Source organism: Heterodontus francisci, chromosome 19, assembly GCF_036365525.1.
Source record: "Heterodontus francisci isolate sHetFra1 chromosome 19, sHetFra1.hap1, whole genome shotgun sequence".
Taxonomy (NCBI): Eukaryota; Metazoa; Chordata; class Chondrichthyes; order Heterodontiformes; family Heterodontidae; genus Heterodontus; species Heterodontus francisci.
In genome coordinates this window covers 11,604,280-11,676,068 of record NC_090389.1, presented here as the reverse complement: position 1 = coordinate 11,676,068, position 71,789 = coordinate 11,604,280, and the positions used below count along the sequence as shown (strand labels likewise).

General features: G+C 47.0%; 3 protein-coding genes across 3 annotated transcripts in view; 1 reads left to right on the top strand and 2 right to left on the bottom strand.

The window, feature by feature from the left end:
• The window catches only part of LOC137379957 (testis-expressed protein 264-like), a 456,807-nt gene extending 440,164 nt beyond the window's left edge, over positions 1-16,643 (bottom strand). Inside the window, exon 1 of the mRNA XM_068051380.1 lies at positions 16,342-16,643. Coding sequence (XP_067907481.1) covers positions 16,342-16,602 — 261 coding nt within the window. The 5' untranslated portion in view covers positions 16,603-16,643. The remainder of the gene's footprint in view (positions 1-16,341) is intronic.
• A 21,923-nt stretch (positions 16,644-38,566) lies between these two features.
• Positions 38,567-43,960, bottom strand: LOC137380322 (uncharacterized). Its single transcript, XM_068052253.1, has 4 exons — positions 43,886-43,960; positions 43,583-43,714; positions 40,014-42,083; positions 38,567-39,919 (listed from the first exon to the last, which is right to left on the bottom strand). Exons 1-4 carry the CDS (start codon positions 43,958-43,960, stop codon positions 38,567-38,569), a joined length of 3,630 nt encoding a protein of 1,209 aa, XP_067908354.1.
• Positions 43,961-63,495: 19,535 nt separating this feature from the next.
• Positions 63,496-70,499, top strand: LOC137380321 (uncharacterized PE-PGRS family protein PE_PGRS54-like). The gene is made up of 3 exons (XM_068052252.1): positions 63,496-63,535; positions 63,859-64,464; positions 64,552-70,499. Exons 1-3 carry the CDS (start codon positions 63,496-63,498, stop codon positions 70,497-70,499), a joined length of 6,594 nt encoding a protein of 2,197 aa, XP_067908353.1.
• Positions 70,500-71,789: the final 1,290 nt, after the last annotated feature.

Sequence of the window (71,789 nt, the reverse complement as noted above, 5' to 3'; positions counted from 1 at the left end):
ATTCCTCCTGCTGCCACGTGTTGGTAAGTACAGAAACAAGAGGATAGTGCAGATCACTGCATGGCTGGACAGATGGTGCAGGAGGGGGTGCTTTATATTCCTGGGGCACTGGGATCAGTTCAGGGGCGGTGTGATTGTGACAAGTCGGATGGGGTGCACCTCACAAGGGCCAGAACCAATATTGTGGCGGGGAGATTTACTCATGTTGTGGAGGAGCGTTTAATCTAGCTTCACAGGGGATTAGAACCTGAATGGAGATTAATAAGCGAGTTTGGTAGGCAAAGTAGACAACAAAGGAGTTGTTCAGCGATCAGTGGTATATGATGCAAGAAGTCTAATGAATAAGGCAAATGAGCTGAGGGCACAGATGGACACATATCACAGCTATTACTGAAACACAACTTAAAGGAAGTCAGGAATGGCAGCTCAACATTCCTGGTTACAGGGTTTTCAGATGGGGTATAGAGGGGAACAAAAATGGAAAGAGGGTGCGCAATATTTGCTGAAAAAACAATCATAGCTGTGAGGAGGGATGATATGTTAGAAGGATCAGGCTAGGCCAGATGGGTTGAACCAAAGAACAAAAAGGGACAGTCACACTGCTGGGAATGTACTATGGACCCCCAAACAGTCAGAGGAAAATAGAAAAACAAATATGTATGCAAATCACTAAGAAGTGCAGAAATAAGGCAGTAATCGTAGTGGATTTTAACAGGAGAACATTTTTGCCAGCACACAGCAAGCCCAACAAAGAACAGGCAGTTCTGGATTTAGTTTTAGAAAATGAAACTGAGTAGGTGGAAAGGATATTGGTGGGAGAGCAATTTGGTGGTTAGATCAGTTAGATTTAGCCTAGTTACAGAAAAAGACAATGATAGACCAAGTGAGATCTGTTTCAAGATGGCACCTGGGCAGTCAGCTCCCTAGGAAGCTCCTCGCTTGCACATCTATCTATGACCTTCTGTGCTGCCATCCACTGCTCTTTCTCCCCCACTGTTTAAGTCCCCCTGATTCTAACAGCGGGTGCATTTTAGCCCAAACTTCAAGTTAACTGTTACTTTAAACGGCCTCTGTCTGTTAGTTCAAACCCCATCCCCGAACCTTATCTTATGAGTTCTCAAAGATCTGGAAAGACCAGGACGTGGCTTTTCTCTCAAACTTGGCTTCAAATGCTGGACATCTCTGGACATTAAAACGATGCTTCTGCTGGGGGGGGTACACTGGCTACACCGCAAGACCCAACTTCTGTCTGATTTGTTACTCTTATACGATATTTAATAACTTTGATCAGTTTACCGTCCTTCCCCCACCACTGTTGTGACCGAGAGACTTCAACTTCCTGCTGAGTCGCTGACTGGCCACTGGCTATGCTGGTTTTTTTAGCTCCAGTCTGTTCCTGGCCAGAAAATCACTCGCCTGGGCTGAAGAACAAACCTCTGCTGCTTCTGCATTTTACGGCATCCGCCAACTTTGCTATCATCTTTCTGATGCTGCAACTGACTCTGTACACCTCCTGCATCTTCATTCCTACCAAAATACCTCCAGTGAGTCCTCCAACACTCTACCCTCAAATAGCTTCTCAACTTCACTCACTAGTCTCCGAACTCAGACAATAGCTTATCGATGCTCCACACTGACTCCACCCTACCTACATCATTGTTATCCCACCCTGGGACCTCTGACTTTAATTCTAGGGTCTTCCCGATTATCTCCTATCTATTTCCCATTTACTATCAAGGTTTTACGTACCCCAATTCTTATGTAACCAGTCCTATGTAACTTGAGCTTAGAGCAGGGGTCCCCAAAGTATGGCCCGTGGACCAAATGTGGCCCAATTAATTTTTCTGACCGGCCCCCGGCAAATGCTTAAAAAAAAATCAACCGCACAGATCAATTCAATAAGCATTAAGGTAAGGCCGATGGAAATGGGTATAAATCTGACCGTGCACAGCAGAAAAAACGCAAGCCTATGATGCATTGATGTCTCTCTACTCTCATTGGCTCAATTGTAAAGTGCACAACTATTGACGCCAGTCAAAGGCAAGTAGTGAATAGGCCTATTAAACAATGCATTGCAACAGTTCCCACTCTACAGCAGACTTCAATATTTTTGTTGTCGTCCTTTTCAAGTACCACATCATTAAGCCATCAGGTCAAAGAAATGAAAGATTGATGCAGAATGTCGCAAATTTAATGTAAAGTGGTCAGACGAATATCTTTGTGTCCCTCACACAGATAGAATTATTTGCTTGATATACCAAGAAACCATTGCAGTTTACAAGGAATATAACATTAGAAGGCATTACGAGACAGAACACCAGGACAGGTTCTCTGACAATACGGGTGAACGCAGGAAGGAAAAATTTGAGCAGTTGAAAAAAGCCCTTGCAGGCCAGCAAAACCTCTTCAAAAGGAAATTTGAGGAAAATGTTGTCTCTGTTAGAGCCAGCTACCGAGTATCTCAGGTAATCGCAGCGAGCGGCAAGCCTTTTACAGAAACTTGCTACAAGTAGTCGAGCAAATATACCCAGAAAAGCGAGACCTCTTTGAAGAGGTGAGTCTGTCAGTGAGCAGTTACTAGAAGAGTAGAGGACTTAGGGGACGACCTGTTGACACAATTGCAAGGTTATGCCCAAAAGTTTGATGTTTTTTCGATTGCTTTGGACGAGAGTAATGACATTGTTGACACAGCTCAGTTACCTGTATTAACTCGTGGCATTGACGAATCGTTCAACATTACTGAGGAACTGGCAGGGCTGCATAGTATGAAAGACACTACTACAGGGGCAGACATTTTTACGAATGCCTGCAAAAGACTCGAGCGTCTGGATTTAAAGTGGGAAAATCTGAAGTGTGTTACCGTTGACGGGGCAAGGAACATGACAGGGAAAAATGCCAGGTTGATGGGTACAATTAACAGCCAGGTAGAATCAATGGACATAGCAAAACCAATCGGATTACACTGCATTATCCATCAACAGTTGCTTTGTGGAAAGGCACTAGATTTCGAAGAGGTTATGAAAGTCGTAGTGTCAATGGTAAATTTCATCCATTCTCGTGCACTCAACCACAGACAATTCCAAAGTTATTTGGAAGAAATTGATGCACTGTACAGCGACATGCTCTACCACAGTGACATTTGGTGGTTCAGTTGTAGCAGAGTGCTCAAAAGATTTTTGGAGCTGCGCACCGAAATCGACACATTCATGACTGAAAAAGGCAGGCCTGTGAAAGAACGTTTTGATAGCCAGTGGCTATGGAAGCTCGCTTTTCTAACCGATCTGACTCAGCACATAAATGATCTCAACATTAAATTGCAAGGCAAAGGGAAGCTAATCTGCGATTTATATAGCTATGTGAAAGGGTTCGAGATGAAGCTGCAGCTGCTTCGTAAGCAGTTAGCTGAGGGCAAACTCGATCATTTTCCAGCTTGTGCAACTCTCAAACACAGCCAAACTCTGGGAACGGAATTTCCAAGGGACACGGCAGTGCAAAAGGTTGGACTGCTACAAGAGCAGTTTTCCGAGAGATTCCAAGATTTCCACTGACATGATGCTGACATACGGTTTTTTGAAAATCTGTTTGCTGTCAGCTTTGATTCAGTACCAAAATCTCTACAAATGGAACTCATTGATCTCCAGACAAACAATGCTTTGAAGGACAATGAGGTGATTTATTGAATTCTACAAGCACCTCCCAAGTGACAATTTTTCATGTCTGAAAAGAATTGTGCAGGGCTTCATTATGTTTGGCAGCACATATATTTGTCAGCAGACATTTTCATGGGTGAGGATTGCCAAATCAAGGCTCAGATCAAGACTATCCGACGATCATCTGCATGCTGGAGTGTGCATTGCTGTCTCCAATACGGCCCCAGACAATATGGCCGCTTAGTCAGTGAGAACAAAGCGCATAAATCACACTGAGGGTTTCAGAGAACGATTCCTCCATCAGGCCCAGGAGGGTGAGTGCATGTTTGTTAATGGCCCTTTGGTAAAAATGTTTGGGGACCCCTGGCTTACAGAGTACATTCACACGTGCATTTTGACTGCCGCTCCGGACCTGAGCCCATGAATCTATATCCACTTTTGCTCTTTTTAAATTCTTCTCTTTACCCCTCATAGAGTCTCTTCTACGGTCATGCCTCCTTTCACTTCTCCACTCTCAGATACTCTGCCTTCCCAATTCTCTATCCCAAACCTTCAATACTCCGACTTTCCTCTGCTGCTGTCCCAGGTTTGACTCTCAGATAAGCCGACAGCTTCCCTCTGTGCCTCTCTTGGCTCATCGAGGCACTCTGCACTGGCTCATTATGACCTCTAAAAATCCTGACATGTCACTTCTCCATAAACATTTTCTCCAAGTCAAAAAGCCCCTGCCGGGCATTTATCTGAAGACAGGTGACTTCCAGTAAGGGTTGTTTACAAACCAAGTCCAAAAGACCTTCTGATGACCTCTTTTAATGACCTCAGTGAAAAAAAAATCCATGGAATCCTTTTCAGTTTTCCCAAATAAAACAATGTCCATAATTCTATAATACACAAGTCCTCAAAAAAATACCTAACAAAAAATATAGAAACACTGTCATAACAATCCCTCCAGTCAGGTTTCCGCCCCTGCCACAGTACTGAAACAGCTCTTATCAAAGTTACAAATGGCATCCTAGGTGACTGTGACAAAGATAAAGTTTCCCTCCTCATCCTCACAGCCTGTCTGCAGCCTTTGACAGGGGTGACCACACTATCCTCCTCCAACACCTCTCCGCTGTTGTCCAGCGGGGTGGAACTGCTCTTACCTCGTTCCATTCTTATCTATCTAATCACAGCCGGAGTATCACTTGCAATGGCTTCTCTTCCTTTTTGCTTTAATTCTTTCATGGGATGTGTGCTTTGCTGACTAGGCCAACATTTATTGCCCATCCCTAATTGCCCTTGAACTGAGTGGCTTGCTTAGCTATTTCAGAGTTAACAATCAATCACATTGCTGTGGGTCTGGAGTCACATGTAGGCCAGACCAGATAAGGACAGCAGATTTCCTTCCCTAAAGAACATTAGTGAACCAAATGGATTTTTTACAACAATTGATGACAGTTCCATAGCACCATTACTCAGACTAGATTTCAATTCCAGATTTGTATGAATTAATTGAATATACATTCCGCCAGCTGCTGTGCTGGGATTTGAACCCGTGACCTCCTGCACCATTACCTCAGGTGTCCCCCAAGGATCTATCCTCGACCCTCTCCTATTCCTCATCTGCATGGTGCACCTCAGTCACATCATCCAAAAGCACAATTGCAGTTTTCACATGCGTGCTGACGACACCCAGCTCTACTACATCACCTCTCGACTCCTCAGCTGTTCTTAAATTATCAGACTGCTTATCCGACATCCAGTATTGGATGAGCAGAAATTTCCTCCAATTAACTGGCGAGAAGACTGAAGCCATTGTTTTCGGTCCCCGCTCCAAATTCTTTTCCCTAGCTACCAATTCCATTCCTCTCTCTGGCAAAAGTCTGAGATTAAACCATTCTATTCACGACCTTGCTGTCATTTTTGACCTCGAGATAAGCTTCCAACCACATATTCACACCATCACTAAGACGGCTTATTTCCACCTCCGTAACATCGCCCGACTTTGCCCATCTCAGCTCATCCACTGCTGAAACCCTTATTCATGCCATTGTTACCTCTAGACTTGACTATTCGAACACACTCCTGGCTGGTCTCCCACATTCTCCCCTCTGTAAGCTTGAGGTAATCCAAAACTCAGCTGCCCGGGTCAGAAGGACCACCCTGCATCGACCTAGACACCGGAAACAACAGAAAATCCAGCCCTGTCTACCCTGCAAAGTCCTCCCCAGTAACATTTGGGGGCTTATGCCAAAGTTGGGAGAGCTGTCCCACAGACCAGTCAAGCAACAGCCTGACATAGTCATACTCACCGAATCATACCTTGGAGACAATGCCCCAGACCCACCCTCACCATCCCTGGGTATATCCTGTCCCACCGGAGGGAGTTGCCCTGGGAGTCCTCAACACTGACCCCAGACCTCATAAAGTCTCATGGTATCAGGTCAAATACGGGCAAGGAAACCTCCTGCGGATTACCACCTACCACTCCTCCCTCAGCTGATGAAACAGTGCTTCTCCATATTGAACACCAATTGGAAGAAGCACTGAGGGTAGCAAGGGCACAGAATATACTCTGGGTAGGCGACTTCAATGTCCATCAACAAGAGTGGCTTGGTAGCAATACTACTGACCGAGCCCTAGAGGACATGGCTGCTAGACTGGGTCTGCGGCAGGTGGTGAGGGAACCAACAAGAGGGAAAAAACATACTTGACCTTGTCCTCACCAATCTACCTGTCACAGATCCATCTGTCCATGACAGTATTGGTAGGAGTGACCACCGCACTGTCCTGTGCAGACGAAGTTCCGTTTTCAACTCGAGGATACCCACCATTGCGTTGTGTGGCATAACCACCGTGCTAAATGGGATAGATTTTGAACTGATCAAGCAACACAAAACTGGGCATCCATGAGGCACTATGGGCCATCAGCAGCAGCAGAATTGTATTCAACCACAATCTGTAACCTCATGGCCTGGCATATCCCCCACTCTACCATTACCATCAAGCCAGGGGACCAACCCTGGTTCAATGAAGAGGGTAGGAAGGCATGCCAGGAGCAGCACCAGGCATACCTAAAAATGAGATGTCAGCCTGGTGAAGCTACAACACAGGACTACTTGCATGCCAAACAGCAGAAGCGGCATGCAATAATCAGGGTTAAGCGATCCCACAACCAATAGATCAAATATAGGCTCTGCAGTCCTGCCACATCCAGCCATGGATGGTGGTGGACAATTAAACAATGAAAGGAGGCGGCAGCTCCACAAATATCCCCATCCTCAATGTTGGGGGAGCCTAGCGCATCAGTACAAAAGACAAGGCTGAAGCACTTGCATCCACCTTCAGCCAGAAGTGCCAAGTGGATGATCCAACTCGGCCTCCGCCTGAAGTCCCCAACATCACATATGCCAGTCGTCAGCCAATCAGATTTATTCCACGTGATAAAGAAAACGGCTGAAGGCACTGGATACTGCAAAGGATATCGGCCCTGACAACATTCCAGTAACAGTACAGAAGACTTGTGCTCCAGAACTAGCTGCGCCCCAGCCAAATTGTTCCAGTACTGCTACAACACTGGCATCTACCCAGCAATGTGGAAAATTGCCCAAGTATATCCTATGCACAAAAAGCAGGACAAATCCAACCCCGCCAATTACCGCCCTATCAGTCTACTCCCGATCATCAGCAAAATGATGGAAGGGGTCGTCGACAGTGCTATTAAGTGTACTTGCTCAGCAAGTACAAACTCCCCTTCTGTCTCCCCAGTGCTTGTCCACCATCTACAAGGCACAAGACAGGTGTGTGACGGAATACTCTCTTCTGGCCTGGTTGGGTGCAGAACTAGCCAAATGCACAAGCATAATAAAAAAAAAGTGGGCAGGCACATGGTAAAAAGAGATGGAACAAAATAAAATAAAAATAAAAAGGGCCAGTCATGCTCTGAAATTATTGAACTCAATGTTCAATTCTCAAGGCTGTAGAGTGCCTAATCGGAAAATAAGGTGTTTTTCCTCGAGCTTGCATTGCTGCTCACTGGAACACTGCAGCAAACATAGAAACATCGAAAATAGCAGGAGCAGGCTATTCGGCCCTTCGAGCCTGCTCCACCAAACATGGACAAAAGAGCTGCACTCCAGAGGTGAGGTGAGAGTGAATGCCCGTCACATCAAGACAGCATTTGACTGAGTATGCCATCAAAGAGCTCTAGCAAAACTGGAGTCAATGGGAATCGGGGGAAATCCCTCCGCTGGTTGGAGTAATTCCTAGCACAAAGGAAGATGGTTGTGGTTTTTGGAGGTCAATCATCTCAGTCCCAGAACATCACTGCAGGAGTTCCTCAGGGTAGTGTCCTAAGCCCAAAGCTTCTCCTTTGTTATCTCTTGCCCCACCCCCACCTCACTTGCTTATAATCTGTGACTTTTCTAATATTTGTCAGTTCCGAAGAAGGGTCACTGACCCGAAATGTTAACTCTGCTTCTCTTTCCACAGATGCTGCCAGACCTGCTGAGTGGTTCCAGCATTTCTTGTTTTTATTTCAGATTTCCAGCATCCGCAGTATTTTGCTTTTATTATTATATTAGTGTCCCAAGCCCAATCATCTTCAGCTGCTTCATCAATGACCTTCCCTCCATCATAAGGTCAGAAGTGGGGATGTTCGCTGATGACTGCACAATGTTCAGTACCATTCGTGACTCCTCAGATACTGAAGCAGCCCAGATTCATATGCAGCAAGACCAGGACAACATCCAGGCTTGGGCTGATAAGTGGCAACTAACATTCACACCACACAAGTGCCAGGCAATGACCATCTCAAACCAGAGAGAGTCTAACCATCACCCCTTGACGTTCAATGACATTACCATCACTGAATCCCCCACTATCAACATCCTGGGGGTCACCATTGACCAGAAACTGAACTGGACCAGCCACATAAATGCTGTGGCTACAAGAACAGGGCAAAGGCTGGGAATTATGCTGCAAATAACTCCCCTTCTGTCTCCCCAGTGCTTGTCCACCATCTACAAGGCACAAGACAGGTGTGTGACGGAATACTCTCTTCTGGCCTGGTTGGGTGCAGAACTAGCCAAAAGCGCAAGCATGATAAAAAAAAAGTGGGCAGGCACATGGTAAAAAGAGATGGAACCAAATAAAATAAAAATAAAAAGGACCAGTCATGCTCTGAAATTATTGAACTCAATGTTCAATTCGCAAGGCTGTAGAGTGCCTAATCGGAAAATATGGTGCTTTTCCTCGAGCTTGCATTGCTGCTCACTGGAACACTGCAGCAAACATAGAAACATCGAAAATAGCAGGAGCAGGCTATTCGGCCCTTCGAGCCTGCTCCACCATTCATTATGATCATGGCTGATCATCCAACTCAGTAGCCTGTTCCAGCTTTCGCCCCATACCCTTTGATCCTTTTAGACCCAAGAGCTAGATTTAACTCCTTTTTGAAAACATACAAAGTTTTCATTGCCTCAACTGCTTTCTGTGGTAGCAAATTCCACAGGCTCACCACTCTCTGGGTGAAGATGTTTCTCATCTCAGTCCTGAAAGGTTTACCCCATATCCTTAGACTATGACCCCTGGTTCTGGACTCCACCACCATCGGGAACATCCTTCCTGCATCTACCCTGTCAAGTCCTGTTAGAATTTTATAGGTTTCTAGGAGATCCCCTCCTCACTCTTCTGAACTCCAGCAAATATAATTCTAAGCAAGCCCAGGACAGAGACATGGGCATGACAGCAGTGGGCGTGTTGAAATGGCATGTGACCAGAAGCTCAGGGGTCTGTTTTTGGTCTGAGTGTTCCGCAAAGCGGTCAACCAATCTGCGTTTGGTCTCCCCAATGTAGATGAGACCGTATTTTGAACAGTGAATATAGTATACTAAATTGAAAGTAGTACAGGTAAATCACTGCTTCACCTGAAAGGAATGTTTGGGGCCTTGGATAGTGGTGAGAGAGGAGCTAAAAGGGCAAGTATTACACCTCCTGCGATTGCATGGAAAGGTGCCATGGGAAGGGGAAGAGATGTCAGGGGCAATGGAGGAGTGGACCAAGGTGTCGCAGAGGGAATGCTGACAGGGGAGGGGAGGGGAAGATGTGTTTGGTGGTTGCATCACGCTGGAGGTGGCAGAAATGGCGGAGGATGATCCTTTAGATGTGGAGGCTGGTGAGGTGGAAAGTGAGGACAACGGGAACCTTGTCACAGTTCTGGGAGGGAGGGGAAAGGGTAAGGGCAGAAGTGTGGGAAATGGGTCAGCCCCGGTTAAGGGCCCTGTCCACCACCGTTGGGGGGGAGAATCCTCAGTTGAGGAAAAAGGAAGACATGCCAGAAGCGTTGTTGTGGAAGGTTGCATCATCACAGCAGATGCGTCAGAGACTGCGAAATTGTGAGAATGGAAATGGTGCCCTTACAGGAAGCAGGGTGTGAGGAAGTGTATTCGAGGTAGCTGTGGGAGTTGGTGGGCTTATAATGAATATTGGTGGACAGTTTGTGCTTTTGGATAGGACTGCTCATTATTCTGTCATTAACACTCCCTCTGCACTAATGCTTTGTCTTTCATCGCACCATTAGCGCACTCTCTTTGCCTTTGTCCCATGCCTGTGTCAGTTAATCCTTCCTATCACACATCTTCCCTTCGATTTTCTTTCCCCCCGCACCACCACTTTACTTGTTTAAAACCTATTACATTTCTAACCTTTGCCAGTTCTGATGAAAGGTCACTGATCTGAAACATTAACTCTGCTTCTCTTTCCATAGATGTTGTCAGACTGCTGAGCTTTTCCAGTACTTTGTGTTTTTATTACTGAAGGAAATTGTTCTCCTTGGAGCAAAGGAGGTTGAAAGGATATCTGATAGAAGATTATGACAGGTCTAGATAAGGTAGACAAAAAAAAGCTGTTCCCATTAGCTGATGGTACAAGGACTCAGGGGCATATATCTAAAGTTTTGGGCAGGACATACGGGGTAATGACCTGGAACTCGTTGCCTACGAGGGTAGTGAAAGTGGAGACAATTAATGATAAGCTGAAGTGTCAAAAAGAATTGAGACAGTTGAATACCCGTCAAATCGCACAGGGGTTATAACTGTTATCAATATTTAATCAATTATAAACCTTGTATTCCAAATCAGAACCTATTAATACATCACAACCTGTACTCACAAGAAATTAATCAAAATCATAACAATTGAGTCATAAGAGATAGCCTAAAACAGTACATAGTAACATGAAAACATTTGTAAATTTGCCATTCTAACTGAACTCTAACTCCAATTGTCTGCATGAATTGAAGTATACCAATGGACAATGAGAAAAGCTGTGATCCAAACCAGAAGGATGCTGTCAATGCTACTTCTAATATATCTCAGCACCTGTCCCCAACATTGCTGTCTATACTCAGACCACCATCTTCTTAGTGATCTCTGACTTCTTCCTGATCAGTTTAGACATATCTACCTTCAGGCCATGTTTCGATCTTCCTTACCCAGCAATGCCTACCATTATCTCCAATTCTGTCAAGCTTCTTCCCTTGGTATATGTCAAAACTATCTGCGATGAATGCTGTACACTCCGCCAATGTTTCATGTACATGTTTCCACAGATGCTGCCAGACCTGCTGAGTGATTCCAGCATTTCTTGTTTTTGTTTCATGTACATGGACCTGACTTTAGAATTCCTCAACACTGACTCTAGATCCAATGAATTCCAATAGCTTCATGTTAAACAAAACAAATGAAACCTCATGCCAATTACTACCTACCAATCTCTCCCTCAACTGATAAATTCTTCATGTCAACTGCCGCTTGGAAGGGACAAAGGGCACAGAATGTACTCTAGATAAGAGGACTTAAAATGTCCACCACCAAGAGTGTCTCAGTAGTAGCGCCACTGATTGTGCTTTGAGGATGTAGCTGCCAGATGAGGCAATGAAGGAAACAAATGAATCCCCTACATGACCTAGTTTTCACCAACATCCTGTTGCAAACATGCCTGTCCACGAAAGCTAATTTGGCTCCCTTCATGTGACATTAAGAAACAGGAGTACATTGGACACAGTGTAGGCTGAGCCCTGACAACATCATGGCTGCAGTACGGAAGACCTATGCACTGGACTTAGCCATTTCCATTTACCAACAAAGCTGTTTTGAGTGCTACTATGATACGGGCATCTAAACTAAAAATATGGAAATATGGAGATGTCAGCCAGGGGACAACCTTAATCACCCAGTAGCCATCCTTTTAGGTTGGTTCCAGGTCAAAACATGTTGGGGATGTTGGACAGTTGCAGTATGAAAGCATCATGGCTGCACCCAGGGAACCTGGCGCGGACCTGTATGAACTTTTTTGCGGCTGCACATTAGTTTCACTTCGATGGAATGAAATCCCTTACAGTTGATAAATGCTCCTGGTTGGCCGAAGGTTGCTTGGATTATCACATATGCAGTCAATACCACCCTGCACCTGTTGGTAATCAGCAAAAGTTGCAAATCCCACTGCACGCTCATTCTGGTTGTAGTCAGCACAGAGAAAGTTTATACACATCCCAGCCCTGGGAATCAATCCATCCATTGCCTGCCTTATGCATTTATGTGGATCCAACTGCAATACCCTCGCTATGTCTCTGGTCAGCAGCTTGCAAAGAACCAGAGGCAAAGAAATTGAGGGCTGTGGTGAATTTTGCAGCAACTGGTAATATGTGGAGCCAGGTCCAGCAAGCAGCAAGTCTTCCTGTAGCAGGCTGCAGAGGACTGTCACCACCTGATGCGATGACCTCAGCCTTTGGAAGCACTGTTCCTCCAACAGGTCAAGAAAGCTCAGCCTCTGTCTGTACGCCCTGTTAGTTGAATAGGGCCTTCTGTGAGCTCAACCCCTCTGTTGCCCCTTTCTCTGCATTTTTCTCCAAACACACCCTTACTGCTGTTCATCCTCAACCTTTTCCTATTTCTCAGTTCACTCGAGAGCAGCTATGACATCATGAGCTTTTCTGTCTGAAGAACTCCAAACTCTGCAAATAACCCAGCAGAGGACACTATCTGAGAGCAAGGCATGCTGTAGGAACAGTCATCTGCCTAAGATAGCTGCTGTCGCCACATGCCATTCCCCCAGCATCAATCTGCTCTCAGCTGTGTGAGAGAGCCAGAGAAACAATGTGCCAATCTCCAGCATTATAACCTCCCATACATTGTGAACTGCAGCTCCTGTCAGTTCATTAATGTGGTTTTATTTTTAGCTGAAATGTGTGTACTGAATACACGAGTTGATTTTATATATACTCAAATGGGCCTTGAACCCACAATGCGAAGGGACCTGAGTGTATATGTGCATAATCATTGAAGGTATCGGGACAGGTTGAGAGAGCGGTTAATAAAGCATACAGTATGCTAGGCTTCATGAATAAGAGCACAGAGTACAAGAGCAAGGAGGTTAATGTTGAATTTGTATAAAACACTAGTTCGGCCTCAGCTGGAGTATTGCGTCCAATTCTGGGCGCTGCACTTTAGGAAAGACGTGAGGGCATTGGAGAGAGTACAGAAAAAATTCACAAGAATGGTTCCAGGTAAAGGCTTGCTACCCGACCCGAACCTGACAACATGCATCGGGTTCGGGTGGGGTCGGGCCCCTCTTCCGGGTCCGGCTTTCGGGCTCGGGTCGGGTCGGTCTGGACACACAGGATAAGTGCTCTGCCAGTAAGTATTAAAAATAAAAAACTTTGCTGAGCTGGGAATCTGGGACGAAACTGAGTCTATGCAGTGAGCAAGTGACATCACTATGACATCATCGCGCATGCACTGCAGCTTCATGGAGCTTTTCGGTCAGAAGGCAAGTAACGGGATGGTCGGGTCGGGCTCGGGGCAAAACTGGAGGGAGTAAGGCTGGGTCGGGCTCGGGTCCGCTGTGGACCGGTCGGGTTCTTTTTCCCGACCTGGCCAGGCCTTTAGTTCCAGAAATGAGGAGCTTCAGTTATGAAGATAGACTGGAGAAGTTGTGACTGTTTTCCTTGGAGAAGAGAAGGCTGAGAGGAGATTTGATAGAGGTATTCAAAATCATGAGGGGTCTGGACAGAGTAGATAGGGAAAAACTGTTCCCATTCATGTAAGGATCGACAGCAAGAGGGCACAGATTTAAAGTGATTGGCAAAAGAAGCCAAAGTGACATGAGGAAAAATGTTTTCACACAGGGAATGGTTGGGATCTGGAATTCACTGCCTGGGAATGTGGTGGAAGCAGGTTCAATCAAGGCCTTCAAAAGGGAATTAGACTGTTACCTGAAAAGAAAATGTGCAGGGTTATGGGGAGAAGGCAGGGGAGTGGCATTAGGTTAATTGCTCATTTGGAGAGCCAGTGCGGATACGCACTGTAACAATTCTGTACAAAAAAAACCTTCTGATTCAAGAAGCAAGAGAGCTACCACTGAGCCATACTGCTGCTTCAACAAAATTCTGTGTATGTACAGGAACAATTAACTAGAAGATTGCTAGGAGAATTTTTTTCAAATAAAGTAGAGCTACAGTAATCACACCTTAAGACAGAGCAGTCTGTACATCGAAAAAAACTAAGCAAAAGCCCAGTTGCCTCTACCCAGTATTAGACTCAATGCAAAAGAGCATTAGGAACCGCATCACTCAATCAAATTCCAGTTCCAGTGTCAGTGCACTGTGCAGGCAATCACAGCTTCTGCATAAGCCAAGAGCAGTCTAATATCATAAAAACAAAATAGTGCAGATGCTGGAAATCTGAAATAAAAACAGGAAGTGCAGGAAATACTCAGCAGGTCAGGCAGCATCTGTGGAGAGAGACCTGAAACGTTAACTCTGCTTCTCTCTCCACATATGCTGCCTGACCTGCTGAGTATTTCCAGCACTTCCTGTTTTTATTTCAGTAGCCTATTATCATCTTCCCTAATGCCAGGTCTGCAATCCGACCTGCCAGGGAGAAAGCGAGGGCAGTCTTTTCCCTAGGGTCTATTATAACTAGAACACTAAAAGTTGCAGAGTTGATCCAGTGTCACCTGACAAATTAGCACAAGTGTCCCTTTTGAAGGGCATCTCTGATACAATAATATTACGTGGTGGTTCAATTAAACTGAAAGATGTTTACAATACAGTATTTCAACAAACCCAAAGGGACCTTTATGCCACAATAGGAGTTTGCTCCATGACCTTCTGATCAGTTATTCTCTGTGACCCTCTGTCCTACCAACACCTTGCCTTTTGTTATCGCTTGCCCCACCCCCGCTTTATTTGCTTAACGAGACATCATCCGTCTCAATTTCTCTGCCCCCCCACACTCACTCGAACCTGTCCCTCTCTGAACTTGCTGCACTCCGTTCTCTCAGGTCCAACTCCGACAATGTCATCAAACCTGCAAAGGTGCTGCTTTTGTTGTCTGCCGTACCGACCTCTATCTTGCAGAGACTCAGCGCCAACTCTCAGACACTTCTTCCTACTTCCCCCTGGACCATAACCGAATATAAAGCAACTGTCCACAGGACTGTCACTGACCTCATCTCCTCTGCAGATCTTCCCTCTTCAGCTTCCAATCTCATAGTCCCGCAGCCCTGGACAGCCCACTTCTACCACTTTCCTAAAAAAACAGGACTGTCCCATTGTTTCAGGGTGTTCCTGCCCCACTGAACTTATTTCTTCCTATCTTGACTCTATTTTCTCCCCTTTTCCCATCTCCATCCGTGACTCTTCTAATGCCCTACGTCATTTTGACAATTTCCAGTTTCCTGGCCCCAACTGACTCCTCTTCACTATGGACGTCCAATCCCTTTACACCTCTACCCCCCACCAGGACGGTTTGAGGGCTCTCCACTTCTTCCTTGAACAGAAACCCAACCAGTCCCCATCCACCTCCACCACCCTCCTCTGCCTGGCTGAACTTGTTATCACATTGAACAACTTCTCCTTCAACTCCACTCACTTCTTTCAAGTAAAAGGTGTTGCGATGTGTACCCGCATGGGTCCTAACTATGCCTGTCTTTTTGTGGGATATGTCAAATATTCCTTGTTCCAGTCCTACTCAGGCCCCCTCCCTGAACTCTTTTTCATTGATGACTGTATCGGTGCAGTTTCCTGCTCCCACCCCTAACTGGAAAACTTTATCAACTTTGTTTCCAATTTCCACCCTTCTCTCACCTTTACATGGTCTATCTCCGACACTTCCCTTTCCTTCCTTGACTTCTCTGTCTCCATCTCTGGGGATAGGCTATCTATTAATATTCAGATACAGCACTGAAACAGGCCCTTTGGCCCACCGAATCTGTGCCGACCAACAACCACCCATTTATACTAATCCTACATTAATCCCATATTCCCACCATTCTCCTACCACCTACCTACACAAGGGACAATTTACAATGGCCAATTTACCTTTCAACCTGCAAGTCTTTGGCTGTGGGAAGAAACCAGAGCACCCGGCGAAAACCCACACAGTCACAGGGAGAACTTGCAAACTCCGCACAGGCAGTACCCAGAACCGAACCCGGGTCGCTGTGAGGCTGCAGTGCTAACCACTGCACCACCATAAGTGTCTGGACTTTCCCCCAGAATGGCAAGAGTTGAAATGTGAGCAGATTGACCAAAGCAACGGGGTGACGTCACCACGTCCATCTCGTGAGGACCCGACACAGCCCTGTCATCAACAACAGCATCAGCAGGCCCAGGGAGAGGCAGCGGAACCAGGTGTCATCTGCTTACCTGCTCAGGGTTGTCATAGTAGATTCCGATGGAACTGAGCTTGGGAGCGATGCTAGTTATCTCGGTAAAGAGCCGGCCCGCTTCCCGGTACGGGCCCTGTTTGTACTTGTAAGCCAGGGTAAAAGCGCGGATGGGCGGCGGACCGGAGCGCACCGACACCTCAGACAGTAGCCCAGAGTACAAGGCCAGTCCCAGCAGGCTAATCAGCAAGAGAGAGGCCAGTAAGAGGGCAGTTAGGGCCAAGAGATTCAACTCGGACATGGCTGCAGAGTGGCGGGCGGGGCAGGGGCGGTGCGAGCTCCAATCCGCGCGGCCGGGGGGGGGGGGGGAGTGGGGGCGGGACCTAAACGGCGCGAGCTCCAATCCGGGGGCGATCGCTGTTCAATCCGCGCAAGGGGGGGGAGGGGAAGTTGGTGTGAGGCTTGGGGGTGGGGGTGATGCTGATGAGTTGTGGGGGAAGCCGAAGAGGGGGGTGTTGGGGAAGCTGGAAAGGGGTTGGGGAGGATTAAGCTGAAGGGGGGGGGGAGCCAGAGAGGGGTGTGGGGGAAGCGGAGACGGTTGGGGGGGGTGGGCTGGTGGTTGGCCGGGAGGGGGTGGTGGTGGATAGCTAGAGGGGTGGTGGATACCTGGGGAGGAGGGGAGGGGGGATAGCCGGGGGGGTTGGTGGTGGATAGCCAGCGGAGGGGGGTAGATAGTTGGCGTATAAGAAGGGTCTCTGTTGTTTTTACGCATGGGCTGGAATTTTGCGCGCCACCACAACAGCGGGCTGAAGGCTCGTCCCAGGCCAATTAAGGCCCTTAAGCTGCCAGTTACTGACACTTAAGGGCCTCCTCCCACGCTGCTGGTAAATTACTAGCGGCGGAAGGGCATCTCAGGAGTTCCAGCAGGCTGCCCCGTTAAACCAGGTGGTCTCCTCGTGGGCTGGTTGGGGGCCCTCCTGTTCAGGCACCCTATACCTCATGGAGGGCTCCCGCCACGGCCAACCGCCCCACTGAACTATATTTCGCCCCTCCAACTGACCCCCCCTCTTTTGCCTCTCATTTTCGATTGTCCCTGGCGAGGCACCACAGACTTCTGGGGCCAACGTCCCTCTTGCTCATCTTCCTGGCTGCAGTCCCAGCAGTGGCCACTGCTCCTGGTGGCACTGCTTGGAGTGAGAGCTGCTAGCCCGCTGATTGACCAGCAGCTCTTGGATGCGGGACTTCATGCCTCAGAGGGGCGGAAGTCCCACCCAAGGCCAATTAAAGGCCATGTAAAATCATAGCGTGGCTCCCAGGCCCGGCAGAGGTGGGCTCGCCCTCGACTTTTAGGCCTGTGGGCGAGGCCTCCTGCCCAGCGTAAAATTCTGGCCATGGTTATTCTGCCTTTAAATTCTTTGGAAAAAGTAGTAACTACTTTTAAATCGCAATAAGTCTATATTTCCATGTAGTGGAAGTCAATTCAGATCTTCAAACTGTCACCCAAACTCTTTTTCTCTGACCTCTGTCCCTCACCATTCTTTGCTGCTTTTGGGACACTACATTTGTCACAGCACCAACCTTTACTTAATGCGAAAACAGTAAAACATCAGAGACTGCTAAGCAACACCCCTCCGCCTTCATCTACGTGAAATAGGGTGGGCTCAGGGCCGGCAGATCAGGTTGTGATGAGGCCAGCGAAAGATAATCGGCTCAATTTACACAGTTCAATATACTACTTGGTCTGCTTGCTAGGATTAAACACCATGGGAATTATTTTGATGAAAGGTTGTATATAGTTGCCGAGTCTGATTATTCCACAACACTTTGCTAATAAGAGTCTGATTTTAGCCCGCCACTTTGGTAACTGCTGGTTACCACAATTTGAACTTGCCTGAGGTGATAAATCAGACACCTACAGGTTTAGCAATGAAGCGCTGATTAGATGCAATTTTCGTGGAGCAATATGTATGAACTTCACGCACCCACTTCTGAAGCTGTGGAGTGCGCTGACTGACACAACAAGATGGCTTAGAGACTGTGAGAGAGCGCAAACAGGTTCTTAGATGTGGCACTGGAGGCCCTGGTGGAGGAGGTCCAGAGGAAGAGGGGTGTCCTGTATCTGCAGTGGGGGAAGGAGTCCGTCTTGCTGTCCTGTTCAATTTTTCCAAAAAATATACTTTATTAATAAAATTTGTAAAAGTACTGTCAGGCAAGCCCCCCACATGCCAAGAATGAGGAAATTAGATTTTGCCACATGAACATTGATTTTGGACTAAAACAAGAAATGCTGGAATCACTCAGCAGGTCTGGCAGCATCTGTGGAAAGAGAAGCAGAGTTAACTCTGCTTCTCTTTCCACAGATGCTGCCAGACCTGCTGAGTGATTCCAGCATTTCTTGTTTTTGTTTCAGATTTCCAGCATCCGCAGTATTTTGCTTTTATTGATTTTGGACTGCTGTTGGTGAAGAATGAGCTTGCTTTAAAAAACAATTGGAGACTTTGGCTGGACAGAGACTTTCGCATATCAACAGACAGTACTTCAAAGGACAAAGGGGCTATTCCCTGCTCCAATTTAATCCACAATGGACTTTTGATTACCAGACATTGAAGGTGGAAAGGTTAGCATTCCAGGTTAACTGCTAAGATGGCCAAATACACAAACAGACGTGGTTGGACTGGTTTGGGTCACATGAATGACTGTTGGAGTTTTTGAATTTGAACTTCCAACAAGGAATTTGAAATCAGAAGGCTGTTTTCTCCTGGACTGAGAACACTTCTCTCCTGTCTGCTCTCATCTCGCTCTCACCAGCTTCAGAAACCATTGAAGGCACGTGAACCCCAAGAGAGAAAAATCTCCTACAGTGAACAAGGTTTGAGAAGAATACTGGGCCTCAACGAAAAGCAAGACTACTTACAAAAGGACTACATTGAGCTCGAAGCACAGTCAACAGGAAACTCTTCTGAGATTGCTTCAAACCTCTCCATTTTATTTTTCTTCTCATTTCTGTCCCTATTTGCATGTGTGCATCGCGTGTGCATGCGAGTGTGGGCACGTCGTATATCCGTAGGCGTTAACCGTATTAGAGTTTAAGTTTAACGTTTAATAGATTTCACATTTCTTCTTTAAACCTAAGAAAGCCTGTTTATGCTCATTTCTTTGCCTTATAATTGGAAAGTGGTGAACAAGGATTCACCAAGGGGGAGCTCAAGACATAGTGTGTTTAAAGTTAAACCCTGTTACAATAAAACAGAAGACAGTAAAAGACCCCTAGACACCTTTCTCACCAGGTCATAACTACATTACATAACAGTTCAAATTTGACATTATATAAAGTGCAACACAGATCAGTTTCTTTCAATGCAGTAGACGAAGTGCCTCACTATATTTGCCATTACAAGTTATATTTACAATGTATGTTTACATTTCATGTCAAACATTCTTGGTGCTTACAGCCCGAGGGGTTTTACACAGTTTCCAGCTCCTCGGTATACTATGGTGGGAGGGCCTTAGATAATGGCCTTTACCTATTGAGCCTTTGTGGCAGCTGCCCCAAGCCTTAGTGTATCATTCAGAAAGTAGTCCTGGACCTTGGAATGTGCCAGTGTGCAACACTCAGCCGTTGACAGCTCTTTGCACTTGTTACGAGGTTTCCATTTTTTTGTTAAAACTTGAGAATCTATATTTTTAAAAACTGAAAAGGATTTCATGGACATTGAATCATCTGGCAATTGCTGAACTTTGTGGGGGTTTTTTAAGGAAGGTCAGTAAACAAGTACTGGAAAGCATGTAAATTCAAGTAAACACAGCAGGTCCTCTAACCTGAAGGGACAGATGTTTACAAGGTAATGACAGACCATGATATATAGCTGTCACAGGATTGTTTCGTTTTGAACTGTTAAGGTTTTTGAACTGTTAGGCTTTTGGACTAAAAGAGGCAGTTGGAGTTTGTTTATGGACCTGCCAGGAGATCAGAAGAAAATCCAGACAGCTGTTACCTCTCTTTGAAGAATCCCTGCTCTTGAAAAGAAAAATCCTGTATCAAGTTGTACTGTTGCCTCCTGTATTTTGAAGAAATCCTGAATGTTTGCAGAAACCTTGCGTCTTTAAAAGTACTTTGCATCAAATATGTGAGAACTGGAACCTTTGTTGCTGCACACGTGCTGTAAGACCTATGTGAAGCCTTCTGTAATTGAATTTCTTTAACAACCTACGCAAACAGACTGTTCATCATCATCACCTGAAAAGATTGCTAGTGGCAGCCACCTATTTAACTTTGACACACCTCGCCAAAACAAAGAACTTCCATCTCTTCAGTATAAACTTTTTTTTCGTTCTTTCTATTTCTTTGTAATGACTAGAAACAAAAATCCCTTTTTTTACCCAGTTAACTGGCTGTGTATGTGAATGTGTGTGTGAGGGCTAGGATAAAAATAAGGGGCTTTAATATTTCAATTCGCATATATAACTTCATTATTGGTTAAGACTTGGTTTATAATAAATGGATAATTTTGCTGTTTATTAAAAAAACCTAGTTGGTGTGCTTTATTCTGGGGACAAATAGAGTATCTAATTGACTATTTAGGTAAGTGGGAACATTTATTGATATGTTGTAACCTGTGGACAAGTGGGACTGAATTAACAGTACACTCCTCCCGCCTCAGTCGTAGCACACTGGAAGACGAGCAGGTTTCAGGCAGACCAAAGTGCATCTTTCACCAAGTTGATGGTGCTCCAGTAGCAGTTGATGTTTATCTTGATGTGCTTCCCTGGGAAAGCGCATAGAGTCCTGCATTACGGAGCTGCTTGGGATGAACTTCAAGAAAAAAACCAAATCTCTTTCCAGACCTGCTTTGCAAATGCACATTCCAGAAGGAAGTGGGCAACTGTCCCTTCCCCACTGCAGGCACCGTGAGGACAGCATGCGTTGGCACTGAGACTCTGGGCATGCAGGAAAGGTCTGACTGGGAGGGTTCTTTTCACCACCAGCCAAGCTGTGGATTGGTGCTTGCTTGAAAGTTCTGGTGTGAGGCATTCTGCTCCGCCTCGCTCTCCTGTCCCTCTCTCCTGCAGCAGCAGCTGCTGCTTTGCCTGGACTCATCTCCGCCTCCCATTCCTCTGCAGGCTTAGTGCTGAGTATTTTTTTAAATAGGACTTAGATTTATATAGCGCTTTTCACGACCACCAGACATCTCAAAGTACTTTACAACCCAAAAAATACTTTTGAAGTGTAGTCACTGTTGTCATGTAGGAAATGTAGTAGCCAATTTGAGAGATAAATATTGACTAGGGCGTGGGGATTTTTTTTTTGGTCGTTCATGGGGTGCAGGCATTGCTGGCTAGGACAGCATTTATCGCCCATCCCTAATTGCCCTTGAGAGGTTGGTGGTGAGCTGCCTTCTTGAACTTCTGCAGTCCTTGGGGTGTAGGTACACTAACAGTACTGTTAGGAAGGGAGTTCCAGGATTTTTGACCCAGTGACAGGGAAGGAACGGCAATATAGTTCCAAGTTAGGTTGGTGTGTGACTTGGAGGGAACTTGCCGGTGGTGGTGTTCCCATGCATCTGCTGCTCTTTTTCTTCTAGGTAGTAGAGGTCGCGTGTTTGGAAGGTACTGTTGAAGGAGCCTCAGTGAGTTGCTGCAGTGCATCTTGCAGATCGTACACGCTGCTGCCACTGTGAAGGGAGTGAATGTTGAAGGTTGTGGTTGGGGTGCCAATCAAGCGGACTGCTTTCTCCTGAATGGAGTCGAGGTTCTTGAGTGTTGTTGGAGCTGCACCTAACCAGGTAAGTGGAGAGTATTCCACCACACTCCTGACTTGTGCCTTGTAGATGGTGGACAGGCGTTGGGGAGACAGGAGATGAGTTACTCGCCGCCGAATTCCTAGCATCTGACCTGCTGTTATAGCCACAGTATTTTTGTGGCTGCTCCAGTTCAGTTTCTGGTCAATGGTAACCCCGAGGATGTTAAGAGTGGGGGATTCAGCGATGGTAGCATAGTTTCCTGGGTGCCCAACAGGCAGTCTCCCCTCTGGTGAATTTCAGCAAGGGCATGTAAACCCACCTCAGTAAAATTATGGGCTGGGCTCCCTGTTCCCTTGCCCGGTGCCTGATTAATTCCTTGGGATCCTCTAATGCTTAATGTGGAGTCTGGAAAAACCACAAGGAACCCTTCAGTAAGAAACAACTGCCGTTGTACATTCTGTCAAAAGCTGGTGGAAAACCCATCACTTCCCTCCTGTGCCTCTAGGAAACTCCAGCCACTGTAAGTTTTTGCAGGCTTTTAAATCCTGCAGCAACATGTTTCCTCCCCCCAACCCCACCCCCAGCAATTTACTTCCATGTTATACAGGAGTTGCTATCCTGGCCAGCCATGCAAAATGCTAATCAGCTGACACCGTAGTTCTCTCATGGTTAGAGTGTATTTCACTGGTGGGTGAGGTTCTGTCCAGCTGGTGTTACTGGAGCCTCAACAGCTCCCTGGACTTTCAGTCCCAGGTTTAACAGTCAGCTAAAGTCAACCCATCGCAAAGAGTTTCCCCTTGTAATAGACATTAGGGTGAGTTTGACACACAATTTTCAAATACATTCAGACTCCAAAGTTCACTCAGTTCACATTTGACTGACCCCTTTTTGAATCTGGAAGCTGGCTATGCAAAGAACACAATGTTCTTCGCTTCCATCATTAGGAAACACCGTTGGAAATCTTCTTGCAAACCACTGGCATCAACCCTCACTTCCTCAGCCTCCCAAACTTTAGAAGCTACACCTCCAGCTTGCTGGCTGTCATACAAATAGACTTGCTTTTACCCACATAACTCACAAAGTCACACTCCATGGTTTCATTTCCAGTATAAGAGGCTGTCCACATCTTCCAAAGGTGAGTCCTGCAATGACAGCAAAACAGTCAATCTGCGATACCCAACCCTTACCACAGCACGCCTTGCAAATAATTGGTGTGAATGCCATTAATGCAGTGGGCAAGGCAGAGATTGGTGGCTTCACATCAATCCAACAAAGATACGTTTTACAACAATGTCTTCTTGCTAGCACCTAACACTCAATCAGAGACTAACTGGAAGAAAATCTGCTCCTCTGCTGCCTTGCTATTTTGTGTGCTCACAAGTCACTAGTTGCACACCCTATGCTAACACATATTCCCTTTCTCCTTGAGTTCGTTTGTCCCAAGATGTGAAAGATGGCACTGGGGAGAAGCAGTACGCAGCCTGTCCATTGAGAATTCTGGATTCCACAAGCACCAGCCCAGATACATCCGCTTCACGGGAGTTAGATTGGGGAAGTTAGGAATGAGCTTGAGGTGAAGAAAAGGGAAGTGCATTTGGCCAAAAAATTTTAATTCTGTACAAATTTCAATCCCAGAAGAGATTCTCACATTTACTTGCCGTGTGCATTTACAAACTCTGAGGATATGAGATGTACAAAGGAAATCACAATTGGAAATACAGAGTAGGCTGATCAAAACCTCATTTCATTTCAGGTTCTCTGTGAAGTGGGAAGCTGATGTGTTGAAAATGTGGTTCATTGCTTAATTTAGATGATCATCAAAAGCATTTTAAGAGCAGTGTTCGAAGAATATTCTCCTTAGAGCAGGAAAACTAAGGGGAAATCTGATAGGGGTGTTTAAAATCATGAAGGGTTTAGATAGACCAAATAAAGAGAAACCCTTTCCATTGGCTGAAGGGTCGATAAACAGAGGGCACAGAATTTAGGTGATTGGCAAATGTACGAGGGGTGACATGAGGAAAAACTTTTTATGCAGTGAGTGGTTAGGATTTGAAATGCGCTGCTTGTTAGGGTGGTGGATACAGATTTAATAGTGTGCTTCAAAAGAGAATTGGTTAAGTACTTGAAGGAGAAAAAAATTGCAAAGATATTCTTAGCCCATGCCTTCGACTAAAGCTCATACTTTATGAGGCTAACATGCATAACCTTTTTCAGCTGATCAGTCATATCCACGGATTCTGGAATAGGCTAGTAGCTATGGCTCAGTGGGTACAACTCACCTCTGAGTCAGAAGTTTATGGGGTCAAATCCCATTCCAGGACTTGAACACAAAACATCTGGGCTGACACTCCAGTGCAGTACTGAGGGAGTGCTGCATACACTGTTGGAGGTGCAGTCTTTCCGATATGTTAAACTGAGGCCCCATCTCCCCACTCAGGTGGATGTAAAAGATCCCATGGCACTATTTGGAAGAAAAGCAGGGGAGTTATCCTGTGGTGTCCTGGCCAATATTTATCCCTCAGTCAACCTCACAAAAAAAAACAAATGATCTGGTCATTGTCATATTGCTGTTTGTGGGAGATGCTGTGCACAAATTGGTTGCCACGTTTCCTACATTACAACAGTGACTACGCTTCGAAGTACTTCATTTGCTGTAAAGCGATTTGGGACATTAGGAAAGATGCAATGTAAATGCAGGCTTATTTTTAAACAATGCTTGAGAATGCAACATTCTCCATAGAATCACGAAGAAATTACACCATGGAAACAGACCTCTCGGCCCAACAAGTACATGCTGATATTTCTCCGCCAACATGTGGCCATTGACTGCATGAAGGTATAATGAGTAGATCTATTCTGGCAGGGAGTTTCAAGGATATGAGGTGGAGTGTTGTGGCGAGGAAGATGGAAAAGAAAGTTGGTGTGATGGCACAGCCTTGCTTAACCCCAGTTTGCACTCGGATTGGGTCAGTGGCAGATCAGTTGGCAAGGATTACAGCCTGCATGTCGGCATGGTGACGAATTTCTCTTGGCAGTCAAATTTGAGGAGGATGTTTCATAACCTCTTCCGGTTGATAGAGTCGAAGGCCTTTGTGAGGTCAAAGAAGGCCATGTATAAAGATTACTACTGCTCCCTACATTTTTCTTGGAGTTGTTTTGCTGTGAAGATCATGTCCACTGTACATCTTGATGGACGGAATCTACATTATGATTCCGGTAGGAGCTCTTCAGCCACGGGGTGGAGGCAGTTGAAAAGGGCTCTTGCAATGACCTTCCCTGTGGCAGACAGTAGGGATACCCCTCTGTAGTTACCACAGTCAGTCTTGTCGCCTTTTTTGAAGATGGTCACAATTATGGCATCTCGGAGAGCCCCTGACATACTCTCCTTCAGTGGAAGAAAGTCATGCTCGTTCCCGAGGGACTGCCTAAGAAGAAGAAGAGAATGAAGGTATAATTAGAAAGAGAAATTATTGATAGAAGCAAGGAGTTCTTTGGCGAATTATGTGTCTTTTAACTGTAACTAACTACATAATTAATGTGAATACTATAGCACAGACCCTTTGCAATTCAGCAATACTGTTTATGGAACATGTAAAAGTCACCATTGTCCCATACCCAAGAATGGTCAGTATCACATTTGAATGAGTTCATAACTACCCAAGAAGCGATCAGTACTGGACGATAATGCCTTGTGACATAATGATTCCAATAAAGCAATTGAAATCTGCAGTTAGAAGTGGAAAGGAAACAGCATTCAAAAGAAACAGGGATGAAATATTTTATTAGTTATACATATCTTATAATTATCTTTAAGGAAAAGATGCTTCAGGTACAGGCTAGGTACATTCCAACATGGGCGAAAGGTAGGGGAACCAAAAACAGTGCTCCTTGAGGGAGATAGAGATTATGATGAAACAAAGCGGCTGTATGATACATGTCAGGTGAATTCTTCAAGCGAGAACAAGGCCAAATACAACAAGTTGAGAGGGGAGGTGGAGAGAAAAATAAGACTGGCAAAGAAAGAATATGAGAATAAAATGGCAGTTAACATAAAAAGGAACCAAAAATCTACTGGCATGTAAATAGTAAACGGATAGTAAGAGGTGGAGTGGGGCCTATTTAGGACAAAGAGAGTAATATATGCTTAGAGGTGCAGGGCAAGGCTAGGATACTTAATGAGTACTTTGTCATTTGTATTGGTGTCTACTAAGAGGAATCTGACAAAATATCAGTCGAAGCGAAGAGAGTAAAGGCAATGGATAGGGTAAAAACTGAGAAGAAGGAAGTATTGGAAAGGCTGGCTATGTTTAGCGTAGATAAGTCATCTAGTCCCGATGGCTTGCATCCCAGGTTGGTAAAAGAAGTGGGGTGGAGATAGCAGAAGGGCTTTCCATAATCTTCCAATCTATCACAATATGGGGGAGGTGACAGAGGATTGGAGAGTGGCAAATGGGACGCCCTTATTCAAGAAAGAGTGTAAGGACAATCCTAGCAACTACAGAACAGTGAGTTTAACATCTGTGATGGGAAACAATAATCAGGGGAAAAAATCAACAGGCACTTGGAGAGGTTTGAGATAATTAAGGATAGCCAGCGCGGATTTGTAAACAGGCAGATCATAGAATCGTTACAGCACAGAAGAAGGCCATTCGACCCATTGCGTCCATGCTGGAAAATGTTTCTGCCTGACTTCAAACCAGGAGCTTTTCACATGTGAGGTAAACTTAATAACCATTATGCTGCAGGAACTATAGATTTTCTTGGCTTTCTATATTCTATAACACTACCTTTCAGTTGCATAGCACCGGATGTAATGGACGATGCTGCAATCCCAATGGAGCATGGTGCCTAACAGGAGTGCATCTCGGGAAATTACAGGCATGTGGCCTTCTTGTCTTTCCCACCAGCTGCTGACCTGCTTCAGCATGGCAGGGAAGCCACGGCAGCTTCCCCACTCAGGCACCATTTAAAATGCCATCAGCATCTTACTGACATGACAGAATATTAATTCATACTTATGAGCGAAGTTCCCATCTGAATCCAATGGGTGCCTGATTAAGATTATAATTGATTAATTGAATTTTTTGATGAAGTAACAGAGAAGGTTGATGAAGGGACTGCAGTGGATGTTGTCTATGTGGATTTTAAGAAAACTTTTGATAAAATACCACATAAAAGGCTAATTAACAAAATTGAGGCTCATCGAATAGGAGGGTCAGTGTCCAATTGGATCAAAAATTGCTTTAAGGACAGAAGAGAGAACGAGTCATGGTAAATGGTTGTTTTTTATATATATGACTTGGATCTTAGAATATAGAGCAGAATTTCAAAATTTGCCAATGATACCAAACGTGGAGGAGTGACAAACAGTGAGGATGATACAAATCACCTGCAACAGGACATAAATAAGCTAGCAGAATAAACAGAGAAGTGGCAGATGGAATTTATTACAGACAAGTGTGAGGTGAGGCATTTTGGCAGAAGGGATAGGGAGAGGCAATATAGACTTAATTTTTTTTATTCACTTCATGGGATGTGGGCGTCGCTGGCAAGGCCAGCATTTGTTGCCCATCCCTAATTGTCCTTGAGAAGATGTGGTGAGCTGCCTTTTTGAACTGCTGCACTCCATCTGTTACAGTACACCCACAATGCTGTTAAGGAGGGAGTTCCAGGATTTTGACCCAGTGACAGTGAAGGAACAGCGATGTGTTTCCAAGTCAAGATTGTGAGTGGCTTGAAGGGGACTTTGCAGGTGGTGGTGTTCCCATGCATCTACTGCCCTTGTCCTTCTAGGCGGAAGAGGTCACGGGTTTGGAAGGTGCTGTCGAAGGAGGCGTGATGAGTTGCTGCGGTTCTAAAGTTCTACAGTTCTAAAGAGCGTACAGGAACAAAAGACCTGGGGGTGCATGTGCATCGATCCTTGAAGGTGGCGGGACATATTGAGCAAAGCATATGGGATCTTGGGCTTCCTAAATATAGGTATTGAGTACAAAAGCAGGGAAGTTATGCTGAACATTTATGAAGCTCTGGTTAGGCCCCAACAAGAGTATTGCATCCAGTTCTGGTCACCACACTTTAGTGAGGGTCCTTGAGAGAGTGCAAAGGAGATTTACCAGAATGTTTCCAGGGATGGGGGATTTTAGTTACACTGTTAGGTTAGAGAAGCTGGCATTATTGTCCTTGAAGCAAAGGAGATTGAGGAGAGATTTGATAGATATGTACAAGATTATGACAGGCTTAGGTAAGTTAGACAAGGAAAACTGTTCCCATTAACTGATGGTACAAGAGCTAGGGGACACAGATTGAAGATTTTGGGCAAGAGATGCAAGGGGAATGTAAGGAAGAATTTTTTTACACAGTGAGTGGGAGTGACGTGGAACTCGCTGCCGATGAGGGTGGTGGAAACAGAAACAATCAATGATTTTGTCTGGCTACAGGGATCGAGCGGGGGATTGGGATGAATGGATTGCTCTGCGGAGAGCCGGCATGAATTTGATGGGCCGAATGGCCTCCTTCTGTACCGTAAATTACTCTATGACTCTATATAGCCAACAGGCTACCAGTGACTTATATGAGGAAAGAGAAGATAAGTGGAACTAAATGGATTGCTCATTGAAAGGGCCAGCACAGACTCAGTGGGCCTAATGGCCTCCTTCTGTGTTGTACTATTCCATGATTCAAGTTCCTCTTCAGCTGTACTTGTTGCAGCAACATTACAGCTGCTTTATCTTCAGTATGGGAGGCCGTTCTCCTTCTGATACTGCTGGCAGGCATATTGCTGGAGAGATTCCTTCAGATCCTACCACTACAAAACACCTTCAAGGCCTGTGGCAGCTCATCAGTCCCCGTCAGTACTTGCCATGCACTAAATCTCAGGCAAACAATATGTCCAGCAAACTATCACTTTATGAATGAGTCAGACCTAGAATTTCAGCAGGGTTCAGCTATGCTCCAGTCAGGCGATTGTTCATCACACAGCAGATAATTTGTGCTGGGATGAAGGAGGAAGGAGAGATAGAGAGGCAGAGAGGTTTAGGGAGCGAATTCCGGAGCATAGGATCCTGGTAGCAGAAGGCATGGCCAAGAATGGTAGAGTTATTAAAATCAGAGATGCTCAAGAGACCAGAATTAGAGGAGTGCAGATATGTCGGAGAGTTGTGGGGCTGGAGGAGGTTATAGAGATACAGGGGGGCAAGGCCATGGTGGGATTTGAAAACAAGGATGAGAATTTTAAAATTGAGGCGTTGCTTAAGTGGGAGCTGGTGTAGGTAAGTGAGCACAGGGGGAATGAGTGAAGGAACTTGGTGCAAATTAGGACACGAGCAGCAGATTTCTGGGTGATCTCAAGTTTACAGAGGGGGAAACATGGGAGGCCAGCCAGGAGTGCATTGGAATAGTCAAGGGTAGAGGTAACAAAGGCACAAATGAGGGTTTCAGCATCAGATAAGCTGAGGCAGGGGAGGAGACAGGTCATGTTGCAGAGGTGGAAATAGTTGGTCTTAGTGATGGTATGGATATGTGGTCCGAAACTTACCTTGCAGTCAAATATGACCCCAAGGTTGTGAGCTGTCTGGTTCCGCGTCAGACAGTTGCCAGGGAGAGGGATGGAGTCAGTGGCGAGGAAGTGGAATTTGTAGCAGGGAATCGAAGACAGTGGCTTGGATTTTCCCAATATTTCATTGGAGGAAGTTTCTGCTCATCGAATATTGGATGTCAAACAAGCAGTCTGACAATTCAGTGACAGTGAATGGATCAAGAGATGTGCGGGTGAGGTAGAGCTGGGTGTCATAAGTGTACATGTGGAAACCGATACTGTATTTTCAGATGATGTTGCTGAGGGGGAGCAGCATGTAGATGAGAAATGGGAGGTGGCCAAGGATAGATCCTTGGGGAACACCAGAGGTAACAGTGCAGAGCGGGAAGAGAAACCATGGCAGGTGATATTTGCACTTAAATAGCATCTTTAATGCAGTAAAATGTCCCAAGGCACTTCACAAGAGCATTATCAAACAATGTTTGGCACTGAGCTACATAAGGGTATATTAGGTCAAGTGACCAAAAGCTTGGTCAAAGAAGTAGGTTTTAAGGAGCGTCTTCGAGGAGGAGCGAGAGGTAGAGAAGCAGAGAGGTTTTGGGGGGGTTGTGCGTGGGGTAGTAATTTCACAGCTTGGAACCTAGGCAGCTGAAGGCATAGCCACCAATGGTGGGGCAAAGGAAAGTGAGGTTGCATAAGGGCCAGAATTAGAGGAGTGCAGAAATCTTGGAGGGTTGTCGGGTTATAAGAGGTTACAAAAATAGGGAGGGTCAAGGCCAAGGACGGATTTGAGCACAAAGATGAGAATTTCAAACTCGAGATATTGCTGGACGAGCAGCCAATGCAGGTCAGTGAGCACAGGGTGATGTGTGAATAGGACAGGACAATGCTGGCATTGTGCAATTTCCCTGGCTAGATGAATGAAGATGGGCAGAATGCCCTCCTCCCCACCTGCCCCCCGCCCCCCCAACCACCACCAATCGCCCTTATCTGCAAGTATCTTGTAATTTTGTATAGGGACAGATTGTTTACCCTCAGCAAAAGTTTGATTGGCTACAGGGCAAGAGGGAACATGTCCTCCAAGGGAAAGATGGTGAATGCTATTTTGACTTACCAATCAAGGCTTGGTGGGTGGAACCTTTTAAATAAATGAATGGGTTTACCTGACATGGTATCATTGGAGTTTAGTCCCAACTCTTCAGGAAACTGAGGGGAAAAGACATGCTCTGATAAAGGGTCAGAAGAGATGAGTTAAAAGGAACTTGCACCCATCGACAGTTCCAGCACCATGAGTTTTATATTCTTGTAATAAGCCCTACCCTGTGTGCTGATTTATAGCAAACATACTCTGGTTGATTGAAGGGAGATTTACTGCTTTATAAAGAATGTGTTTTCAGATCTGTATACATGCTAGTTTTTTCTGATTACAGTTTGCATTTTTGCAGTTAGATACAGTGTTAGTAATGGCAGTGAAGTGCTGAAGAACAAAGGCACAGATGCATGGGAACACCACCACCTGCAAGTTCCCTTCTAAGTCACACACCATCCTGATTTGGAACGACATCGCCATTCCTTCACTGTTGCTGTGTAAAAGTCCTGGAACTCCTTTCCTAACAGCACTGTTGGTGTACCTACCCCACATGGAGTGCAGCGGTTCAGGAAGGCAGCTCACCACCACCTTCTCACAAGCAATTAGGGATGGCCAATAAATGCTGTCCTAGTCGGCGACACCCACATCTTATGAACGAATAAAAAATCCTTACAACTTTGTGACTTCCAATTGTAAACATCTACACCGGTGGAGAAGTGGGAGGGAAGCACATCAAGCCAAGGAGCACAGGCTCCCTCAATCTGCAATAATTATGAAACGTTTTGTGGGTAGAGTTGGTAATAATACAAGCGAAACTCAGAATCAATATAATCAATACAGAGCAAAGCAAAACTGGCTGGGTTGGGGGTGTGCAGTACAGTTAGGGAGACAGGGTGGAGTGAGCTTACATTGGGTTAGGTATTGTTAAGGCCATGTGGTGAGCAGTGTGGGTGATTCCCACTGTTCAACCCCTATCTGACCACAACAAGTGTTTTTGTTATTAGGATTTTTAATCCCTTTGTGTTTTATTTGTAAATAAACAGACAGCAACAGGTTTTCTTGCAGGTTTAAAACAGAAAATTCATTATTTATTGAGCAATGTGCCTTATCCCAAAATTGTTGCAACCGCACCAACTCATACATTCACTTGCGCGCGCACACCTACATACACACAAACACAAGAGACAGATAGAGAGGAAAAAGGGTAAGTGGTTTGAAGTGAGGTAGGGTTTCGGGGTTCAATGTAAACGTGTTGAATCCTCTTGGAGGTCAATTTCTCTTTAACGTTGCAGGCCTTGGGTGTTTGTAGATTTCTCTTGATTGAAATTTCAGTTTGAAGATAAGGGATCACTTCCAGTTCTCTGCTGCACATGTTGAAATGTAGAATTCACAGCAGGGCGCCTTCCTTTTGGCTTGCTGGATTTTCTACCAGCACTTAGCTTTGGTGATGTTTTGTCCTGGATCACTCTCTTTCTCTCCAGAGAGCTACCTTTAAGTTAAAAGTCTCTCACATCTCACCTCTGTTGGGAGACAGAGATATTCCTCCCTGTGAGGACCAACGGTGGTCCAGGATGTGGCTACTACACACCTTTTTTTCAGAAGATCCCATTCGATTCCAAAATGTCTCTTGATGGGTTCAGGATGTGTGTAATTGACAGTTCTTAGCTTTGGAATGTATCCTTCTGTTCTCACCAGACAGTAAGTCAGTTTTTAAAAATTTATTTAGAGATACAGCACTGAAACAGTCCCTTCGGCCCACTGAGTCTGTGCCGACCATCAACCAGCCATTTATACTAATCCCATATTCCTACCACGTCCCCTATATTCCCCTACCACCTACCTATACTAGGGACAATTTATAATGGACAATTTACCTATCAACCTGCAAGTCTTTTTGGCTGTGGGAGGAAACCGGAGCACCCGACAGAAACCCACGTGGTCACAGGGAGAACTTGCAAACTGGTTGCGCTGGTTAAGGGTGTATGGTACAGTCTGTAAGACTGTGGAGCAGGTTACACTGGTTAAGGGTGTATGATACAGTCTGTGAGACTGTGTGGAGTGAGGTTACACTGGTTAAGGGTGTAAGGCACAGTCTGTGAGACTGTGTGGAGTGAGGTTACACAGTTGGGCTAGGGATTTTTTGATGCAGTCTCTGAGTACCTGACCTGGAGGAATGTTTGGCCGGCTGAACTGTGGATCTTGAAGAACTACTTAACAATTGACTGAACAAAGACAGATTGCAGACAGCCTATCTGTTCAATGTTGAGTAGAGTTCCCTCTAAGTTCTGCTAAACAGACAATGCATTTTGGATAACTACCAGTGGTTTCTCGAATGTTCCTTCATCATTCTTGGAATTAGAAGAGGGGCTAAAATCTTAAGCTTCTTTATCTTTCTTCATCCTTTACAAACTATTAACTGAGTGTCTGTCTACTGTACTCTGAGCATAGTGTGTTTAAATAACTTGTGAGGATGGATAGTGAAAGTTGTAAGGAGTGAGGAAATCTTCACTTTCTATATGTCCTTCACCAGTGCCAGATCTGACAACAAGTTGTGCTGGGATGGGGACATGGCCAGCCAGGTCAGCTGGGGTTATTTGCCATCTGAATCATTTGTTTTTTATTCATTCATGGGATATGGGCGTTGCTGGCTAGGCCAGCATTTATTGCCCATCCCTAATTGCCCTTGTGAAGGTGGTGGTGAGCAGCCTTCTTGAACCGCTGCAGTCCATGTGGGGTAGATACACCCACAATGCTATTAGGAAGGGAGTTCTAGGATTTTGACCCAGCAACAGTGAAGGAACGGCGATATAGTTCCAAGTCAGGATAGTGTGTAGCTTGGAGGGGAACTTTCAGCTGGTGCTGTTCCCAGGCATCTGCTGCCCTTGTCCTGCTAGGTAGTAGAGGTCGCGGGTTTGCAAGGTGCTGTCTAAGGAACCTTGGTGAGTTGCTGCAGTGCATCTTGCTGCCACTGTGCGTCGGTGGTGGAGGGAGTGAATGTTTGTGGATGGGGTGCCAATCAAGCGGGCTGCTTTGTCCTGGATGGTGTCGAGCTTCTTGAGTGTTGTTGGAGCTGCATCCATCCAGGCAAGTGGAGAGTATTGCATCACACTCCTGACTTGTGCCTTGTAGATGGTGGACAGGCTTTGGGGAGTTGGAAGGGGAGTTACTCGCCTCAGGATTCCTAGCCTCTTCTTGCAGCCACGGTATTTATATGGCTACTCCAGTTAAGTTTCTGGTCAATGGTAACCCCCAGGATGTTGAGAGTGAAGGATTCAGTGATCGTAATGCCATTGAATGTCAAGGGGAAATGGTTAGCTTCACTCTTGTTTGAGATAGTCATTGCCTGACACTTGTGTGGCATGCAAGTTACTTGCCACTTATCAGCCCAAGCCTGGATATTGTCCAGGTCTTGCTGCATTTCTACCCAGATTGTTTCAGTATCTGAGAAGTCACAAATGGTGCTGAACATTGTGCAATCATCAGCAAACACCCCCACTTCTGACCTCATGATTGAAGGAAGGTCATTGATGAACTAGCTGAAGATGGTTGGGCCTAGAACACTACCCCGAGGAACTCCTGCAATATGGCCTGGTGCTGTGATGATTGACCTCCTACAACCACAACCATCTTCCTTTGCGCTAGTTATGACAGCAACCAGCTTTCCCCCTGATTCCCGTGACCCCAGTTTTGCTAGGGCTCCTTGATGCCATACTCTGTCAAATGCTGCCTTGATGTCAAGGGTAGTCACTCTCACCTCGCCTCTTTAGTTCAGCTCTTTTGTCCATGTTTGAACCAAGGCTGTAATGAGGTCAGGAGCTGAGTGGCCCTGGAGGAACCCAATCTGAGCATTAGTGAGCAGGTTATTACTAAGCAAGTGTCACTTGATGGTAATATCGATGACACCTTCCATCACTTTACTGATGATTGAGAGTAGACTGATGGGGCGGTATTTGGCCGGGTTGGACTTGTCCTGCTTGTTATGTACAGGACATACCTGGGCAATTTTCTACATTGCTGGGTAGATGCCAGTGTTGTAACTCTACTGGAACAGCTTGGCTAGGGGCACAGTAAGTGCTGGAGCACAGGTCTTCAGTACTATTACTGGACTGTTGTCAGTGTCCATCGTCTTTGCAGTATCCAGTGCCTTCAGTCATTTCTTGATATCACGCAGAGTGAATCGAATTGGCATCTGTGATACTGGGGATTTCAGGAGGAGGCCGAGATGGGTCATCGAATCTGGCTGAAGATTGTTGCAAATGCTTCAGCCTTATCATTCGCACTGATGTGCTGGGCTCCTATCAGATTAGAGATACAGCACTGAAACAGGCCCTTCGGCCCACCGAGTCTGTGCCAAACATCAACCACCCATTTATACTAATCCTACACTAATCCCATATTCCTACCAAACATCCCCACCTGTCCCTATATTTCCCTACCACCTACCTATACTAGTGACAATTTATAATGGCCAATTTACCTATCAACCTGCAAGTCTTTTGGCTTGTGGGAGGAAACCGGAGCACCCGGAGAAAACCCACGCAGACACAGGGAGAACTTGCAAACTCCACACAGGCAGTACCCGGAATCGAACCCGGGTCCCTGGAGCTGTGAGGCTGCGGTGCTAACCACTGCGCCACTGTGCCGCCCATTGAGGATGGAAATATTTGTGGAGCCACCTCCTCCTGTTAGTTGTTTAATTGTCCACCACCATTCACAACTGGATGTGGCAGGACTGCAGAGCTTAGATCTGATCCGTTGGTTGTGGGATCGCTTAGCTCTATCGCATGCTGCTTCCACTGTTTGGCGCGCAAGTAGTCCTGTGTTGTAGCTTCACCAGGTTGACACCTCATTTTGAGGTATGCCTGTTGCAACTGCTGGCATGCCCTCCTGCACTCTTCATTGAACCAGGGTTGGTCTCCCGGCTTGATGGTAATGGTAGAGTGGGGGATATGCTGGGCCATGAGGTTACAGATTGTGGTTGAGTACAATTCTGCTGCTGCTGATGGCCCACAGCGCCTCATGGATGCCCAGTTTTGCATTGCTAGATCTGTTCGAAATATATCCCATTTAGCACGGTGATAGTGCCACACAACACGATGGAGGGCACCCTAAATATGAAGGCGGGACTTTGTCTCCACATGGACTGTGCGGTGGTCACTCCTACCAATACTGTTATTGAGAGATGCATCTGCAGCAGGCAGATTGGTGAGGACGAGGTCAAGTTTTTTTTCCCCTCTTGTTGGTTCCCTCACCACCTGCTGCAGACCCAGTCTAGCAGCTGTGTCCTTTAGGACTTGGTCAGCTCTGTCAGTAGTTGTGTTACAGAGTGATGGACATTGAAATCCCCCTTCCAGAGTATATTCTGCGCCCTTGCCACCCTCAGTGCTTTCTCCAAGTGCTGTTCAACATGGAGGAGTACTGATTCATCAGCTGAGGGGGGGAGGTAGGTGGTATTCAACAGGAGGTTTCTTTGCCCATGTTTGACCTGATGCCATGAGGCTTCATGGCGTCCGGAGTCAATGTTGAGGACTCGCAGGGCAACTCCCTCCCATCTGCATACCACTGTGCCACCACCTCTGCTGGGTCTGTCCAGGCAGCGGGATAGGACATACCCGGGGATGGTGATGTGGGTGTCTGAGACATTGTCTGTAACGTTTGATTCGGTGAGTGTGACTATGTCAGGCTGTTGCTTGACTAGTCTGTGGGACAGGTCTCCCAACTTTGGCACAAGCCCCCAGACACACAAAGAGGAGAGAGGGGATTCGACACACAGAGAGGGGGATTGGACACACAGAAGTGGAGGGGGGATGGACACACAGTAGGGGAGAGGGGGATGGACATACAGAGAAAGTGATGGACATACAGAGAGGGGAGAGGAGATTGGACTTACAGAGAGGGGAGAGGAGATTGGACACAGAGAGGGGGGAGGGGATGGACAGAGAGGGGATGGGGGATGGACACACAGAGGGGGAGAGGGGAGTGGACCCACAAAGAGGGGAGGGGGGATGGACACACAGAGAGGGGCTAGGGGGATGGACACACCGAGGGGGCTGTACACACAAAGAAGGGAAAGGGGGATGGACATACAGTGAGCGGTGAGGGGGATGGACATACAGAGAGGGGAGGGGATTGGACACACAGGGAGTGGAGAGGAGGATGGACACACAGAGGGGAGAGGGGGATGGACACACAGAGGGGAGAAGTGGATTGTCAGAGGGGATTGGACATACAGAGAGGGGAGAGGGGGGATGGACATACAGAGAGGGGAGGGGATTGGACACACAGGGAGTGGAGAGGAGGATGGACACACAGAGGGGAGAGGAGGATGGACACACAGAGGGGAGAGGGAGATGGACACACAGAGAGGGGAGAAGTGGATTGTCAGAGGGGATTGGACATACAGAGAGGGGAGAGGGGGGATGGACACAGAGAGGGGAGAGGGGGATTGGACACACAGGGAGGGGATTAGACACACCGAGTGGAGAGGAGGGTGGACACACAGAGAGGGATGAAGTGGATGGACACAGAGAGGGGAGAGTGAATTGGACACACAGAGAGGGGAGAGGGTATTGGACACACAGGGGAGAGGGGATGGAGATAGAGAGAGTGGGGGCGGTGGACACAGAGAGGGGGATGGACACACAGAGAGTGGAGTGGGGGTGGACACACAGAGAGGGGAGAGGGGGATGGACACAGAGAGAGGGAAGAGGGGATGGACACACAGAGGGGGAGAGGGGGGATGGGACACACAGAAAAGGGAGTGGGGTGGACACAGAGGGGGGGATGGACATGCAGAGAGGGTGATGGACACACAGAGAGGAGGAGGGGTGTGGGCACAGAGAAGGAAGAGGGAATTGGACACAGAGAGGGGGAGGGGGGGAGGATACAGAGAGGGGAGAGGGGGATGGGCACACAGAGAGTGGAGATGGATAGAGAGAGAGCAATGTACATAGAAAGGGGGAGAGAGAGAGATCACAATCATTCCACACAGATGGCTATCTATCTGAATTCTCTGCATCGCTATATCAAGTGTGTATGTAGGCACTGACTACTTATGCAAGCAAAAACAATGCCAGATATCTCACAAAATAGGGAAAAATGTGTTTTAAGTCGGAGTGTGTTTTGATGGCATTAGGTTGGCTATACACTTTATATACAGATTAATTGCCCCCATGTCTGTGGCTGTGTCAGTAATTTTGTCACATGCCCGTGGTGCAACATGCTGCTGTCTATCCTGTTTGTGCGGCTGTCAAGGATGGGTATGGTGGCATGGGGGGACAGAGAATCACAACACAACCTTTCCCCCAGAAATCCGGTGTTGTGACGTCGGTTCTGGATTTTGACAGTGGCAAGAAAGCACAATGCCGACATTGCTGACAGAACATGATGGGAACCTATTTTATATTGCTGAAATGCCAATTTACATGCATTAAAATATAATTAAGAGCGATTTAATGATGGGTGAGCGATTCTGTGAACAGCGGGCAGCACACACGTGCCTCAGGATTCTAAAGTGGTAAAACTTGGAGGTAGCCTTGAGTATTGTTGCATTGGGGAAGAGGGGCATTTTAGAGGCCTTTGTGGGACTGTGTGGCTGCGTGCTCTCCAAGGAGGTCCGAGGTTCTGGGGGCTCTGCCGGGGGGTCTGAGTTTCTGGGGGCTCTGCCAGGGGGAGTCCGGGGTTCTGGGGGCTATGAAGTGGGTGTCTGGGGTTCTGGGGGCGCTGCAGTGTGAATCTGGGGTTTTGGGGGCTCTGCAGTGTGAATCTGGGATTTTGGGGGCTCTGCAATGTGAGTCGGGTTTCTGGGGGTGCTGCAGTGTGAGTCTGGGGTTCTGGGGGCTCTGCAGTGTGAATCTGGGGTTTTGGGGGCTCTGCAGTGTGAATCTGGGGTTCTGGGGGCTCAGCAGTGTGAATCTGGGGTTTTGGGGGCTCTGCCAGGGGGAGTCCGGGGTTCTGGGGGCTCTGCTGTGGGAGTCCGGGGTTCTGGAGGCTGTGAAGTGGGTGTCTGGGGTTCTGGGGGCTCTGCAGTGTGAGTCTGGGGTTTTGGGGGCTCTGCAGTGTGAGTCCAGGGTTCTGGGGGCGCTGCAGTGTGAATCTGGGGTTTTGGGGGCTCTGCAGTGTGAATCTGGGGTTTTGGAGGCTCTGCAGTGTGAATCTGGGGTTTTGGAGGCTCTGCAGTGTGAATCTGGGGTTTTGGAGGCTCTGCAGTGTGAATCTGGGGTTTTGGAGGCTCTGCAGTGTGAATCTGGGGTTTTGGAGGCTCTGCAGTGTGAATCTGGGGTTCTGGGGGCGCTGCAGTGTGAATCTGGGGTTTTGGGGGCTCTGCAGTGTGAATCTGGGGTTTTGGGGGCTCTGCAGTGTGAATCTGGGGTTTTGGAGGCTCTGCAGTGTGAATCTGGGGTTCTGGGGGCGCTGCAGTGTGAATCTGGGGTTTTGGGGGCTCTGCAGTGTGAATCTGGGGTTCTGGGGGCGCTGCAGTGTGAATCTGGGGTTTTGGGGGCTCTGCAGTGTGAATCTGGGGTTCTGGGGGCGCTGCAGTGTGAATCTGGGGTTTTGGGGGCTCTGCCAGGGGGAGTCCGGGGTTCTGGGGGCTCTGCAGTGTGAATCTGGGGTTTTGGGGGCTCTGCAGTGTGAATCTGGGGTTTTGGGGGCTCTGCAGTGTGAATCTGGGGTTTTGGGGGCTCTGCAGTGTGAGGCTGGGTTTCTGGGGGTGCTGCAGTGTGAGTCTGGGGTTCTGGGGACTCTGCAGTGTGAATCTGGGGTTTTGGGGGCTCTGCAGTGTGAATCTGGGGTTTTGGGGGCTCTGCAGTGTGAATCTGGGGTTTTGGGGGCTCTGCAGTGTGAGGCTGGGTTTCTGGGGGTGCTGCAGTGTGAGTCTGGGGTTCTGGGGACTCTGCAGTGTGAATCTGGGGTTCTGGGGACTCTGCAGTGTGAATCTGGGGTTTTGGAGGCTCTGCAGTGTGAATCTGGGGTTTTGGAGGCTCTGCAGTGTGAATCTGGGGTTTTGGAGGCTCTGCAGTGTGAATCTGGGGTTCTGGGGGCTCTGCAGTGTGAATCTGGGGTTTTGGAGGCTCTGCAGTGTGAATCTGGGGTTCTGGGGGCTCTGCAGTGTGAATCTGGGGTTTTGGAGGCTCTGCAGTGTGAGTCTGGGGTTCTGGGGGCTCTGCGGTGTGAATCTGGGTTTTTGGGGGCTCTGCGGTGTGAATCTGGGGTTTTGGGGGCTCTGCAGTTTGAGTCCAGGGTTCTGGGGGTTCTACAGTCGGAATCCAAGGTTCTGAAGGCTCTTACAGGGGGAGTCAGGGTTCTGGAGGTTCTGCTGTGTAAGTCCAGGGTTCTGGAATTTCTGCAATGTGAATCCGGGGTTCTGGAGGTTCAGCCAGCGGGAATCTGGGGTTCTGAAGGCTCTGCAGTGTGAGTCCGGGATGATAGGGGCTCTGCAGTGGGAATCCGGGATGATGGGGGCTCTGCAGTGTGAATCTGGGGTTTTGGGAGCTCTGCCACGGGGAGTCCGGGGTTCTGGAGGCTCGGCCAGGATGCGTCAGGGGTTCTGGAGGTTTCTGCTGTGGGAGTCGGGTTTCTGGAAGTTCTGCAATGTGAATCCGGGGTTCTGGAGGCTCAGCCAGGGGGAATCTGGGGTTCTGAAGGCTCTGCAGTGGGAGTCCGGGGTTCTGGTGGTTCTGCAGTGGGAGTCCAGGGTTCAGAAGGCTCTGCAGGAAGAGTCTGGGGTTCTGGGTACTTTGCAGTGGGAGTCCAGGGTTCTGGGGGTTCTGCAGTGGGAGTCCGGGGTTCTGGTGCTTCTGCATTCGGAGTCCGGGGTTCTGGGGACTCTGCAATGGGAGTCCGGGGTTCTGGGGGTTCTGCAGTAAGAGTCCGGGGTTCTGGGGACCCTGCAATGGGAGTCCGGAGTTCTGGGGGCTCTGCAGTGGGAGTCCAGGGTTCTGAAGGCTCTGCAGGAAGAGTCCAGGGTTGTGGAGGCTCTGCAGTGGGAGTCCGGGGTTCTGGGGACTCTGCAATGGGAGTCCGGAGTTCTGGGGGCTCTGCAGTGGGAGTCCAGGGTTCTGAAGGCTCTGCAGGAAGAGTCCAGGGTTGTGGAGGCTCTGCAGTGGGAGTCCGGGGTTCTGAAGGCTCTGCAGTGGGAGTCCAGGGTTCTGGGGCTCTGCAGTGGGAGTCCGAGGTTGTGGAGGCTCTGCAGTGGGAGTCCGTGGTTCTGGAGGCTCTGCAGTGGGAGTCCGTGGTTCTGGAGGCTCTGCAGTGGGAGTCCAGGGTTGTGGAGGCTCTGCAGTGGGAGTCCGGGGTTCTGGGGGCTCTGCAGTGGGAGTCCGGGGATGTGGAGGCTCTGCAGTGGGAGTCCATGGTTCTGGAGGCTCTGCAGTGGGAGTCCAGGGTTGTGGAGGCTCTGCAGTGGGAGTCCAGGGTTCTGGGGGTTCTGCAGTGGGAGTCCAGGGTTGTGGAGGCTCTGCAGTGGGAGTCCGTGGTTCTGGAGGCTCTGCAGTGGGAGTCCAGGGTTGTGGAGGCTCTGCAGTGGGAGTCCAGGGTTGTGGAGGCTCTGCAGTGGGAGTCCGGGGTTGTGGAGGCTCTGCAGTGGGAGTCCGGGGTTCTGGGGACTCTGCAGTGGGAGTCCAGGGTTCAGGGGGTTCTGCAGTGGGAGTGCGGGGTTCTGGGGGTTCTGCAGTGGGAGTCCAGGGTTCTGGGGACTCTGCAGTGGGAGTCCGGGGTTCTGGGGGTTCTGCAGTGGGAGTCCGGGGTTCTGGGGACTCTGCAGTGGGAGTCCGGGGTTGTGGAGGCTCTGCAGTGGGAGACCAGGGTTCTGGGGGTTCTGCAGTGGGAGTCCAGGGTTCTGGGGGTTCTGCAGTGGGAGTCCGGGGTTCTGGGGACTCTGCAATGGGAGTCCGGGGTTCTTGGAGCTCTGCAGTGGGAGTCCGTGGTTCTGGAGGCTCTGCAGTGGGAGTCCAGGGTTCTGAAGGTTCTGCCTTGGGAGTCCGGAGTTCTGGAGGCTCTGCAGTGGGAGTCCGGGGTTCTGTGGGCCTCTGCAGTGTGAGTCCAGGGTTCTGAAGGCTCTGCAGGAAGAGTCCAGGGTTCTGGGGACTCTGCAGTGGGAGTCCGGGGTTCTGGGGGTTCTGCAGTGGGAGTCCGGGGTTCTGGGGGTTCCGTAGTGGGAGTCCAGGGTTCTGGGGGCTCTGCAGTGTGAGTCCATGGTTCTGGGGGCTCTGCCGTGGGAGTCCGGGGCGATGGGGGTTCTGCATTGGGAGTCCGGGGTTCTGGGGGCTCTGCAGTGTGAGTCCAGGGTTCTGGAGGCTCTGCCGTGGGAGTCCAGGGCTCTGGGGGCTCTGCAGTGGGGGTCCAGGGTTCTGGGGACCCTGCAGTGTGAGTCCAGCGTTCTGGAGGCACTGCAGTAAGAGTCCGGGGTTCTGGGTGTTCTGCAATGGTAGTCCGGGGTGATGGGGGTTCTGCAGTGGGTGTCCAGGTGGTACGACCTGGTGAGTAAGGTGCCTCGGGGTCCCTCTCACACTTCACCTGGCCTTACTGTAACAAGGTTTAATTTAAAACACATCATGTTTTTAGCTCCCCCTTGGTGAATTCTTGTTCACCGCTTTCCAAATATAAGCCAAAGAAACCAGCACAAACAGGTTTTCTTAGGTTTAAAGAAGAAAAGTTGAAATTTATTCAACAAACTCTAATTCGGTTGACGCCTACAGATACACGATGTGCCCACACTGGCATGCATACGCGATACACATATGCAAATAGAGACAGAAAAGAGCAGAAGAAAAAATAAAGTGAAATGTTTGAGGTAATATCTGAAGAGGTTTTGTTACGGTTCTTCAAGCTCACTATAGTGTCCTTGATTGTAGGTAGATCTTGCTTTTCGTTGAGGCCCAATATTCTTCTTAAACTTTGTTCGCTGTAGGAGACTTTTCTCTCTTGGGGTTCATGTGTCTTCAGTGGATTCAGAGGCTTGTGAGAAAGAGATGGGAGCAGACAGGAGAGATCTTCTCAGTCCAGGAGCAAACAGTCTTTCTGAGTTCAAACTCTCTGTGGCCAGTTCAAAAGAAAACCCTGGAACAACCAGTTAGTCATGTGACCAGCTGGTCTAACCAGTCCTGGCCCTTGTTGATTGTATCCTCTTTAGCAGGCCCTGGAATGCACTTCCTCACCTTTGATGTCTGTTAGTATGTAAATGTTTTTTCCAGCCATAGCAGATCTGTTTAACAAGTCCTTTCTTCACTCCAGCAACAGCTAAAAATCAATGTTCATGACAAAATCACACGCCTCATTCTTGGTAGGTGGGGGCCTGCATGACACCGGGGTTCTGGGTGCTCTACAGGGGGGAATCCAGGGTTCTGGGGGTTCTGCCAGGGGGCTAAGTGTGGCTTCGGTAGGGGCTCGGGTCAGTCTGGGATGGCTACTGATGTGTGATGGGTCTGTTTGCTCACACTGCTGGAATAGATGGTGGACCATCATCAAGGTCGGGTCTGAGGTCCATCAGCGATTCCAGGCTCCTGGTCATTCTCTCGCCTTGCCACTGCTGCCCATGGTCAAGACAATGGTGTGCAGGCCTGTGTGCATCTGTGCAATCTAGGTCTCCATGAGAGTCGCCAACCTCTCAATGGAGGAAGCCATGTGATCATAGGCCTGAGACATGGCAGCACTCATGGCATGGATCAACACCTCCATTGCCCGCTCATGACTGTGCATGGCCTCTAGTATCTCTGCCAGATGTTGCCTCACCTGTCTCTACAACTCCAGCATGCCCTGTACTGCCAACACCAGAGGCTCATCATCAGCCTGGGACTCAGCACAGGCCTGGCCACCAAGAGCCCTCTGACTGTCAGAGGCCTTGACTGTCTAGCCTCAGCCAGCTGCATGGATGTGTGTGTTGCTCTCACCAGCCCTGATTCTAATACTGAGCGGGTACCCATCGAGGTGAAAGTATCTGCGTTGGTAGAGAGTGCAAGAGAGTCATGGAATGGTGCATCCTCTGAGTGGTCCTCCTCCTCAGAGGTAGAGGACTGTTCCCCTGTAGCTGCTGACCCTTGCGAATGGCAACCTGCATGAGAGAACACAACATAATTGGATTAGGCTGTGCAGATCTCCTGATGCCAACCATGCATAATGTGGGTCTCCAACATTAATGTGCATGCTGATGGGAGTCAATCCTCACTCTCTTGCATACAAAGTTCAATCTCCCCATCGAATATTGCGCAACCGCCCTGGGTACCTCCAGCTCCAATGCCTCTTCCTCAGTGGTGGACAGAGGACACAGATCTGGGAGTCCCCCGCCAGTCCGAGCCATCTCCCTCTTATTATGGGCTCTCTTGTCCTGCAAGGGGAAGGATGGAGATAGTTGAGAATGGCAGACAGATCAACATAACAGCTCTGCTCATGTCAGCCCCTCGTCCCCTACTAGGGATCTGATGTATCTAATTCCGACGCACACTGTCAGGGGATTAAGTGGGGTGAGTTATGAAGGAAGGTGGCCTGTGGCTGAGAAGCAGCCATGCATCTGTCAGGAAGAGATACCCTCCCCATGTCATGCAGCCTCCTACGATGTCACATGCAAATCTCGGAAAGACGATTGGTGTGGAGCACTCATCTTGCGGAGCGCAGGAGGTCATTGACCCTCTTCCTGCACTGGACCCAGTTGTGTCAGGTGACCCCACAGCTGCTGACGTCCTCTCCGATCTCCATTCAGGCTTGCTTGGTCAGGCAGGAGGATCTCTTCTTACCATAATGGGGGAAGTAACAATATATAACAGTTCACATCCCATCCCAACACAACCCAAACCAGTTTTAATGTAGGCAGCTCAGGGGCGGGCAGGGGGGACGACCAACCCACTCATAGCAGGTGAATTGCTCGTTTAAAAAAATAACTAAAAATAAAAGTACAAACATGAAAAAAACAGTGGGTAAGCAAACTGAACAAACTAAGATGTAATAAAATAAAATAAACACAAAAGATATATATATATATAAATAAAAAGGAAAAAGAAAAAAAATAACTAAAAATAAAAGTAAAATGGGCGGCCTGTTATGCTCTGAAATTATTGAACTTTTTTTGTATTTATTTTATTATTTTAATATATCTTCAGCCAGAGGTGCTGAGTTGATGATCCATCTCGGCCTCCTCCTGAAGTACCCAGCATCACAGTTGCCAGACTTCAGCCAATTCGATTCATTCTGCGTGATATCAAGAAACAACTGAAGGCACTGGATACTGCAAAGGCTATAGGCCCTGACAATATTCCAGTAACAGTACTGAAGACCTGTGCTCCAGACTTGCCGTGCCCCCAGACAAGTTGTTCCAGTACAGCTACAACACTGGCATTGAATGTCAAGGGGAGATGGTTAGATTCTCTCTTGTTGGAGATGGTCATTGCCTGGCACTTGTGTGGCCTGAATGTTACTTACCACTTATCAGCCCAAGCCTGGATATTGTCCAGGTCTTGCTGCATTTCTACATGGACTGATTCAGTATCTGAGGAGTCACGAATGGTGGTGAACATTGTGCAATCATCAGCACAATCCTCGATGGCCTCAGTGACTGCGGGTGCCACAGCCTCTGTCACGGCTGGCCCCATGATTCTCAACACCATTTCCAACTTCCAGCTGAGTGGATGGCCTCCCACCAGTCCTCTGGTTCTCCCTCCTGTTATGTGCGACCTTCTCCTGTAAGAGAGAGGGCAGAATGTCAGTGATTGGGTGGCACTGTGTTGGGGTAATGTTCCTGCCATAGCTGATTAGCTGGAGGTATGTGGAGGCAGTGAGGAGTGGGTGTGAGGCTGGCATCATTGGAAGGTGAGTGAGGTGAAGTATGTAACTGTTAGGCGTAAGTCCTGAGCACCACTGAGTTCTGCTGGGTGAGTGATGGGCACGTGGTGCAATGAACAGGAGGCCTATAAGGAGAGTGGAGTAAAATTCACAGGTGGTTATCACAAAGGTGTGAATGACTTGGAGTCACTTCCTTCTCAATACTGAGGAATCAGACACCTAGAGTCACTCTACATTTAATTCTGCCAAATTACACAAACTCCAACATTAACCTGATTTCTGCTGCCCTCATCCCATTCTGCACCAGGATCCAATGTTTACCCAGAGATGGGAAAGCAGTCTGTGATAGTGGTAGTGGGAGAGCCTGGCAGATACTAACGGACAAGTGATAATTAAATAAAGCTCCTGGGTTACACAATGTAACTCTTTGGCTGCAGGTTTTTCACCTACTTGCATGCCGCAATCTTCCAACTGCTATTTGAGAGCTCAGTGCAGCTGTGTGACAGAGGCTGAGGGAAAGGGGTAAGGAAGAGTTAAACAGAAATGGAAATTGTATTACAAAAAGAGGGAAGACTGCCAGGTTCTCCACTGTGTCACTGGAGGTCCTGCTGAGTGCAGAGAGTGCCAAATGGGATGTGTTGTTCCCCATAAGTGGGAAGAAGAAACCTGCTGGCATAATCAGCGGAGCCTGGATGGAGGTGGCTGAGGAGGTCAGCAGTAAGAGCATGATGCCAAGGTCCTGGAACCTGTGCAGGAAATGTTTCAGTAGTTAAGGTCAGGAAAGGTCAGTACATGCCCTTCTTTACCCCTCTCCTGCGATGCACCAACTTCCACAACCCCTTGTCCATCATACACCATTCACATCACTTCTCACACTTGAGTCACTTTGTTCAACACCAATCATAACGGTGCACTGTAGCACCCTTTATTCACATTCCCCACACATGCTTCCTGCTTTCACTACTGATAATAACAGCACCCCCATCTCATCTCCTTTCAGCTGCATGACCTGTACCTTCTCACAGTAGATATTCTCCATTCACATTGTTGCCAATCTGTACAAACACTTGATATCCCCATCCCTTTTACTGCATGCTGCTTGATTGCACAGAGTGTGAAGAAGGGAGTTTGGTGAATGAGGGAGTTTGGTGAAGAGGGGAACTATAAATTAATTAAGAAAAATATATTTAATTTAATTAACACAATAAAGATGGCAGGACAGGTAATGTGTCATGGCTGCAGTATGTGGAAACTCCTGGGTGTCACAGCAATCCATGGCAACCACGTCAGTACTAAGTGTCTGCGGCTTGAGGATCTTCAGCTCAGAGTAGCTGAGCTGGAGGCTGAGCTACAGACATTGTGATGCATCAGGGAGGGGGTAAGTTACCTGGACATTTTGTTCCAGAAGGCAGTCACACCCCATCGGATAGAGTCATCTGAATTTATCGGTGGTCAGGGACAGGAGGGTGTGACTGCGAGTCAGGCAGGTAAGGGGATCACAAAGGTGGGAGTGGAGCAACCTCAGCCCTTGCAATTGAGCAACAAGTTCAAGGTCCTTGCAGCTTGTATGGACAAGAGTGAGGGCTATAGGGTGGACGAGCAGATTGACCATGGCACCTGGTACAGGAAGATATTCAAGTGTGGGAGTTAAAAGGAATGTAGTGGTAGTAGGGGAGGCGGTGGTGTACTGGTATTGTCACTGGACTAGTAACCCAGAGACCCAGGTATTGCTCTGGGGACATGGGTTCAAATCCCACCACAGCAGAAGGTGGAATTTGAATTCAATTAATAAATCTGGAATTTAAAAGCTAGTCTAATGATGGCCATGAAACCATTGTCGATTGTTGTAATGACCCATCTAGTTCACTAATGTCCTTTAGGGAAGGAAATCTGCTGTCCTTACCTGGTCTGGCGGCACAGTGGCGCAGTGGTTAGCACCGCAGCCTCACAGCTCCAGCGACCCGGGTTCAATTCTGGGTACTGCCTGTGTGGAGTTTGCAAGTTCTCCCTGTGTCTGCGTGGGTTTCCTCCGGGTGCTCTGGTTTCCTCCCACATGCCAAAGACTTGCAGGTTGATAGGTTAATTGGCCATTATAAATTGCCCCTAGTATAGGTAGGTGGTAGGGAAATATAGGGACAGGTGGGGATGTGGTAGGAATATGGAATTAGTGTAGGGTTAGTATAAATGGGTGGTTGATGGTCGGCACAGACTCGGTGGGCTGAAGGGCCTGTTTCAGTGCTGTATCTCTAAACTAAACTAAACTAAAGATCCACTCTTACATGCCCTCTGAAATGGCCTAGCAAGCCACTCAGTTCAAGGGCAATTAGGGATGGGCAATAAATGCTGGCCTGACCTGCGACGCCCACAGCCCATGAACGAATTAAAAAAAAGTAGGGGACAATATAGTCAGGGGATCGATACTGTTCTCTGCAGCTGAAAGCATGAATCCAGAAGGCTGTGTTGCCTGCCCAGTGCCAGGGTTCAGGTCATCTGCTCAGGACTGAAGAAGAACTTGCAGTGGAAGGGGGAAGATCCAGGTTGTGGTCCACATAGGTACCAACGACATAGATAAGACGAGGGAACAGGTTCTGCATCGGGAGTATGTGGAAGCTAGATGCTAAATTGAAAAGCAGAACCTCAAAATAATAATCTCTGGATTATTACCTCAGCCATGTGCAAATTGGCATAGGGTAAATAAGATTAGAGAGATGAATGCCTGGCTCAAAGACGAGTGTGGGAGAAGTGGGTTCCAGTTTGTGGGGCACTGGCACTAGTACTGGGGAAAATGAAGGCTGTACCGTTGGGACAGACTTCACCTGAACCATGCTGGGACCAGTGTTCTGGTGAGTCTTGTTACTATGGAAATAGAGAGGGCTTTAAACTAAATAGAGTGGGGAAGGGATCATGTAGGGCAAGATTGAGTAAATTAAAGGGAAATGACAAGGCAAGAAATCAAGGTAGCAATAAAGTGTGGTAGGAAGGGACAGTGATTGCAAACTTAAGAGTGTGCCAGCAGACTGAGTTTACAAAAACCAGGACAAAAGCTGAATTAAGGGCCTTGTATCTGAAAGCCCACAGCATTTTCAATAAAACAGATGAATTGTCAGCTCACATAGTAATTCATATGTACGACCTGATAGCCATTACAGAGACGTGGCTACAGGGAAACCAAAGCTGGAACCTTAATATCCAAAGGTATGTGACATTCAGGAAGGACAGGAAGCTGGGAAAAGGTGGTGGAGTAGCTCTGTTAATTAAAGAGGGCATTAGTACTTAGTTCTAAAGATCAAAGCGTAGAATCGGTTTGGGTGGAACTAAGAAACAGCCAGGGGCAAGAAACGTTGTTCAGAGTTGTTTATAGGCCACCAAATAACAGTGGTAATATAGAACACAGTAAAAAGCAGAAAATTAGAGGTGCATGTAACAAGGGTAATACAGTAATCATGGGGGATTTCAATCTACAAATAGACTGGGTAAACTTTATTCATGCTAATGTTGTGGAGGACTAATTCTTGGAATGTATGCAAGAAGGAACGAACTATGGAATGGGCTATTTTAAATCTAGTATTGTGCCATGATAAAGGGCTAATTAATAATATTGTTGTTGTCTGGCAAACCCCACCTGCCAAGACTGAGGCACACATTATTTCGCCACATGAGCATTAAAACTTAAAATTGCAAGCCCTGACCAGAAAGACATTTCCATAGTAGCAGACAATGTTGAAACAATGGGGATCCAGCAGCTGCTTCTCCAATACACAGAAGTGGTCGGGCCAGTTTGGTCACATGACTAGCTGGCTGGAGTTCTTGAATTTGAACTTCCACCAAAGGGATTTGAACTGAGAATGCCATGTGCTCATGGACTGAGAAGATCTCCTCTGCCTGCCTGTCCGTCTGCCTGCTTCATCTCTTCCCACAGAAATGAATCTTGTGAAAACACGTGAAACTCAAAGAGAGAAGGGTTTTTCACGTGAACAAACTTTTAAGAAGATTACTGGGCCCCAACGAACCGCAAGACCATATCTTCAATCAAGGACTATAGTAAGCTCAAGAAACAGTAACAAGATATTGCCTTAAACTGTTCTACTTATCTTTTCTTCTGTTCTTTTCTATTCCTATCTGCATGGTTATATCGCATTTGCATGCTAGCGTGAACACATCTTATATCCGTAGGCGTGAACTAATATTACAGTTTAAGTTTTAAGGTTTTAATAAATTTCCTTTATCTGCTTTAAACCAAAGAAAGCCTGCGTGTGCTCAGTTCTTTGCCTGATAATTGGAAACTGTGAACAAGGATTCACACCAAGGGGAGCTCAAAACACAATGTGTTTAAAATTATACCCGGTTACAATAAGACTAAGTAAAGACAACAAAAGATCCCGAGACATTGCTCACCTGGTCGTAACAGTTATAAAGGAAAGGGTGACCATAATATGATAGAATTTTACATGAAGTCTGAAAGTGATGTAGTTCAATCAGAAACTAGTGTCTTAAATCTAAGCAAAGTAAACTATGAGGTTTGAGGGGCAAATTGGCTATGGTGGATTGGGAAACTACATTCAAAGGTATGATGGCAGACAGTCAATGGCTAACATTTAAAGAACTAATCCATGGTCTACAACAAAAATACATTCCTTTAATGCACAAAAACCCAGCAAGGAAAGTGTTCCAACTATGGCTAACGAAAGAAATCAAGGATTGTATTAGAGCAAAGGAAAAGGTGTGTAAAGTTACCAAAAAAAAAGTTTAGGGCAGCACAGTGGCGCAGTGGTTAGCACCACAGCTCCAGCAACCTGGGTTCGGTTCTGGGTACTGCCTGTGTGGAGTTTGCAAGTTCTCCATGTGACCGTGTGGGTTTCCGCTGGGTTCTCCAGTTTCCTCCCACAGCCAAAGACTTGCCAGTTGATAGGTAAATTGGCCATTGTAAATTGTCCCTAGTGTAGGTAGGTGGTAGGAGAATGGTGGGGATGTGGTAGGGAATATGGGATTAATGTAGGATTAGTATAAATGGGTGTTGTTGGTCGGCACAGACTCGGTGGGCTGAAGGGCCTGTTTCGGTGCTGTATCACTCTATGACTCTCTAAGCCTGAGGATTGGGAGCATTTCAGAATTCTGCAAAGCAAGACCAAGAAAAAGATTAAGAAAGAGAAAATAGAATATGAGAGTAAACTAATGAGAAAAATAAAAATGGACTGTGAAAGCTTCTATGGATATGTAAAAAGGAAAAGATTAGAAAAGACAAATGTGGGTCCATTACAAGCAAAGTCAGGAGAATTTATAATGGGGAATAGGAAATAGCAGAGAAACTAAATAAATATTTTGTGTCTGTCTTTGAGGAGGAAAATACTAAAAAACCTCCCAGAGATAATGGAAAATCAAGGGACTAGTGTAATTGAGGAACTGCAAGATCTTAATATTAGTTTTAAAAAAAGTACTGGAGAAATTAATGGGACTATTGTTAATAAATCCCCTGGACCTGATGATCTACATCCCAGACTGTTGAAAGAGGTGGCTGTAGCAATAGTAGATGCATTGGTGGTCATCTTTCAAAATTCTATCAACTCCGGAATGGTTCCTGCAGATTGGAAGGTGGCAAATGTAAACCCATTATTGAAGAAAGGAGGGAGAGAGAAAACAGGAACTACAGACCCGTTAGTCTAACATCAGTCATAGGGAAAATACTAGAATCTATCATAAAGGGTGTAATAACAGGACACTTAGAAAATAATGGTAGGGAGAACCTCCAGTACCTTAAGTAAACATTGGTGACGGTGAGGTTGGCGGACCAGCAGAGCAGTGCAACTGATTTAACTTTCACCTCCTCGTCTTCCACAAAACAACCGCACTTTCAACCAACTTCGATCTATCAATCCGTATGGTAAAGTATTTCATATACACATTGACATTTTCTAAGTATCATTACTAAATCTTCAGCCTTTCTTCTTTTCTCTAGGGCCCTCACAGGAAGAACACAAGCCACTTCCCACACAGGACAAGGACTCTTCAGGAGACCTCATCATTCCTGAGGACACACCATTGCAGGCACCAGCGCAAAGACTGGCACATTGAGTGGACATGTTAATCAGACAGATGGGACGGCACCGCGTGAGTTACATAGAACGATTGAATTCAAATTACTGTTGCCTGATTACAAGTCCGTCACACCTTCACCCTACCTACCGCTCACCCTACATTCTTATTCTAACACTTCAAAGTCTGGTGCACTGTGTATACTGCACCCACCCTGACCCACTCTCCTGCATCTCACCATTGGAGGCAGACTTTTCATTGATCACATCCCCACGTGAAGAAACTCTCTCGCAAAACCCCTCTTCCAACCAGTGAGCAAGCCTTCTTCAAAACCCTTCTCAAGAATTCTTTTTTTGGATGCCAGCTCTGGTTATTTCCCCATACTCTTCTTTTCTAGTGTCAGCCTGGCTTGATTGTTTAATCAACAGCCTGACATAGTCATACTCACAGTATCAGAATTTTCAGCCGATATCCCAGAATCTTCCATCATTATCCCTGGGTATTTGCTGCCTCACTGGCAGGACAGACACAACAGAGGTGGTGGCATAGTGGTATACATCAGGAGGTAATAGCCCTGGGAGGTGTCAACACTGACTGTAGACACCATGAAGTCTTATGGCATCAGGTCAAACATGGGCAAGGACGCGTCCTGCCGATTACCATCTACTGCCCTCCCTCAACTGATGAATCTGGACTCCTCCATGTTGAACACCACTTGGAAGAAACATTGAGGGCACAAGGGCACTGCAAGTACTCTGGGTGGGGGACAGCAATGTCCATTATCCAGAGTGGCTTGATAGCACCACTACTGACTGAGCTGGCCATGTCCTTAAGGACTTAACTGTCAGACTGGGTCAGTGGCAGGTGGTGAGAGAAGCAACACTAGGGAAAAACCTACTGACCTCATCCTCACCAATCTATCTGTAAAGAAAGACTTGTATTTATATAGCACCTTTCACAACTACAGGATGCCCCAAAGTGCTTTACAGCCCATGAAGTACTTTTGAAGTGTGGTCACAATGTGATAATGACCAGATAATCTGTTTTAATGATGTTGATTGAAGGATAAGTATGGATAACACCCCAGCCCTTCTTCAAAACGATGTATTGGAATCTTTTACATCCACCCGAGAGCGCAGACGGGGCCTCAGTTAATGTTTCATCCAAAAGACAGCACCTCCAGCAGTGCAACACTCCCCCCAGGACTGCACTGGAGTGTCAGCCTTGATTGTTGTGCTCAAGTCCTGGAGTTGGACTTAAACCCACAACCTTTTGACTCAGAGCCAAGAGTACTACCACCTGCAACAGAACAGACACAGATGCATCTGTCTATGACATTATTGTTAGGAGTGACCAATGCACAATCCTTGAGGAGGCAAAGTCAGTCATCACATGGAGGACACCCTCCATCATGTTGTGTGGCATGACGAGCATGCTAAATAGGATAGAATCAGAACAGATCTAGCATCTCAAATCTGGGAATCCATAAGGCACTGTGGGTCATGATCAGCAGCAGAATTGCATTTCACCACAATCTGTAACCTCATGACCTGGTACATCACTCGCTCTAGCATTCCCATGAAGCCAGGGGATCAAGCCTGATTCAATGAAGATTGTAGGAGATCATGTCGGGAGCAGCACCAAAACTATCTAATGATGATGTGCCAACCTGGTGAAGCAACAACAAAGGGTTACATGCATGCTAAACAACAGAAACAACATGCTATAGACAGAGCTAAGCGATCTCACAACCAATTGATCAGATCACAGCTCTGCAGTCCTGCCACATCCAGTCGTGAATGGTAGTGGAAAATTAAACTACTACCGGGAGGAGGCTCCATGACCATCTGTCAATAATGGCAGAGTGCATGAGATGGTTTGCAACCATCTTCACCTAGAAGCGCTGAGTGGATGATTCATGTAAGCCTCCTGCTGAGGTCCCCAGTCCTTAGCTAATTAGATTCACTTCACATGATATCAAAAAATGGCTGACCGCACTGGGTACAGCAAAGGCGATGGGTCCTGACAACATTCCAGCTGTAGTTCTGAAGACTTGTATTCCAGAACTAGTCACACTTCCAGCCAAGCTGTACAGTTACAACACTGATATCTACCCAAACATGTGAAAAGTTGCCCAGGTATGCCTGTTCACAAAAAATAGGAGAACTCCGATCCGAGCATTTACTGTCCCATCAGTCTACTCTTAATCATCAGCAAAATGACGGAATGTGTCATCAACAGAGCTATCAAACAGTCCATGCCTACATGCAGCACGACCTGGACAACATTCAGGCTTGGCCTGATTGGTGTCAAGTAACGTTCGCATCACACAAGTGCCAGTCAATGACCATCTCCTGATCGTCCTGATCTCAGTGGCGGTGGAGAGGCCTCATGCCGCGCCACGATGGGACCTCAATTTAAATATGTAAATAAATTAACTCACCTGAATAAATGAAGTTCCAGTTGCCTTCTGATGTGCCACCACAATCTGAATCCTGGCGGTCGGCACTGTCGGGCCTTCGAATTCCCATCTGGGGAAACGAGGCGCGACACCTGTTTCTTGAGCTTACATTGAAACAGTGTGAGAGGCCAAGGACAGAGAGGTCAGAGTGGATGTGGGACAGAGAATTGAAGTGCCTTGGACAAATTGTTGCTATTACTGTGGTTAATATTTCCACATCCCCTGGATGTGTTGTTAACATTTTCACATTACTTTGACTTTTTAAAATTCATTCACGGGATGTGGTAGTCGCTGCTAAGGGCAGCATTTATGGCCCATCCCTAATTGCCCTTGAGAAGGTGGCTTTAACCACTGTAGTCTGTGTGGTGAAGGTACATGCACAGTGTTGCTAGGAACGGAGTTCTGGGATTTTGACTCAGGGACAATGAAGGAATGGAAATATATTTGCAAGGCAAGATAGTCTGTGTCCTTCTAGGTAGTAGAGGTCATGGGTTTAGGAGTTGCTTTCGAAAGAGTCTTGGTGAGTTGCTGCAGTGTATCTTGTAAATGGTACACACCGCTGCCTCTGTGCGCCCAGTGATGGAGGGAGTGAATGTTTAAGGTGGTGGATGGGATGCTGATCAAGAGGGCTCCTTTGTCCTTGATGCTGTTGAGCTCCTTGAGTATTGTTGGAGATGCACCCATCCAGGCAAATGGAGGATATTCCATCACACTCCTGACTTGTGCCTTGTGGATGGTGTAAAGGCATTGGGGAGTCAGGAGGTGAGTCACTCTCTGCAGAAACACCCAGTCTCTGACCTGCTTTTGTAGCCACAGTATTTAAGGGGCTGGTCCAATGAAGTTACTGGTCAATGGTGACAGTCCCGGATGTTGTTGGTGGGGGATTCAATGATGGTAGTATCATTGAACATCAAGGGGAGGTGGCTAGACATACTCTTACTGCCGGCGTCAGGGTCGGTGGCAGGCCTAATCCAGAGCAATCTTCATGTGCCCCCCACGCAGCACCCCCCACCACCATTCCTGACGTCGAAGGATCTATAAAATTCAGCAAGTTAACTCTGTTTCTCTCTCCACAGCTGCTGTCAGACCTGGTGAGTTTATTTTTATTCGTTCATGGCATGTGGGTGTCACTGGCTAGGACAGCATTTATTGCCCATCCCTAATCGCCCTTGAGAAGGTGGTGATAGAACTGCTGCAGTCCATGTGGTGTAGGTATACCAACAGTGCTGTTAGGAAGGGAGTTCCATTATTTTGACCCATCGACAATGAAGCAACAGCGATATAGTTCCAAGCCAAGAAGGTGGTGTTCCCATGCATCTGCTGCCCTTGTCCTTCTTGGTGGTAGAGGCTGCGGGTTTGGAAGGTGCAGTCTAAGGAACCTTGGCGAGTTGCTGCAGTGCATCTTGTAGATGGTACACACTGCTGCTACTGTGTGTTGGTGGTGGACGGAGTGAATGTTTGTGGATGGGGTGCCAATCAAGCGGGCTGCTTTGTCCTAGATGGTGACGAGCCTCTTGAGTGTTGTTGGAGCTTCACCCATCCAGGCAAGTGGAGAGTATTCCATCACACTCCTGGCTTGTGCTTTGTAGATGGTGGACAAGCTTTGGGGAAACAGGAGGTGAGTTACTTGCTGCAGGATTCCTAGCCTCTGACCTGCTCGTATAGCCATGGTATTTATGTGGCTACTCCAGTTCAATTTCTGGTCAATGGTAACCCCCAAGATGTTGATAGTGGGGGATTCAGCAATCATAATGCCATTGAATGTCAAGGGAAGATGGTTAGATTCTCTCTTGTTTGAGATGGTCATTGCCTGGCATTTGTGTGGCACGAATGTTACTTGCCACTTATCAGCCCAAGCCTGGATATTGTCCAGGTCTTGCTGCATTTCTACACGGGCTGCTTCAGTATCTGAGGAGTCATGAATGGTAGTGAACATTGTGCAATCATTAGCGAACATCCCTGCTTCCTACCTTATGATTGAAGGAAGGTCATTGATGAAGCAGCTGAAGATGGTTGGGCCTAGGACACTCCTGAAGAACTCCTGCAGTGATGTCCTAGAGATGAGATGATTGACCTCCAACAACCACAGCCATCTTCCTTTGCGCTAGGTACAAGTCCAACCAGCTGAGAGTTTTCCCCCTGATTCCCATTGACTCAGTTTTGCTAGGGCTCCTTGATGCCATACTCAGTCAAATGCTGCCTTGATGTCAAGGGCAGTCACTCTCACCTGACCTCTGGAGTTCAGCTCTTTTGTCCATGTTTGGACCAACACTGTAATGAGGTCAGGGGCTGAGTGGCCCTGGTGGAACCCAAACTACGCGTCACTGAGCACGTTATTGCTGAGCAAGTGCTGCTTGATGGCACTGTCGATGACACCTTCCATCTCTTTGCTGATGATCAGGAGTAGACTGATGGGACATTAATTGGCCGGGTTGGATTTGTCCTGCTTTTTATGTCCAGGACATTCCTGGGCAATTTTCCACATTGCCGGGTAGATCCCGGTGTTGTAGCTGTACTGGAGCGGTTTGGTTCGGGGTGCGGCAAGTTCTGAAGCACAGGTCTTCAGTAATATTGTCGGAATGTTGTCAGGGCCCATCGCCTTTACAGTATCCAGTGCTTTTTATCGTTTTTTGATATCACGCAGAGTGAATCGAATTGGCTGAAGACTGGTATCTGTGATGATGGCGATCTCAGGAGGAGGCTGGGTTGGATCAACAACTCGGGACTTCTGGCTGAAAATCGTTGCAAACACTTCTTTATCTTCTGCACAGTGGCACAGTGGTTAGCACTGCAGCTTCACAGCTCCAATGACCCGGGTTCGGTTCTGGGTACTGCCTGTGTGAGTTTGCAAGTTCTCCCTGTGACCGCGTGGGTTTCCGTCGGGTGCTCCGGTTTCCTCCCACAGCCAAAGACTTGCAGGTTGATAGGTAAATTGGCCATTATAAATTGCCCTTAGTGTTGGTAGGTGGTAGGAGAATGGTGGGGATGTGGTAGGGAATATGGGATTAATGTAGGATTAGTATAAATGGGTGGTTGTTGGTTGGCACAGACTCGGTGGGCCAAAGGGCCTGTTTCAGTGCTATGACTATATGTGCTGGGGTCCCCCATGATTGAGGATGAGGATATTTGTGGAGTCACCTCCTCCTGTTAGTTTTTTAATTGCCCACCATCATTCATGACTGGATGTGGCAGGACTGCAGAGCTCTGATCTGATCCATTGGTTGTAGAATCACTTAGCTCTGTCTATCGCATGCTGCCTATGCTGTTTGGCACACAGGTAACCCTGGGTGAAGCTTCACCAGGTTGACACTTTATGTTGAGGTATGCCTGGTGCTGCTCCTGGCTTGCCCTCCTGCACTCTTCATTGAACCAGGGTTGATCTGCCAGCTTGATGGTAATGGTAGAGTGGGAGATATGCCGAGCTATGAGGTTACAGATTGTGGTTGAGTACAATTCTGCTGCTGCTGATGGCCCACAGCGCTTCATGGATGCCCAGTTTTGCATGCCAGATCTGTTTCAAATCTATCCCATTTAGCACGGTGGTAGTGCCACACAATAAGATGGAAGGTATCTGTTTCATCTTTATGTTGTTTTCTGGTTCCCAGATGTTGGAAGGAATCACACTTTAAACTTGGAAAAGGCTGGAGTCAGTCTAGTTTATTCAGCACCATGCTCTGTGCTGTAGAATCTGATTCCACTGGTTCTTGTGTTACATATAACCTGACTCCCCAGTGCAGCCGTGAATGTAGCCCCCCACTGGAACACTTACACATAACAACTAGTTCCTAGCTAATTAGTTCCTAACACTTTACGGATAGTATAACAATATATAGCATATATAACATCCCTCTTTCTTTAAAACATAATGCCCCTATATCAATATTACTGTCAATATAAATAAAGAAGATTATCATCCGACTTGTGGAAATAATCGGAACCCCTTTTTAGAGTTTTTTACAGCGTGTATTTTTTTTAAAACATATTACTCACGGTATCGCTTGGGTAGTAAGATGTTGTGCCTCCATCTTAGAACATAGAACATAGAACAGAACAGCACAGTACAGGCCCTTCGGCCCACGATGTTGTGCCGACCCTTTAACCTACTCTAAGATCAAACTACCTACATCGCCTTCATTCTACTATCATCCATGTACCTATCCAAGAGTCGCTTAAATGTCCCTAATGTATCTGCTTCTACTACCACCACTGGCAGTGCATTCCATGCACCCACCAGTCTCTGTGTAAAGAACCTATCTCTGACATCTCCCCTAAACCTTCCTCCAATCACCTTAAAATTATGCCCCCTGGTGATAGCCCTTTCCGCATTGGGAAAAAGTCTCTGGCTATCCACTCTATCTATACCTCTCATCATCTTGTACACCTCTATCAAGTCACCTCTCATCCTTCTTCGTTCCAATGAGAAAATCCCTAGCTCCCTCAACCTTTCTTCTTAAGACATGCCCTCCAGTCCAGGCAGCATCCTGGTAAATCTTCTCTGCACCCTCTCTAAAGCTTCCACATCCTTCCGATAATGAGGCGACCAGAACTGAACACAATATTCCAAGTGTGGTCTAACCAGGGCTTTATAGAGCTGCAGCATAACCTCGCGGCTCTTAAACTCAATCCCCCTGTTAATGAAAGCCAACACCCCATACGCCTTCTTAACAACCCTATCAACTTGGGTGGCAACTTTGAGGGATCTATGGACGTGGACCCCAAGATCCCTCTGTTCCTCCACACTGCCAAGAGTCCTGTCTTTAAGCCTGTATTCTGCATTCAAATCCGACCTTCCAAAATGAATCACTTCACACTTTTCCAGGTTGAACTCCATCTGCCACTTCTCAGTCCAGCTCTGCATCCTGTCAATGTCCCGTTGCAACCTACAACAGCCCTCCACACTATCCACAACTCCAGCAACCTTTGTGTCATCGGCAAACTTACTAACCCAGCCTTCCACTTCCTCATCCAAGTCATTTATAAAAATCACAAAGAGCAGAGGTCCCAGAACAGATCCCTGCGGAACACCACTGGTCACCGAGCTCCAGGCTGAATACTTTCCATCTACTATCACCCTCTGTCTTCTATGGGCCAGCCAATTCTGTATCCAGACAGCCAACTTTCCCTGTATCCCATGCCTCCTTACTTTCTGAATGAGCCTACCATAGGGAACCTTATCAAACGCCTTGCTAAAATCCACATACACCACATCCACTGCTCTTCCTTCATCAATGTGTTTTGTCACATCCTCAAAGAATTCAATAAGGCTTGAGAGGCATGACCTGCCCCTCACAAAGCCATGCTGACTATCTCTAATCAAACTATGCTTTTCCAAATAATTATAAATCCTGTCCCTCAGAATCCTCTCCAATAATTTGCCCACCACCGATGTAAGACTGACTGGTCTGTAATTCCCAGGGTTATCCCTATTCCCTTTCTTGAACAAGGGAATAACATTTGCCACCCTCCAATCATCTGGTACTACTCCAGTGGACAGTGAGGACGCAAAGATCATCGCCAAATGCGTGGCAATCTCTTCCCTCGCTTCCCGTAATAACCTTGGGTATATCCCGTCTGACCCCGGGGACTTATCTATCCTCATATTTTTCAAAATTTCCAGCACATCCTCCTTCTTAGCATCAACCTGTTCGAGCATATCAGCCTGTTTCACGCTGTCCTCACAAACGACAAGGTCCCTCTCACTAGTGAATACTGAAGCAAAGTATTCATTAAGGACCTCCCCTACCTCCTCCGACTCCAGGCACAAGTTCCCTCCACTATCCCTGATCGGCCCTACCCTCACTCTGGCCATCCTCTTGTTCCTCACATAAGTGTAGAACGCCTTGGGGTTTTCCTTAATCCTACCCACCAAGACTTTTTCATGTCCCCTTCTAGCTCTCCTAACTCCATTCTTCAGTTCCTTCCTGGCTACCTTGTAATCCTCTAGAGCCCTGTCTGATCCTTGCTTCCTCAACCTTAAGTAAGCTTCCTTCTTCCTCTTGACTAGCTGTTCCACATCTCTTGTCATCCAAGGTTCCTTCACCCTACCATCCCTTCCTTGCCTCATCGGGACAAACCTATCCAGCAGTCGCAGCAAGTGCTCCCTAAACAACCTCCACATTTCTGTCGTGCATTTCCCTGAGAACGTCTGTTCCCAATTTAAGCTCCCCAGTTCCTGCCTAATAGCATTGTAATTCCCCCTCCCCCAATTAAATATTTTCCCATCCCATCTGCTCCTGTCCCTCTCCATGACTATAGTAAAGGTCAGGGAGTTGTGATCACTATCTCCGAAATGCTCTCCCACCGAGAGATCTGCCACCTGGCCTGGTTCGTTGCCAAGCACCAAATCCAACATAGCCTCCCCTCTAGTCGGCCTATCTACATATTGAGTCAGGAAACCTTCCTGGACACACCTGACAAAATCTGCTCCATCCAAACTATTTGCACTAAGGAGGTTCCAATCAATATTAGGGAAGTTGAAGTCACCCATGACAACAACCCTGTTACTTCTGCACCTTTCCAAAATCTGCCTCCCAATCTGTTCCTCCGTGTCTCTGTTGCTATTGGGGGGTCTATAGAAAACTCCCAATAAAGTGACTGCTCCTTTCCTGTTTCTGACTTCCACCCATAATGACTCAGTAGGCAAACCCTCCTCGATGACCTCCCTTTCTGCAGCTGTGATACTATCCCTGATTAGCAATGCCACTCCCCCTCCTCTTTTACCTCCCTCACTATTCCTTTTGAAACATCTAAACCCCGGAACATCCAACATCCATTCCTGCCCCTGTGATATCCAAGTCTCCGTAATGGCCACAACATCGTAGCTCCAGGTACTGATTCATGCTCTAAGTTCATCACCCTTATTCCTGACACTTATTGCGTTAAAATAGACACACTTCAACCCATCATATTGGCTGCAACTTTGCCCTGTCAACTGTCTAACCTTCCTCACAGACTCTCTGCACTCTGTATCTGCCTGTTCAACAGCTACCCCATCCACTGATCCGTAGCTCCAGTTCCCATCCCCCTGCCAAACTAGTTTAAACCCTCCCGAAGAGCTCTAGCAAACCTCCCGCCCAGGATATTGGTGCCCCTCCAGTTCAGATGCAACCCGTCCTTCTTGTACAGGTCCCACCTTCCCCAGAAGGTATCCCAATGATCCACATAACTGAAGCCCTCCCTCCTACACCAGCTCTGTAGCCACGTGTTCAGCTGCACTCGCTCTCTGTTTCTAGCCTCACTAGCACGTGGCACCGGTATCAATCCTGAGATTACTGCTCTGCTCGTCCTGCCTTTTAGCTTCCAACCTAACTCCCGATATTCGCTTTTCAGGTCCTCATCCCTTTTCCTAGCTATGTCATTGGTACCGATGTGTACCACGACTTCTGGCTGCTCCCCCTCCCCCTTAAGAATCCTGTAGACTCGATCCGAGACATCCCTGACCCTGGCACCTGGGAGGCAACATACCATCTAGGAGTCTCGTTCGCGACCACAGAATCTCCTGTCTGTTCCTCTAACCATTGAATCTCCTATCACTATCGCTCTCCTATTCTCCCCCCTTCCCTTCTGAGCCACAGAGCCAGGCTCAGTGCCAGAGACCTGGCCGCTGTGGCTTTCCCCTGGTAGGTCTTGTAGATCTTGTAGATTTGTCATTTGTTGCTCTCAGTGGTGATTTTGCACACTGCACAGGCGATGTTGTGTCACTTGCTGGTGATGTTGTTAATGTTGTCTCACTGGGTAGTGATGTTTCCGGTGTTGTTGATGGTCTTTTCTGTTGTTCCAGCTCAGGTGTAGGTCGAATATGGATTCTGTTCCTTCTCATTTGGTTACTGGTTTCGGTCTCAATGATATATGACCTTGAGGTCTCAGCTTCACCAACAACTTTTGCTGGGCTCCAGGTTTTCACGATTGGATCCTGTACATGTACAGTTTGTCCTTTCAACAGCTCGGATAGGGATTTAGCATATTTGTTGAAGTGTTGCTCTCCTCTTATCTGTGCTTCAGTGAGTTGTTGTCTAACTTCCTCCTGGTCACTTGAAGGGTCTATTTTGCTTGGCAGAGTAATCTTATATTTTCTTCCATTTAACAGCTCTGCAGGTGATTTCATGTCAGCCTTGAGAGGCGTGGATCGGAGTGACAATAAGGCCAGGTTTTGGTCTTCCTTCATCTCTTGGCATTTCACAAGTGTTCTTTTGACCGACTGGACGTGTCGTTCTATAAATCCGTGACCCCGTGGGTAGTGTGATGATGAGGTGATGGTGTTGAACCCATACTGGTCTGCGAATTCCTTAAATTCTCTGGATGTAAATTGGGTGCCATTGTCGCATATTAACCTTTCAGGAATCCCTTGCGCAGTGAACAGAACTCGTACTGCTGAGATTATTGTTGTGGCTCTCCAGTCTTTCATCTTCTGGATAAAAGGGAACTTTGAGTAGTAGTCTGCGACTATGAGATACCATTCTTGATTATGTGTGAATAAATCGACTACTACAGTATGCCAAGGTCTGGGTGGTACTTCAGTAGCTATCGTCTCCTCTTTCTGTTGTGTGTTTCTGTACTTCTGGCATACATTGCATAAAGAGACCATATTTTCGATGTCTTTGTATATGCCTATCCAGTACACAGCTGATCTGGCTCTGAGCTTCCACTTCTCCATTCCCATGTGGCCTTCATGTTTCTTCTCCAGAAGTTCTTCCTGCATTGTTTTGGGTCTGATTATTCTGGATCCGGCCAGCAGAACACCATCTTCGAGTGAGATGTCATCTCTGATAGACCAGTACTGCCGTATTCAGAATCACAGAATCACATATTGCTGGCTGTGTGTACTGTATCCTATCAGGTCATCCCTGGATCACTCGCTGAGACAGCATCTGTCACTCTTCATCTTTGCTGGTCTCATCTCTAATTTGACTCGGTTTTGGTGGTGTTATATTCACTAGGTGATGAATCTTTATGCCTAGATCTTCTATCTCGTGTTTCTCCTGTGGTGACAACCGAGATAGGATGTCTGCCAGCACCATTTCTCTTCCTGGCTTCTATTTCAGAGTGAAATCATAACTCTGAAGCCTGAGTAACCTCTGCAGTCTTGCTGATGCTTTACATAGATTTTTCTTGTAGATCTGCTCCAGTGGACGATGATCACTCGCCACTGTGAACCTCCTCCCACAGAGATTTGTGTGGAACTTCTCACATCCATACACAACTGCCAAAAGCTCTCTCTCTATGTTGGCATATCTTGTCTCAGCTGATGTCAGAGCTTTGGACACAAATGCTATTGGCTTTCCCTCTTGTACCAGGGCTGCTCCCGTCCTTTTGTGGAAGCATCTACTTGCAGAGTGACAGGTTTCTTTCTGTCACAGTCTGACAGACTTGTCTCCTTGCATACTACCTTTTTGAATTTGTTGAAACTGCTGTCGTGTAATTCTGACCACTGATACTCTACATCTTCCTTCATCAGCTCCCGCAGGTTTGCTGTGTGTTCCAACATGTGTGGAATAAAGGAGCTCATGTATTCTATCAAACCAAGGCAACTTCTTAACTCTCTCTGATCTCTTGGGGCTTCCATCCCCGAGATGGCTGAGATTCACTCAGGGCTTGGCTTAACACCGTCAGGTGTGCACACCATTCCGAAGAACTGGTATTCTGTCACTTTCACAATGCATTTGTCTGCATTTAGCTTAATCCCAGTTTTCCTGGTTCTCTCCATGGCTTCATGTAGATGGTTGTCATGATCTTTTCCATCTACACCATATATCTGGATATCATCAGCGATGCTGACTGCTCCTTTCCATCTCCTGTATGCCTCATCTACTTTCAGTTGGAACACATCCTCGCTCACTTTGAGGCCAAAGGGTAAATGCAGAAATTTTCACCATCCAAAGAATGCGTTGAATGTTGTCAACAGTGAAGATTATGTGTCTAGCTTTACATTTCAGTACTGGGTAATAATGGAAGAGCAGTATTGGGTAATAAAGGAATAGCAACATCGAGTAATAATGTAGCAGCAGCACTGGGTAATAATGAAAGAGCAACATTGGGTAATAATGAAACAGCTACACTGGGTAATAATGGAGCAGCAGCACTGGGTAATAATGGAACAGCAGCACTGGGTAATAATGGAGCAGCAGCACTGTGTAATAATGGAACAGCAGCACTGGGTAATAATGGAGCAGCAGCACTGTGTAATAATGGAACAGCAACATTGGGTAATAATGAAACAGCTACACTGGGTAATAATGGAGCAGCAGCACTGGGTAATAATGGAACAGCAGCACTGGGTAATAATGTAGCAGCAGCACTGGGTAATAATGAAAGAGCAACATTGGGTAATAATGAAACAGCTACACTGGGTAACAATGGAGCAGCAGCACTGGGTAATAATGGAACAGCAGCACTGGGTAATAATGGAGCAGCAGCACTGTGTAATAATGGAACAGCAACATTGGGTAATAATGGAGCAGCTGCACTGGGTAATAATGGAACAGCAGCACTGGGTAATAATGGAACAGCAAAACTGGATAATAATGGAACAGCAGCACTGGGTAATAATGGAACAGCAGCACTGGGTAATAAAGGAGCAGCAGCACTGGGTAATAATGGAACAGCAAAACTGGGTAATAATGGAACAGCTGCACTGGGTAATAATGGAACAGCAGCACTGGGTAATAATGGAGCAGCAGCACTGGGTAATAATGGAAAAGCAACGCAGGATAAAAATGGAACAGCAGCACTGGTTAATAATGGAGCAGCAGCACTGGGTAATAATGGAGTAGCTGCACTGGGTAATAATGGAACAGCAGCACTGGGGAATAATGGAGCAGCACCACCGGGTAATAATGGAGCTGCAACACTGAGTAATAATGGAACAGCAGCAATGGGTAATAATGGAGCAGCAGCACTGGGTAATAATGGAACAGCAGCACTGGGTAATAATGGTGCAGCAGCACTGGGTAATAATGGAACATCAAAACTGGGTAATAATGGAGCAGCAGCGCTGGGTAATAATGGAACAGCAAAGCTGGGTAATAATGGAACAGCAGCACTGGGTAATAATGGAACAGCGGCACTGAGTAATAATGGAACAGCTATACTGGGTAATAATGGAACAGCAGCATTGGGTAATAATGGAACAGCTACACTGGGTAATAATGGAACAGCAGCACTGGGTAACAATGCAGCAGCAGCACTGGGTAATAATGGAACAGCAGCACTGGGTACTAATGGAACAGCAGCACTGGGTAATAATGGTGCAGCAGCACTGAGTAATAATGGAACAGCATCACTGGGTAATAATGGAGCTGCAGCACTGGGTAATAATGGAACAGCAACACTGGATAATAATGGAGCTGCAGCACTGAGTAATAATGGAACAGCAGCACTGTGTAATCATGTAGCAGCAGCACTGGGTAATAATGGAGCAGCAGCACTGGGTAATAATGGAGCTGCAGCACTGGGTAATAATGGAGCAGCAGCACTGGGTAGTAATGGAAGAGCAACACTGTGTAATAATGGAATAGCAACACTTGGTAATAATGGAACTGAAGCACTGGGTAATAATGGAAGAGCAACACTGAGTAATAATGGCACAGCAATACAGGGTAATAATGGAACAGCAACACTGGGTAACAATGGAACAGCAGCACTGGGTAATAATGGAGCAGCAGCACTGTGTAATAATGGACCAGCAGCACTGGGTAATAATGGAACAGCAGCACTGGGTAATAATGGAACAGCAGCACTGGATACTAATGGAACAGCAGCCTTGGGTAACAATGGAGTTGCAGCACTGGGTAATAATGGAACAGCAGCACTGGGTACTAATGGAACAGCAGCACTGGGTAATAATGGAATGGCAACACTGGGTGATAATGGAACAGCAGCACTGGGTAATAATGGTGCAGCAGCACTGAGTAATAATGGAACAGCAACGCTGGGTAATAATGGAACAGCAGCACTGTGTAATAATGGAGCAGCAGCACTGGGTAATAATGGAATAGCAGCACTGGGTAATAACAGAATTGCAGCACTGGGTAATAATGGAGCAGCAGCACTGGGTAATAATGGAACAGCAGCACTGGGTAATAATGGAGCAGCAGCACTGGGTCATATTGGAGCACCAGCACTGTGTAATAATGGAGCAGCAGCACCGGGGAATATTGGAACCGCAGCACTGTGTAATAATGGAACAGCAGCACAGGGTACTAATGGAACAGCAGCACTGGGTAATAATGGAACAGCAGCACTGGGTACTAATGGAACAGCAGCACTGGGTAATAATGGTGCAGCAGCACTGAGTAATAATGGAACAGCATCACTGGGTAATAATGGAGCTGCAGCACTGGGTAATAATGGAACAGCAACACTGGATAATAATGGAGCTGCAGCACTGAGTAATAATGGAACAGCAGCACTGTGTAATCATGTAAAAGCAGCACTGGGTAATAATGGAGCAGCAGCACTGGGTAATAATGGAGCTGCAGCACTGGGTAATAATGGAGCAGCAGCACTGGGTAGTAATGGAAGAGCAACACTGTGTAATAATGGAATAGCAACACTTGGTAATAATGGAACTGCAGCACTGGGTAATAATGGAAGAGCAACACTGAGTAATAATGGAACAGCAACACTGGGTAACAATGGAGCAGCAACACTGTGTAATAATGGCACAGCAATACAGGGTAATAATGGAACAGCAACACTGGGTAACAATGGAACAGCAGCACTGGGTAATAATGGAGCAGCAGCACTGTGTAATAATGGACCAGCAGCACTGGGTAATAATGGAACAGCAGCACTGGGTAATAATGGAACAGCAGCACTGGATACTAATGGAACAGCAGCCTTGGGTAACAATGGAGTTGCAGCACTGGGTAATAATGGAACAGCAGCACTGGGTACTAATGGAACAGCAGCACTGGGTAATAATGGAATGGCAACACTGGGTGATAATGGAACAGCAGCACTGGGTAATAATGGTGCAGCAGCACTGAGTAATAATGGAACAGCAACGCTGGGTAATAATGGAACAGCAGCACTGTGTAATAATGGAGCAGCAGCACTGGGTAATAATGGAATAGCAGCACTGGGTAATAACGGAATTGCAGCACTGGGTAATAATGGAGCAGCAGCACTGGGTAATAATGGAACAGCAGCACTGGGTAATAATGGAGCAGCAGCACTGGGTCATATTGGAGCACCAGCACTGTGTAATAATGGAGCAGCAGCACCGGGGAATTATGGAACCGCAGCACTGTGTAATAATGGAACAGCAGCACAGGGTACTAATGGAACAGCAGCACTGGGTAATAATGGAGCTGCAGCACTGAGTAATAATCTAACAGCAGCACTGTGTAATCATGTAAAATCAGCACTGGGTAATAATGGAGCAGCAGCACTGGGTAATAATGGAGCAGCAGCACTGGGTAATAATCGAACAGCGGCACTGAGTAATAATGGAACAGCTATACTGGGTAATAATGGAACAGCAGGACTGGGTAATAATGGAGCAGCAGCACTGGGTAATAATGGAACAGCGGCACTGAGTAATAATGGAACAGCTATACTGGGTAATAATGGATCAGCAGCACTGGGTAATAATGGAACAGCGACACTGGGTAATAATGGAACAGCAACACTGGGTAATAATGGAACAGCAACTCTGTGTAATAATGGAACAGCTACACTGGGTAATAATGGAACAGCTATACTGGGTAATAATGGAGCAGCAGCAATGGGTAATAATGGAACAGCAACACTGGGTAATAATGGAACAGCAGCTCTGTGTAATAGTGGAACAGCTACACTGGGTAATAATGGAACAGCTATACTGGGTAATAATGGAACAGCAGCATTGGGTAATAATGGAGCAGCAGCACTGGGTAATAATGGAACAGCAGCACTGGGTAATAATGGAACAGCCACACAGGGTAATAATGGAACAGCAGCACTGGCTAATAATGGAACAGCAACACTGGGTAATAATGGAACAGCAGCACTGTGTAATAATGGAGCAGCAGCTCTGGGTGATAATGGTGTAGCATCACTGGGTAATAATGGAACAGCCGCACTGGGTAATAATGGAACAGCAACACTGGGTAATAATGGAGCAGCAGCACTGGGTAATAATGGAACAGCAGCACTGGGTAATAATGGAACAGCCACACAGGGTAATAATGGAACAGCAGCAATGGCTAATAATGGAACAGCAACACTGGGTAATAATGGAACAGCAGCACTGTGTAATAATGGAGCAGCAGCTCTGGGTAATAATGGAGCAGCAACACTGAGTAATAATGGAACAGCATCACTGGGTAATAATGGAGCTGCAGCACTGGGTAATAATGGAACAGCAACACTGGATAATAATGGAGCTGCAGCACTGAGTAATAATGGAACAGCAGCACTGTGTAATCATGTAAAAGCAGCACTGGGTAATAATGGAGCAGCAGCACTGGGTAATAATGGAGCTGCAGCACTGGGTAATAATGGAGCAGCAGCACTGGGTAGTAATGGAAGAGCAACACTGTGTAATAATGGAATAGCAACACTTGGTAATAATGGAACTGCAGCACTGGGTAATAATGGAAGAGCAACACTGAGTAATAATGGAACAGCAACACTGGGTAACAATGGAGCAGCAACACTGTGTAATAATGGCACAGCAATACAGGGTAATAATGGAACAGCAACACTGGGTAACAATGGAACAGCAGCACTGGGTAATAATGGAGCAGCAGCACTGTGTAATAATGGACCAGCAGCACTGGGTAATAATGGAACAGCAGCACTGGGTAATAATGGAACAGCAGCACTGGATACTAATGGAACAGCAGCCTTGGGTAACAATGGAGTTGCAGCACTGGGTAATAATGGAACAGCAGCACTGGGTACTAATGGAACAGCAGCACTGGGTAATAATGGAATGGCAACACTGGGTGATAATGGAACAGCAGCACTGGGTAATAATGGTGCAGCAGCACTGAGTAATAATGGAACAGCAACGCTGGGTAATAATGGAACAGCAGCACTGTGTAATAATGGAGCAGCAGCACTGGGTAATAATGGAATAGCAGCACTGGGTAATAATGGAATTGCAGCACTGGGTAATAATGGAGCAGCAGCACTGGGTAATAATGGAACAGCAGCACTGGGTAATAATGGAGCAGCAGCACTGGGTCATATTGGAGCACCAGCACTGTGTAATAATGGAGCAGCAGCACCGGGGAATATTGGAACCGCAGCACTGGGTAATAATGGAACAGCAGCACAGGGTACTAATGGAACAGCAGCACTGGGTAATAATGGAGCTGCAGCACTGAGTAATAATCTAACAGCAGCACTGTGTAATCATGTAAAATCAGCACTGGGTAATAATGGAGCAGCAGCACTGGGTAATAATGGAGCAGCAGCACTGGGTAATAATCGAACAGCGGCACTGAGTAATAATGGAACAGCTATACTGGGTAATAATGGAACAGCAGGACTGGGTAATAATGGAGCAGCAGCACTGGGTAATAATGGAACAGCGGCACTGAGTAATAATGGAACAGCTATACTGGGTAATGATGGATCAGCAGCACTGGGTAATAATGGAACAGCGACACTGGGTAATAATGGAACAGCAACACTGGGTAATAATGGAACAGCAACTCTGTGTAATAATGGAACAGCTACACTGGGTAATAATGGAACAGCTATACTGGGTAATAATGGAGCAGCAGCAATGGGTAATAATGGAACAGCAACACTGGGTAATAATGGAACAGCAGCTCTGTGTAATAGTGGAACAGCTACACTGGGTAATAATGGAACAGCTATACTGGGTAATAATGGAACAGCAGCATTGGGTAATAATGGAGCAGCAGCACTGGGTAATAATGGAACAGCAGCACTGGGTAATAATGGAACAGCCACACAGGGTAATAATGGAACAGCAGCACTGGCTAATAATGGAACAGCAACACTGGGTAATAATGGAACAGCAGCACTGTGTAATAATGGAGCAGCAGCTCTGGGTGATAATGGTGTAGCATCACTGGGTAATAATGGAACAGCCGCACTGGGTAATAATGGAACAGCAACACTGGGTAATAATGGAACAGCAACACTGGGTAGCAATGGAACAGCTGCACTGGGTAATAATGGAGTAGCAGCACTGGGTAATAATGGAGCAGCAGCACTGGGTAATAATGGAGCAGCAGCACTGGGTCATAATGGAACAGCAGCACTGGGTAATAATGGAGCAGCAGCATTGGGTAATAATGGAGCAGCAGCACTGGGTAATAATGGAACAGCAGCATTGGGTACTAATGGAACAGCAGCACTGGGTAGTAATGGAACAGCAGCACTGGGTAATAATGGAGCAGCAGCACTGGGTCATAATGGAACAGCAGCACTGGGTAATAATGGAGCAGCAGCATTGGGTAATAATGGAGCAGCAGCACTGGGTAATAATGGAACAGCAGCATTGGGTAGTAATGGAACAGCAGCACTGGGTAGTAATGGAACAGCAGCACTGGGTAATAATGGAACAGCAGCACTGCGTAATAATTGGGCGGCACAGTGGCGCAGTGTTTAGCACCACAGCCTCACAGCTCCATTGACCCCGGTTCAGTTCTGGGTAAGGCCTGCGTGTAGTTTGTAATTTCACCCTGTGACTGTGTGGTTTTCTGTCGGGTGCCAAAGACTTGCAGGTTGTTAGGTAAATTGGCCATTATAAATTTCTCGTAGTGTAGGTAGTTGGTAGGAGAATTCAGGGAAGATGGGGATGAGTGGTTGATGGTCGACACGGACTCGGTGGGTCGAAGGGCCTGTTTCAGTGCTGTCTCTCTCTAACTCTGTGGGTAATAATGGAGCAGCAGCACTGCGTCATAATGGAACAGCAGCACTCAAAAAGTTCTAATATTCTTTCATGGGATGTGGGCGTCGCTGGAAGGGCCAGTATTTGTTGCCCATCCCTAATGGCCTTCAGGAGGGTGATGGTGAGCTACCTTCTTGAACCACTGCTCTCCATCTACAATGCTGTTAGGAAGGGAGTTCCAGGATTTTGACCCAGCGATAGTGAAGAAATAGCGATATATTTCCAAATCAGGATGCTGTATGTCTTGGAGTGGAACTTGCAGGTGGTGGTGTTCCCGTATGTCTGCTGTCCTTGTCCTTTTAGGTGCTGGAGGTCGCAGGTTTGGAAGGTACTGTCAAAGGAGGCATAGTGAGTGGCTGAAGTGCATTTCGTATATGGTACACAGTGCTGCTGCTGTGCATCACTGGTGAAGGTTCTGAATGGTGTTTGTGGATGGGGGGCAATTAAGCGGGCTGCTTTGTCTTGGATGGTGTCGAGCTTCCTGAGTGTTGTTAGAGCTGCACCCATCCAGGCAAGTGGAGAGTATTCCATCATACTCCTGACTGGTACCTTGTAGATGGTGGACAGGCACTGGGGAGTCAGGAGGTGGGTTAACCACTGCAGAATTCGCAGCCTCTGACCTGCTCTTGTGGCCACAGTATTAATGTGGTTGGTCCAGGTCAGTTTCTGGTCAATGGTAACTACGAGGATGTTGATACTGGGGGATTCAGTGATAGCAATGCCATTGAATGTCAAGGGGAGATGGTTAGCTTCTTTCTTGTTTGAGATGGTCATTGCCTGGCACTTGTGTGGCGTGAATGTTACTTGCCACTTCTCAGCCCAAGCCAGGGTATTGTCCAGGTCTTGCTGCATTTGGACACGGATAACTTCAGTATCTGAGGAGTTGCAAATGGTGCTGGACATTATGCAATCATCAGCAAACATCCCCACTTCTGACCTTATGATGGAGGGAAGATCATTGATAAAGCAGCTGAAGATGGTTGGGCCTAGGACACTATCCTGAGGAAC

Coding starts and splice junctions, on each gene's coding strand:
- LOC137380321 (XM_068052252.1), top strand. CDS start 63,496: ATGGCTGAGATTCACTCAGGGCTTGGCTTAACACCGTCAG. Junction 63,536..63,858: donor GCTTGGCTTAACACCGTCAG/GTGTGCACACCA, acceptor TTTACATTTCAG/TACTGGGTAATAATGGAAGA. Junction 64,465..64,551: donor TAATGGAACAGCAGCACTGG/GTAATAATGGAA, acceptor ATAATGGAACAG/CTGCACTGGGTAATAATGGA.
- LOC137380322 (XM_068052253.1), bottom strand. CDS start 43,960: ATGGCTCGGACTGGCGGGGGACTCCCAGATCTGTGTCCTCTGTCCACC. Junction 42,084..43,582: donor AGATACTTTCACCTCGATGG/GTACCCGCTCAG, acceptor CTACCATTGCAG/AACACCCAGAACCCCGGACT. Junction 39,920..40,013: donor CAGAACCCCGGATTCACATT/GCAGAAATTCCA, acceptor TTCCGACTGTAG/AACCCCCAGAACCCTGGACT.